Here is a 71,871-nt window from a genome sequence, read left to right on the forward strand (position 1 = left end):
CTGCAAAGGTAATGGGCTGATAGCGATATGCACCCCTAGGGTTTGTCACCCCTTGGGTAAAATGTCCCTAGTGTCAGTGTTGCCTAGGGTTATTGTCCCCTAGGTTTAGCAACAAGAGTCCTAGCAACAACTAGGTTTATGTGGATTCACCTGCTGCCCTACATGCAGTCAGGTGGCAGAGCAGAGCTGGGGCAGTGGCAGGAGCAGGGCTGACCACTGGGAGAGGTGGGGTCTTGAGTGGGGGGAAATCTGGTTTTGTGCACCAGACCATGGCCCCCAGCATGTGTGTGGGATTGCCTGTCTCCACTCTCCCCACACCCCATCTGACAGCATCACTTCCAGGGTCCTGGCCTGCCTTGTCAGGTACAGGACAGCCTCAGGCCCATGAAATAATGGATGTCTCTTTTAAAGACATATTCATGGTAAGCACCATCCCTGGAAGGTGACACAGTGGTTACAGCGGCTCTCAGCAACAATACCATGACATGATATTGCCATTGCCAGGCCTTGAGACATGTGGCTTAAAACCCATGTACCTAGGATTTTCCAAAAGGTATCTAAAGCACAGCTCTTCCACAGATTGATAAGCACATGGTTTCTGATTGACAAGTTTGGATCAAGCTTGCTGAAGACCATGAGCTCCTGTGGTAAGGGAATGTGCACATGTGCACAGCTGCCTGTGTGGATTAGAGTTCAAGGACACTGCACCCATGACACTCTGACGACTGCGCAGATGACCACAGCTCCAGAAGCTGTTGTCGCAGTACGCTTGGGGATAGTGTTCCTGTCATGCTCTGGCTCAGCAGCTTCTGCCCAGGTGGCTCCAAGTTGTTTCTCTGCCATGCAACAGCCTTCCCTCCTTGCATGCTTATGGACCCTGGGTTTCAGTGACCTCTAGGATTATGTACCCCTATGGTTAACGCCACAAATGATGAGGAGGTTCACCTGGCTGATGGAGAAAGCCTTTGTGAAACCCACCATTTTGCTGGTTTTGGGGTTTTTTTTATAGTGTCAATCACAGGAAGAAGCAGTGAGTGAGGCTTTCTAAGTGCAAGAGCTTGCACACTTGGAGGAGCTTGATTCTGTAGGGATATTTCAGTTTCCACAGGCTCTTGAGCAGTTTTGGGAATTGTAGGTCTAGGCAAGGTCTACTGCAGTTAGCCTCTGCACTAAGCCTAGCGGCTAGCTCCCCTCCCAGCTCTGCAACAGTGTTCTGAGGTCTTGGCTGTACACCCAAGACTCTTTTCTTCTTGTGTCCATGTTGGCTTGTGCAAGCAGCTGTTTGTAAAACACTTGAATTGGACAAGACACCTTCATATTTACCATAGGATGCACAGTGTACAAAAACAAGGCCAAGAAAGGCTTTTGATCTGGACATAATTGCACTGAGCACTGACTGTCAGGAGGACTTTTCACAGTTCATAGGTTAGTTATAAACCTGAAGAACTGCATGAGTCATTCCAAAAGAAGGAAGTCATCACATCTCCTCCCACTGAGAGGGCAGTTCCAGATTGTTGGGAGGTTTGAGCTGCAGCAAAACTGTACCAGCCCAGGTATGAGTATATTTGAAGCCAGCTTCAGGATTAAACAGATGTGCCTCACAGCCTTCTTGGTCTAAATGGTATGTGTGCTTTATCTTTCTTGGGTTTAGATTCCATACCTTTTTATTTTATTGAAATTGTTGTTTTAACCTTGTGGGTTTAGAGTAAGGAAACTGAACCATGGGTTCCTGTTTTCTAGACTGTTGTTATGTAATTTATGCTGAACCTTAGTGCACTGTTTGTATTGGCTTTCAGCAACTATCACTTTTGAGAGCTGACAATATGCTTAACCAGATCAAGGGCCCTAACGAGAATATTACTCTCCTCTTTAAAGAGCTATTACTTGGAAAAAAAAACCCCACAAAATAACCAATCTAACCCTGAACAAGACTAGATCAATAAAATCCCCAAAGTAAAAAAAAAAAAAACCAACAGGAAGGGCACTTGTTGGTTGATAGCAATATAAACAACATTTTGATTACCTTCGTTTTGCCTGGGGCTGGATTAGTCAGGTTCCAGCTTCAAGAGATAAAGTCTATAGCTGAGCAATACTTGCAATAAGAAGCTTTTGTTTTCCCTGTGAACAGGCCACCAATGATCACATGACAATCCTTAAAAATCTAAATTTTCCATCTTCACAGAATCACAGAATCATACAATCAACTATTCATAGAATCATAGAATGTTTTGGGTTGGAAGGGACTGTCAAAGATAACCTAGTTCCACCCCCCTGCCATGGGCAGGACATATTTCACTAGATCAAGCTGTTCAAAGCCCCATCCAACCTGACCTTGAATGCTTCCCATGATGGGGCATCCACAACTTCTCTGGGCAACCTCTTCCAGTGTCTCATTACCCTCATCATAAAAGATTTCTTCCTTATGTCCTATCTAAACCTACCCTTTGTCACTTTAAAATCATTGCCCCTTGTTTTGTCACTATAAGCCCTGGTAAAAAATCTTTCTCCAGCTTTCTTACAAACCCCCTTTGAGTTTTAAAATGCCGCAATAAGGTCTCCCAGGAGCCTTCTCTTCTCCAGATTGAACCCAAACTCTCTCAGCCTTTCTTCATAGGAGAGGTGTTTCATCCCTCTGACTCTTTTTCTGGCTACCTCTCGATCCCCTCTAACAGGTTCATGTCTGTCTTGTACTGAGGCCCCCCAGAACTGGATGTGAGACTCCACTCCAGGTGGAGTCTCACAAGAGCAGAGAGAATCACCCCCCTTGACCTGCTGGCCCTTCTGTTTACGCAGCCCAGCATACAATTGGCTTTCTCAGAGCACACTGCTGGCTCATGTCCAATTTTTCACCCACCATTATCCCCAAGTCTTTTTCCACTAGTCTGCTCTCAATCCATACATCCCTCAGTCTGTACTGATACTGAGGATTGCCCCAACCCAGGTGCAGGACCTTGCACTTTGTATTGTTGAACTCATTCACACGGGCCCACTGCTCAAGGCTGTCATGGTTCCTTCAGCTTGATGTTATCTGTAAACTGCACCACTCAGCTTGGTGACACCTGCAAACTTGCTGAGGGTGCACTTAATCACGCTATGTCAATGATGAAGATATTAAATAGTATTGGTCCCAGTACTGACCCTTGAGGGACATCACTCATTAGAGGTGGACATTGAGACATTGACTGTAACTCTTTGGACGCAGACATCCAGCCAGTTCCTTATCCATCTAACAGTCCATCCATTAAATCCACATCTCTCCAATTTAGCAGACAATATGTTGGGGGGGACCATATCTTTGCCCAAACCTTCAAAATTTCCACTGGAAAGATTTGGATTAGGCTAACTCAGTATCCTGGAAACAGAGATAAAAAAGAGCAAAACTTTAAAAGGGATGTCAACAAAGGTCTACTTCCTCCTTCCCTTCCCTGTCACACCTTGTTATCATGCCACTGTTTGAAGAGAACCAGAACAATTACTCCTCAACTAGGGATGGGAAGGTGGTAAAGGATATGGGCAGAACAGTGGTGTGCTTTGGAAAATTCAGTAAAACTGCTTCTCTTACCCATGCCAGATAAAGGTGTGCCTCTGAAGAAACATGCCAATCCGATGCCATGTCTGTTTCAATATAGAATTGGCATGGCTGGGCTGGCTGCCTGTAAACAGGTAAAACCACAGCATCCCAGGACAAAGGCTCATAGTTGAGATAAGTAGGATACACTGCAGTTCTGTGTTTATGCTCACTGGGGCTGGTCGTGGTCCTTGGTGTGCAGGGGCGTAAACCAAATGAGGAGAAAACCTGCTTGCCCTTTTCTTTCCAACATAGATGATGAGGAACTCGTGTGCAGGCATTTTTAGATAACCGCTAGAGAGATGATATGGAGAAGGTGTCAGGGAGTGGAGGCAAGGCTGTGGAAGAATACCAATGGGATCATTGCCCTGGAATAGTTGGAGAGTTGGGCAGAGGGGAACCTCATAAAATTTAACAAGACAAGTGTAGAGTTCTGCACCTGGGGAGGAACAACCCCATGCACCAGCACAGGTTAGGGCTTCACCTGCTGGGAAGCAGCTCCATGGAGAAGGACCCCAAGGTCCTGCTAGACAATAAGTTATCCATGGGACAGCAATTGTGCCATGGTGGCCAAGAGGGCCAATGGTATCCTGGGGTGCATTAAGAAGAGTGTGACCAGCAGGTCGAGAGAGGTTATCCTCCCTCTCTATTCTGCGCTGGTGAGGCCTCGTCTGGAGTATTGTGTCCAGTTCTGGGCTCCACAGTTCAAGACAGACAGGGAATTTTTGGAGAGAGTCCAATGGAGGGCCATGAAGATGATTAAGGGACTGGAACATCTCTCTTATGAGGAAAGGCTGAGAGACCTGGGGCTGTTTAGTCTGGAGAAGAGAAGGCTGAGAGGGGACCTTATCAATGTCTATAAACATCTGAAGAGTGGCTGTCAGGAGGATGGAGCCAGTCTCTTTTCAGTAGTGCCCAGAACAGGACGAGGGGCAATGGGCATAAACTGCAGCATAGGAAGTTCCACCTCAACATGAGGAAAAACTTCTTTACTGTGAGGGTGAGAGAGCACTGGAAGAGGCTGCCCAGAGAGGCTGTGCAGTCTCCTTCTCTAGAGACCTTCAAAATCCAACTGGATGCGTTCTTGTGCAACCTGCCCTGGGTGGTCCTGCCTTGACAGGGGGGTTGGACCAGATGATCTTCTGAGGTCACATCCAATCATCCAATCCCTACCATTCTGTGATTCTGTGAATAGCTGAGGACAGCTTTAGAGGAGAGGTAATTGGTATTGGTAATTGGTATTGGCTCATGATGCCTTCCAACAGGGTCCAGTGGAATCCACTGATAACCCCATGGCATGCTTCAGCATAGCCCAAGAGAAATGAGTTCCCTCCTATCCCTCACACTGGATACTGTTTTGCAGAGTAACTCTCTGCAATGAGGGCCAGTGCCAGAGAAGCCCTGGCCTAGGTGTTTACACTGATCAGTTCAGGTATGGACTTTCCTCATTTCTTCTGCTCTCTCAAGCATTCTCCAAAATGCCAAACAGCATCAGCAGGGACGAGTATGTGAAGCCAAGACTGCTGAAGATGCACAAGCTATGGGTCATACTGCTGGCTGTAGCTGCAGTCTTACTTGTCTCCATGTGCTTTCTGGTGTGGAATGACAGGTGGGTGAGGGACAGAGTGGAGGAACTGTGCCTCTTCAATCCTGGAAAGGAAATGGGAACATGGAGGGCCACTCCAAGAGACCTCCAAGGGAGGAATTAATAGAGTAGGAGTGAAAATGGTGTAGGGAATGGACGCAATGATGCTAGTTTCAGGTGGATATCTCAAGGTGGGTGTGGTTGCAGGTAGGGCCATGAGATGGCCAAGGGGAGACACTGGGTGTATGGGATTGCTGGGGTGGTGTGACAGAGGAAAGTTGTGTGAGGACATGGTATTCTGGCTCAGTTTAACCCTTTGTTTATTTCACAGACCTGACATCAAAGATCCAGAACCAGAAGCATGTCAAGGAGTGTTGAGCAACATAACACAACCTCAGAAGTGAGAGTCATGGCCACAAGTGTGCTGGGCAGCTGCAGACAGGCATCTGGCTAAACTGGGTCACCTGGTGGCCTCAATGAAGGTCCAGGGGGTAGGAAGGGATACAACAGTCATTTGTTTGCAGTAAGTCTTTGTGAGAGCGTTCAAGTGGTTTACAAGCTCTTTCGTCTCTAGGGTGAATGAGCTCTGGAGCCTGAGACAAGTGAAGTTAATGCAGACCTGCCGCTGGAAGCTCAACACTACTGCCTTGGCCCAGTACAGGTGATGTCCACCGATCACAGGGGAAAACTACTCAGTTCACCTACTTCCAACAAAATTGCAACCAAAGCAGTTTATTAATTTATCGATGACGCATGCTTTACCCACAATGGGTGAGCTAGACATTTAGGATCAAATACCAATAACAAAGCAGATAGATAAACCAAAATGTTAGACACTTACAAAATGTCAATATACAACTACAAATTTCTAAACACCCTTCTACAAATAAGCCCAAGAAGTTCTAATCACACACATCCACACACATTGACACAGTTACATGCACACGCTCCCCCGCACAGGATGTGCATGTACTCTATATTTGTGGGAACGCCTTTTGCTCTCTATGACTTGCTGATGCACAAGCCTGTGAAGAATACACATATACACATGACCCATGCTGTGGATCCCTGCTTGTTGCAGCCAGTACTGACAGCCCACTGGCTGGATGTGCAGACTCTGCACAGTGTCTGACAGGGCAGCTGCTCTGCTTGGCCTTGGCAGAGTTTGTGATGCTGGTGGGGAAACTTCTGGCAGCATCAGATCAGGTTTTGACTGATGCTCTTCCTACTCCATATTGCCCCTCATGAAAAATGTTCACGTTCCTTTCATACTTTGTTTCAGGTGACTCCTTCTTTATTCCATGAGTCTCTTGGTCATCTTCCCCATGATGAGTTTTGGTGAATGCCTACCTGGGTTTCTTTATTGGATTGATCCTCACACACACTGTCTACACTCACAGTCATATCTAAGGGGATGTTGTCCTCCAGGTCATACTGTAAGACTGGGACATGCAGGCACCCCCACACCCACCATCCTTACATAACACCTGTTCGCATGGCCCGCCTATACCATCCCGTATGCTGGCCTTTGATCTTGCACATTGGTGAGCTTATGAGGAGAGGGGTGAAGGCATGTATGGGTTGGGGGTGAAACTGAGGCTGAAGCAAGCAGGAGGGGCTTTGGACTAGTGCCTAGGCTAAAGAGTGGAGAACAGATAGAAAATGTCTAGAAATGTGTGTGAATGAGGAAGAAGAAAATGAAGGTTGTGTAGCGATGGATAAACAGAAAGTGCATGAAGAAGGTTGCTCTAACATGACACAATGCTTTGTGTTCCCTGTGCTTTCCCATGCTCGCTTTCCCTTTACACTCTGATACTTGCTCACCTAATCCTTTACTTCTGCTGCTACTGTAGCACCTTACCTACCCCTCTCTTCTCATTCTCACCCCTCTCTCCTTTGTTATTCTGCTGCAGTCCTCCTTCATCCCATTCCCACATCTCTGCTCACTGTTCCCTCTCTCCCCCTTACAGGGCAGAGCTAGGGCACTGTTGCAATGCTTCAGACTGGCTGGTTGTGACACAAGAAAACACACCATTGGGGTCCGAGATTGTCTATGATGGACATCGTTCAAAGAGCTTGAAAGTCAGCAGTGGCTTGCTGGAGATCCTGCCAGAGGTAGGAGTGTTCTTTGATGAGGAATACAACTCACTGTCTGCATGCTTTTCTCTCGTACACCCTGGAATGTGTCCAGTTGGAGGATCTGTGGTAGATCTTTACTGTAATTATCTAAGGGTGAGTGAATTTCTACATGTTGTTCTTTCTAGAAATCGCCCGTTCGGGGCCCTCTCTACAAAACCTGTGCTGTGGTGGGAAATGGAGGGATCCTCAGGAACAGTAGCTGTGGCTCTAAAATTGATGGACACCAGTTTGTAATCAGGTAATTGCTGCCAGCCTGCCCAAGAGAGATGTAGGAGGCCAGCATTCATGGGCTTTCATGGCAATAAGGTGATGGTAGACAAAATGGAGACAGATGAAATGTTCTGAGCAGGGTTGAAGGCGAGGAACTGGAGAAATGGTGGGGTGTACCTGATCTGGGTGGTGTCACAGAGGGATGGGTAAGCTCTCAGGATATCATGGAGCATTATTTCTCATAGACTTCCTTTGCTTATACCACAATCAGGTTTAACCTGCCTTCTATGGACTTCCTTGAGGATGTCGGCAGAAAGTCAAGCGTTGTCACTGTGAATCCTAGTATCCTTCATAAAAAGTAATGTGTGGTAATGAAAATGGAAGAAAGGGCTCCTAACTTTCTTCTCCCGTGTATACTGTGTTCTTGCAGAGGCAATCTCTTTTGCTTCTGCTCTGGGTCCCAGAAAACAGACAGGCCTATGCAAGGCCCATACAGAAAAACCTATTGACATCTACTGCCATGAGATGCTCCTCTCTATGTAGAGGTATACAGGGGAACACTGCAAGTCTTGGAGTTGTTTCGGGCAGAGTTTGTCCCAGACTTGTTTGCTGTTGATTGTTCTAGCTTACTACTAGAGATGAATAGCATTTCCAGTCTTTGCAGTGAGCTGATCCTCTCAAGGGTGATACCGAGACAGGCAGAGAGGCTCAGCTGTATTCTGTACTGCTGCTGTCAGGAGGAGCTCTGATAGGAACTATTTAATCTCATTCTGATCCTAGCTGCATAAATGCTCTTTATGTTCAGTGGAGAAAATAGGTTCTCCTTGTCCTACAGCTGACATCTAAAATAAGACAGATCAGTTGTGATCAGCTGTGCTCGTTTCTCTCCACTGACTACAAAAGAGACCTAAGAATTAGCTCAGATGTGGATCTCAGAGGGCTCCCACAGGCCTCTGCTCCACCACTATGGGACATCATTCTCCATGAACTGTGAGCTGCGGGGCCACTAAAGTTTTAAATTTGAAGATGTTTTCCCAGCCTTTTAACCAATTAATCACTAGCAAACATCCTGGGTACTTCCAAGCAGCTCCTCTGGTCTGTGTTAGCTGCACATGAGAATCTTGAACTCAGATCACCCATAAGGTGCAGAGAAGGGGAAAATGGAGGGGAAGACTAAGACTGGTATTTTACTGCTCCAGGGAAAAGTGACATGGGAAGGGCAGGAGGGAAAAAGAACGGGGTTTGTAGGGGGTGATGGTCTCACATCTCTTGCCTTACAGGTTTCGTGGTCTGAATGGTCGGCGCTTGCCATTTGTGAAGGCAGCAGGTTCCTATGGAAAGACTTGGTTCCTCATCCCATCTTTCTCCTACCCTGGCAATAGTGAGGTTTCTTACCGAGCACTCTATGCATTAGAGGATTCTGCCTCCCAGTCACATGTCTTCTTCTTCCACCCACGGTACCTGAGTGCCCTAACCAAGTACTGGCATGATCGTGGTTTTCATACCCATCGCCTCTCCTCAGGTTTCATGCTAGTGAATGCTGCTCTGGAGTTGTGCCAACACATCACACTCTACGGCTTCTGGCCCTTCTCTCTGCATCCTGATGGCCATTCCCTGCCCCATCATTACTATGACAACGTGCCTCCCAAACCAGGTGTGCACACCATGCCTGAAGAGTTTACTTACTATGTGGATATGCACTTCCTCAGCGTGCTGCAGGTGCATCTGGGGCAGTGCTAAGGGGTCAAGTAAAACAAAATGGGGTCTAAAGAACATGGTTTCTGCTGTTGTTATTATCCATTCTGGGATCTTCTGATGGGAACACACAGACATAGATGCAAACCTAGAGACTCAGAGGATGAAAAATATGCCTCCTTCTCTTTTCCACACTGTTCCAGTAGAGTGTCACCATTCAGTAAGTAGCACTAGCATCAGATAATTTTTGTGTTAATTAATTGGGAGTCACTAATAGTCATCTTTTAGTGCTTAATGCATAATTATATTGCTAGTAAACAACCTTTCTCGCCAGCAGTGTGAATTTATTAACTGCATTTCAAAATCTGAGTATCCCACCTCAAGAATTTTTATTTCTTGTCATGGTTTAACCCCAGACAGCAACTAAGCACCGTGCAGCCACTCGCTCACTCCCTCCACAGCAGGATGGGGGAAGAGAATCAGAAAAGTGAGAAAACTCATGGTCTGAGGTAAAAACAGTTTAATAGGGAAAACAAAAGCTGTGCAAAACAAGGAATTAATTCACTACTACCCATCAGCAGGCAGGTGTTCAGCCATCTCCAGGGAAGCAGGGCTCCATCACACGTAATGGTGACTTGGGAAGATAGATGCCATAACTCCGAACGCCCCCACTTCCTTCTTCTTCCCTCAGTTTTATATGTTGAGTATGATGTCATAGGGTATGGAATATCCATTTGATCAGTTGGGGTCAGCTGTCCCAGCTGTGTCCCCTCCCAACTTCTTGTGCACCCCTAGCCTCTCCCTGCTGGTGGGGTGGTGTGAGAAACTGAAAAGGCCTTGACTCTGTGCAAGCACTGCTCAGCAGTAACGAAAACATCCCTGTATTATCAACACCGTTTTCGGCACAAATCGAAAACATAGCCCCATAATAGCCGCTATGTAGAAAATTAACTCTATTCAAGCCAAAACCAGCACATTGCTCTAATACCACTTGTCAATAAACTATTAAGAGCTTGCCACATTTTGCTTACTCTTTGCTATTCTCTGCTTGCTTTAATTAGACTAATTTCACTGATTCTTTTATTTAGTTATCTTATTAGCATTAGGCATAAAGCATTACATTCTGCATATTTGTCAGACCTATGCAGATAATTGTTCATTCATGCCTTTGAAGATCACAGTTAATCAGACAGTCCTCACCATCTGCTGGATTGCCAGCTGGACCAGTGACTCGGGGTGGATTACAGGCTGGATGCACCAGTTGCGTGCATCAGTGCCCATGTGACATGGCGCAGTGTCTTTTTCCCCAGGGCATGAACACCAAATCCTTCCTGCGCTGTGGGTGGCTGCCAGCTGATTTAGGCGCTTGTTATATATTAGCATATATATATGCTCCTCTATATTTAGGGAGTAGCCAGTATGGATTTACAGAGGGGGAAATCATGCCTCATGCAGCTGATTGATAGCCTTTGCAAGGAGGTGACTTCCTTGGTGGATGAGGGTAATGAAGTGGATATTGTTTATCATGCCTTTAGGAAGGGTTTCAGCATTGTTTCCCATAACATCTTCTCTGATGAATTGATAAAGTACACACAAGACCAGCAGACACTGAGGTGGAGTGTGACTGGCTGAATGGCCACACTTACATATTGTGATCAGTGGCATGAAGCCCAGCTGCAGGCCAGTCACCAGTCAGCAGTGGTGTACCTGATACTGAGGCCAGCACTATTAAACATCTTCATGAACAGGCGGCATGTTCAGATAGGGTGTAGCCACAGCAAGCTTGCAGGTGATACACATCTGGGAGGATTGGCTGATACACTGGCGGTGTTTTGCTCCTGTTCACACGGACATCAACAGGCTGGAGAAATGGGCTGAGAGGAACGCCATGAAATTCAACCACAGGAAATGCAAAGTTTTGTACCTGATTGTCATGGTTTAGCCCCAGCTGGCAACTAAGCCCCATGCAGCCGCTCACTCACTCCCCCACGGTGGGACGGGGGAGAGAATCGGAAGAGTAAAAGTGAGGAAACTCATGGTTTGAGATAAAGACAGTTTAATAAGTAAAGCAAAAGCTGCGCACGCAAGCAAACCAAGACAAAGAATTCATTCACTACTCCCCATGGGCAGGCAGGTGTTCAGCCATCTCCAGGGAAGCAGGGCTCCGTCACGCGTAATGGTTTCTTGGGAAGACAGACGCCATAACTCCGAACGTCCCTCCACTCCTTCCTTCTTCTTCGTCCCAGCTTTATATACCGAGCATGACGTTATATGGTAGGGAATCTCTCTTTGGCCAGCGTGGGTCAGCTGTCCCAGCTGTGTCCCTTCCCACCTTCCCGTGCACCCCCAGCCTGCTCACTGGCAGGCCAGCACGAGAAGCTGGACTGTCCTTGACTACTTAGGAACAACTCAAAACATCAGCACCTTATCAACATTTTCTCATCCCAAATCCAAAACACAGCCTCACACTAGCTTCTATGAAGAAAATTAACTCTACCCTGGCTGAAACCAGGACACTGATTAAGTAAGTTTTTTGAAATGGTGACAATTAATAGCTCAAGGATGCCAGAGAAAACCCACTGGCTTGAAGAGGTACAGAATATTAAGAGAAAAGGGTGAAGAAAACAGAAATCTTTCTCTCCATGAGAGCTGGAGGACGACTTTTCTCTGTTTGACTGAGAAAGACTGGTTGTTTTACTAAGGCAGTGAGCATATCAATGCTTAGCCTCATTACTTTTTGCTATCCAGTGAATGCAATAGCCAAGAAATAATTTCTATGTACACATCAGTTGTCAGCATCCTGCCTGCAGCATCTCTTGGTGCACAGTAAAAGTCAACCAAAAAAATGGCCTTGAGGGAAATGGCCATAATGGAGGAAACCCAAAGCAGCTGTAATTGTGTCCTGATTCTTATGCCTGTGAGAGGGACAGAGGGAACGAGCTGTTGGAAATGTTTTATAGAAACACAGAATCCCATCAGTGGGAAGGGACCTCTGCAAGTCTCTGGTGCAAACCCTTGCTTGAAGCAAGGAAGAGGATTATTGCTAAGTTTTGGACCCTCATGGGATTCTCTAAAGAACTGATAACATACATTTTCAATGTACATTATTCTATTTATACATATTGCATATATGCATAGTGAACACTTGTATATGTTATCTTATGATACCATTTCTGTATCTTACAGCGTGCTGAAAAGGCCTCTCAACAGTTACTGAGAAAAGAGACAGAGCAGCAGCGGGGTCCTGAATCATTCCACTTACACCAGACATCTTTCAAACTCACAGCTCGCTCTGGTTCCAGGCTTCCAGTGTCACCATTTTATACAGCAGTTTCCAATCCGCAACAGTAATTTTACTACAATAATTTGAGAGAGCTTTACTTAGTGGCACAAGGTCTCCCTCAGCAGCTCTCCCTGTTGGGCTGCATGGACTCCCTTTGCCATCTGCTCAGCTTTTGTTTCCGAGTTGCCCTCCTGAGATTGGGGCAACCCAGCTTGCTCGAATGCAGAAAACGCCTGGCTTTTTGTGAGCAGGTCCCAGGGACAGTGGCTGCAAGGCTGGTGATGCTGCCGGCAGCTAGCATGTGGGCTTTTCTGGAGCGGGCCCTTTTGGCTCAGGAAGTGACCAGTGAAGATGGAGAGCAGCACATTTGTGGCGCCTGTGGCTTGCTGAAGCAGAAGGCAGGCACTGGGCTGGTGGGGAATGGCGAGAAGGAACAAAAGAGGCTGCATGGTGATTTGGGAGCAACTGTAGGTATTCCTCCTGCAAACCCCTACGTGAGAGTCTCCACAGGCTGGTCAAGGGACTAGGACATGGTGCAGGAGGTGAGCTGAACCCTTGCCTTCTTATGCCCCCGTGCTACCACTGAAATGGGAGTGGGACCAGCACTGCTGTCATCCAGGGGTTTATTTCAAGGTGGAAGGATGCAGAATACATATAATAAGAGGGCATTTGCTCTTGAGTTCTTACAGTGCATTTGCTAACTGTTCTGTGTTTGATACCCCAAAGCATGCTGGAATAAGACCAGATTGTCCAATCTCTTTGGCTTGTATCTCATTACCTTGGTTATCAGAACATGTAGTTAAGGAGGAGCAGAACAAGGAACCCTGGACATGTCAATGCATACATTGCCATCAGCTGTCTGGGCAGGAACAGAATTTATTATTTCATCTCCCTGCATTTTCCTTGAGATTTTTACACTGCCCAGCTCAGACATGGGCATCTCCTTCCCTGAGCCAAGCCCCTGAGCAGGACCACTCTGTCCTGCCAGGAGCAGCTCTGGGTCAAGCCACAGATGCCACTATGCCCCATGCCTCCCTCGGCCTCCTGGTTCCACATCCTTCAGGAGTGAAAGCTGCTTTTCCTCCTTTTCAGACACCTTTCCTTGCAACAAACCCAGAAACCCCATAAACTTTGAAGAGAGTAAGGACCTAGATTATTTAACTTACTGGCCTGGAAGAGAAATGGGGAAAGTGAGTGTTCATCCATCTTCTCCAGCCAGGACTGTTCTGTAAAACTGCAGGTGGCAGGAGAGCTGGGAAACAAAGGTGCCATGTCTGCCAGGAAGACAACTCTTACCATGTCTGGCTCAAGCTCATCTGTCAGCCTGGCTGTGCTGGACAAACAGGGTACCCCTCTGCATCTTCCATCTGTGGTTCCTTCCTGTGGGGGTTTGTCCCTGGGCACGACTTCAAGTACAGATTTTTAAGGTTTCAGCCCTGTTTTCCAGAAGACCCTGCTGCCCCAGTGGCACCTCAGTGGAAAAGTGTACCAGGAGTTGGATAAGGGCAATGGAAGGCTCTTTTTGGGGTCAAGGACAAAAAGTTTCTAAACCCTTTGGTCCCTCTCAGGGTTGTCATGTTCCCACTGCCTCTAACACAACAGTTCCCAGGCATGACAAAACAGGAACTCCAGTCCTCTGCAGAAATCAGTGGGAAAGGACCCGTTTCCAGAAACAGGACTGCTGGGGAAAGGTCCTGCTATGAAGTGTCGTGATATCAAGAGCAGTTGTGGTCTGAATGCTCAGTCTGTGTGTAACATGGTGGTGTGGGCAAGGCATGTACTGCTTCTGTGTGGTGGTTGCTCATTGCACGTGGATTTGCATCCCACCCTCACTGGTGGCTGATGGGTTTGCTTTGCAGAACCAAAGGAGAAGCTGTGATTTGGAGGAGATGACGTCTTGGTCCTTTCTTGGAGTTCCACAAAGTGTGTTTCAAGCCGACCAGCAAACTGTGCCCAGCTGGACAGATGTGGTGCATATCCCATGCCAAGCCCAGCTTCACAATGACTCCCAGGGAGGCACCTCCCTGGGCAGGGGGTGGCGACATGCCAGTGACTGAGACATCCCCCTTGCCATAGGATGTGCCCTCTGGTGTTTTGGGAGGAAAGATCTTGCTGCCAACATGAGGGGCACTGGGTGCAAACAAACTCCTCACTCAGGCAATGGTGGGGGGATTATGGAGATATTTAAACCTGCTGTTAGACAGACCCTGCCAGAAATCAGTGCAGGTGTGGGTAGCCCTTTGCCCAGCCCTGGGTGGTGACTCCCAGTGGGACAGCGGGTCTTTTTCTTCCTGAGTCAGTCCCACTGTGTGGTCTTTCCTGGCAACCAATTTGCTGGTTGGAGTGGTGCTGAGGTTGATGATTGAGAGGCATGCCCGAGTGAGTCCCCCAGGCTGAGCCCCTGGCCTTGAAAAAGGCAGACCCAAGAAAGGGATGATGCGCTGGCCATAGAAGGAGCCGGGAAGAGGCCCGACAGCACTTGCTGACGGCTTGTTTGAGATGGCCTTCTCCTGTGGGAAGACGAAGCATTGCAGTGGTTGGAAGGAGCTACAGAGGCAGTGGCACAGAGCTTTGTGATGGGTGAGAAGGTGATCATTTGGGGATAGGGACTTGGGGAAGGGTGTGGAGAATGCTAGAAGGCAGTTTCTTGAGGAGCTCAACTTTCATATGGGACAGCCAAGCTGTGCCCCCTTTGATTTGCTGCAGGTTAAGATAGAGGAGACAGAATAAAAGGTCAGATAAGTCGCACAAGCCACAAAAACTCATCTGGCAACAGCAACACCAGTGAAGGCTTCCCACACCAGGAGTGGGACCTGGGTTGCCTGGGTGAGCAACAGGAATCCTCACTGCTGGACCCCATAGGAAAGGATAAGGCATGCCAGGAGGGATGTAGGAAGCTCCCCTTCTAGGGGTGCCCCACCTGCCTCTTACCTACCTTGAAATTCTCCTGAGCCACCCAGTGGTCATGGGACCCTGGGTGTGAGGCAGGACTTAGAGCTGCGGTAAGGTTTTACGTAGCCTTGGCCAATCTTGAGGTCAGATTGCACTGCTTTTAGTTTTCAGAGCTCGGTGTGGTCAGAGCATGGGCATGGGAGGCTGAACCCGGGCCCTGCAGTGCAGATACTCCAGCTTTGAGGTACCTGCCCAAAAGCTAGCAGTCTTTTTCACCCAGGGCCCCATGCACACAACAGCCTTGCTGAGCTCTGCTGAGCCCTAGGGCTGGGGAGGAGATGAGCCTGAGCCCTCCAGGCTGAACAACATCCATGCTTCTGCTTCATGTCTGCATCAGTCTGGAGTCCTGCTTCGTCTCCACTGTCCTTCCCAGCTCTAAACTCCCTGCACAGTCCTTCACCAGAAGGCCGCAGCACAAGACCTTTTCAGGAAGAGGAGGCAGGAAAGTTTCCAGGCACAAGGATTCCCTGTGAATGCAGGCAGTTCCCTAAAAATAGGGACGTTAAAGACGAGAAGACAGAGAAGACAAGGAAAGGCAGCTCAGTCATTTTAAGCAAACTGACCCAATGTATTAAAATGCAAGAGGGAAAAACACAAAAAGGGTGCAAACCTGTGGTCTGAGTACTGCAGGTCTAGCAGAACTGTCTAGTCTGCATTTGCTTTACTGTTTGACACCTCTCCCATTTCAGAAGAGGCACCTGAGGATCGCAGGCGTTGGCCCAGGAAGCAGCAGAGGTGGAATGTTTTTCTGGGCTCAGCCTCAAACCTGTGGGTCCCTCCATCTGTAAAAGAAGAAACTGGTCACAAACGACGCAGAGAAGTGAGAGGTGCTGCAGAAGGCAGGAAGGTAGTTTGAATGCCCCATACTGTGTGAATGTGAGACCTCACTCAGATCCCTGTGTAAGGGGTCCCGCCTCCTGTGGGAACTGTGGCTTAGACAGTCAAAGCACCTGCCAAATAAACAGGGGATCCCAAGAGCCGCACCTGCATTACGGGCACTCTTGGCAAACTGCACTTTTTGCAGTGACTGTTATCGAAGATGTACTTTTACCTTCACCTGTCCTTGAAGCAGGACTTTGTACCTGGTGATGATTGTATACCCACTGCACACCCTCTTCTTCTTGCCCCAGCTGTGCTGCTGAAGGAAACTGGCCATCTCCTGCAGCCAAGTTCCCCTTTGGAGTCTCTGGGTCCTAGAGACAGAACTTCCCTGGAGAAAAAGCTCACAATTGAACAAGAGTCCCCACTTTCACTTGCCCTTATCTTGAACATATCCAAGTATCAGTAAGAATCACAGAATCATTTAGGTTGGAAAAGACCTTTAAGACCATCAAGTCCACCACTAAACCATGTCCCTAAGTGCCACATCTACACATCTTTTAAATAACGCTGGGGATAGTGACTCAACCGCTTCCCTGGACAGCCTGTTCCAAGGCTTGATAATCCTTTCAATGAAGAAATTTTTCCTAATATCCTCTGGTGCAACTTGAGGCCATTTCCTCTTGTCCCATCGCTTGTTACTTGGGAGAAGAGACCAACAACCACCTTGCCACAAGCCCCTTTCAGGTAGTTGTACAGAGCGATGAGGTCTCCCCTCAGCCTTCTTTTCTCCAGGCTAAACAACCCCAGTTCCCTCAGATGCTCCTCATAAGACTTGTGCTCTAGACCCTTCACCAGCTTTGTTACTGTTCTTTGGACAGACTCCAGCACCTCAATTATTATTAACAAGAAGTTAATAGCACTGAAATCCCCACTAGGAATTTAGAATTAATGCCACCAGACCATGTTCAAGGTCCTGCTGTATGGTGACTGCTATAGCCCTGGGGGCTCTGCCTAGGAGGATCAAACCCTGAAACCTTGGTGGTTTGGAAAGCTAACATTGCCCTCCTGATGCACAGAACTGTGATTGTGGGGGACGCACCACCGCTCCCTGAAAAGTCTCCACAGCCCTGATACTTCACCCTCTCAGATCACTTTTCCTCTGCTGAGACAGTGCCAGGCTCAGAAGAGCAGATATACCATCCCCAAGCAGCTCTTCTCTAGGATATGCTCCTGGTCTCTCCCTGCTGATAGCCCCTCTCCACTTGCTAGCACTGACTCCAGAGCAAGATCCACAGCTCAAGGCCCTGCAAACACATTCCTGGAAGGAAACATTCCTAGGGTCTTTGCAGTGCCTTAGCAAGACACAGCAAACTGGGTCATGGCTCAGCTCTCCAGGGGTTTGGAAGACCTGCTGTGCAAAGTAGCCCCAGCATCAGCTCTAAGTAGGGTTAACTGCTCACTTTTGCCATAGTCTGGCAAAGATGAGATAAAAAGGAAGCCAAAAAGGTGTTGCTTTTGGCCACAGTACCTCATGGGCTTTCTTAATCCAGTAAGAAACTTTCTTACTTTGGGCAAGAAAAGCTTTTGGAGTGAATTCTTGCTCTGTTTCCTTTGACTCTCACAGCCCCAGATGCTCAGGTGCTGGGATGGAGTTGAGATGCTGGCATCATTTTTAAGTAGTTTATAAAGAGGATCTGAGATCTGTGAGTGAGGAGACTGGGGAGATAAATCATAGTACAACCACGTCTTTGTAAAGGAAGCGTGGAGATAATCTGCCTTCTGTCCTCATATTCACCTCCTGCAACCCCTGCGGTCTGCCATTCCTCAGCCATCAACTGAGGCACAAGGAACTGCTTTTTTTTTAAATGTAAGATTATGGGTGTGGCTCACATCCTGGGTGATGCCCTTGTTTTTTGAGGTATCCAGAAATACAGGTTTACCTGCAGAACTGTTCATTCCCAAGTAACATTTATGGATTGTTATTAACTGGCAAAGAATGAGATTACAGAAATTACTATTATTTTATGGTTCCATTGTCTTTTACAGTAAAATCCTGTGCCACATTCATAGCTCTGGTAGCCTCTTTATCTGTGTGCCACATTCATAGCTCTGGTAGCCTCTTTATCTGTGTGCCACTTCACGGGTTTCTGTAAAAAGCAGCCATTTACCCAGCCTGCTTTGTTGTTGCTACTAAGCTGTGTTGTGATTCCAACCACATGCAGTGCCCCAGCATGGTGGTGCATTTCTTCCCCCTCCTTGCACCTGGAGCTCTCGATAAGCCTTGGCCTTGAAGCGGAGAGTTTGGCAGTTGAGAGCCTGTTGGCCGTGCCAAGCACTCTTGTGTAGCTAAGGTAGAGAACAGTACTGACCGTCTCAGGACTATTAGTTGTATGAGTAATCCTCCTCTGATAGCCCTTGAACATATTTTTGTCCAATTATGACTTGACAAGAATTCTAGCAATTACTGGCAAATGATTTGTGGCAAGGATGGAAATTTACTGATGCCTAAAGTCAATCATCTCCCAGTCCTATGAAGAGTGGTCCCAAGTGAGACCCTCTGAGCTCTCCTGGACCGCAGCGGGCCGCGACCAGCACCTCCCTCTGAGCGGGACACCTCTCAGAGTCCATGAACCCTCAAGTTTGTGATAACTCAGAGGCTCGGCTGTGCAACCGTTGAGCGATGCAATCCATCGATGTGAGTATTTGAATTTGAGGGGTATATTTAAAAGGTACCTTTGTACCTATCTATCTCTTTTACCTTTATACATACCTATCTCTTTTCTCTACATCTGTTTATGTGACTAATCATAGTAAGTTTTAGGTCGATTATGCTGCTAGGTTTTACATGCTTTGATACTGTGATTTATCTCAATATCATTAGTGAATTTAATTGCTGTTATTTTGTATTAATTGTTGCCATCCTAAAGTTACATCAAACACAAAATATATCACCACACCAGAATCCCTGATACCCTATCCCTTTAGTCATAAACCACTGACCACGTCTGGGACTAGGAGTGGATTCAGCCACACCTAGACTCCTCTTTGAGAAGGAGTTTAGAAATCAAAGGGGTCCACTCTGAACCTCAGGACCTCATGACCCTAGGGAGGCTCTCCCCTACTTTCTCTCCTCAACATACACACATACTTTAACATAAACCACATACATTAAATCGATTCGATCCATGAGCAAATAATTCCAATCTAGTTGTAACTTGGTTTCACTTTGTATACCTTTTCATGTTAAATAAGTAATAGAGTGAACCTTGCCATCGAATTCTGTTAAGTTGCACTTTTACAAATTTATATTAAAATCATTCATTTTCTGGTATCTTTGGTGGTGATCTTTTAAGCAGACCAACCACTCATTTGTGACACCCAGGTATGCTAGAAATGTACTGTTTCATGTACTGTTGGTTCAAGAGGAAATCTCCAGGTGTTACTTCCCCAGCTGCTCCTGCTCAGAGGTCTTCTGGTGGACTTTCAGGACTGGAGACAGGGTGCCACTTACTTTTCCAAAATATTTTTCCAGGAAAAAGAAAGAGTTGGTCTTGCCTGGCTGCTGTCAGAATAACAGTAAACGGAATGAAACACACAGTTTTGCTTCCTTCCCAGTAGTCCATTTTGCAGTGGTTGCTGTCCCTTTGCAGGAGGGATGTGGCAGAGCAGATGAGAGAGTGCAGTGGGCTGACAGAGATGCACGGACTTTCAGGGATCTGTTTGCGCTGAAATTAGAGCAGTGTTTGATAGGTGCATGTGTGTAGTGTTGAAATGAGGGTAATATCTTTTTGCCTTTTCCATCTCCATGGGCTGAGGAAATGAAGAGATCTGTGGTGCGAGGCAGGATTCCGAGGCAAAGAGCTTATTTGTGACACTGAGCACCACCTTTCCTCTGTTTTGAGCAGTGCCTCCCGCTCTGAAAAGGCAAAGTGATTCAAGAAATAGGAAAGCTCTCACCTGAAGAGCTATGCAGACTCCCTGAAGGAGAACAGAGCCCAGCTCAGGACCCCAGCACTAGTTAGCAGACACTGGGCTTTCCAGCAAGATCTGCAGAGATGAAGGAAAACCTGTGCTCAGCAATTAATTAATATCTTGAAGGGACAACTGGGTTAAGATCTCCCTTTCAGATTTTTGTTCAGCAGAGCATACTCGTTGCCAGACCCAAGTCAGACCTGCAGCCCCAAGAGGTCAACTTGCAGAAGCTGTGTCACACAACTGTCTGTCCTGTTGATCAGTCCCATCCGAAGCTGAGTGCGGAAAAACAGCGGTTCTTGTAAGAAATGTTGAGGTGTCTAGGAAAATTCTTAGTCACTCATCTACCTATTTTTAATATTTATGCTTTTCATAAATTGCAGAAAACCCAAACACTTATGCGCCCAAAGCCTGTGTATGGTATTTGATGAAAGATGTCTCTTCACTGCCGGAGAGGTGTGAATGCGAGAACTAGAGGGAGGCACTGCAGGACCTTCCACAGGTTTCCACTCCTCTCCTGATTGTCTACACGCCCACAGGCTCACCGTCCCACTACACTGATTTAAGACTGCTGCCTGTAGCCCACCACGGAGAGTCAGGCCTGTCCTCCTTTCAACAAAACAGAGAGAAAGAAAAGAACAAGTTTCTCTTTCAGTCTGCCTCTACTTAGAGAACCGCAGTAAATATGGTGCAGGTAACAAGCCAAATGGCAACACTTCACTCGTACTTCACTATCTTGTCATTCCTTCAATGCAGATACTGATTTCCAGGTATTTCCTCTGTGGGCTGCAAGAAAAGCAGCACAGATAGGAGAAATAAATGCTAGGCGAAACAAACCATGTAAAAAATGTTATTGACAAAAAACAAAGCCAAGAGGACAGGCAACAAAAGGAGAGACTGCTCATGAATAAAATTATTTTCTTTTGAAAAAAAATGAGTGCAGGGGGAAAAAAAAGCCCTGAGGGAAGATAAATCTAGAAAAGATTGATGGGAAAATGTAACACCTTGGTTGTCCAGTCGATGCATTACCAGGGTGCCCAAGGAAACACATTTTCCTCTCACTGCCTAAAACCTGCCTCCTCTCTCCTCCGAACAGCCCACCTCCAAGATGCAGCACCGAGAGAATGAAACAATTACACCATTACATCTCTCCCAACTCCTGTCCCTAAAACTGGCTGATCATTGCTCACAGCCTGCAGCATGACTCAATTGTTCCTACTTACCACTCCAGTTGTACCCTCTACTCCGGACACCTTTTCAGCGCTTTCAGGCTTGTTTGTTTCCACCTTACTGTGTGCTTCAGCTTACCCTGGAGCTCCCTCTGCAGCATGTATGGTCCTGACTCAGCAAGGCTTGGGGAGTCCCTCTAATAAGGAGTGAGACAGAACAGTTTCAAACCACCATTTCATCCACTAGAAAATTGGAAGAAGCCCCATGTTTGCAGACCCAGGTCCTCATTGGGGACTTGAACCACCTGTTGAAAGGGCAACACAGCAGGGCGCAGGCAATCCTGGAGGTTTCTGGAGTACCCTGATGAAAACTTCCTAACACAGGTGATGGAGGATCTGATGAGGGTATGTGCTGTGGTGGACCAAATACTTACAAGCAAGGAAGGACTTACTGGGGATACAAGGCTGGGGCAGCCTTGGTTGCATGAACTGGTAGAGTTTAGGATCTGGAGTGGAAGGAACAAGGCAAAGAGCTAGACTGTGACTTTAGAAATTAGAAGAGCAGACCTTGGCCTGCTCAGGCTCCTGTGTCAAAGAATCTCATGGGAGATGATCCTGCAGAGAAGAGGGGTTGTCCTGGTTTCGGCCAGAATAGAGTTAATTTTCTTCACAGGAGCTAGTGTGAAGCTATGTTTTGGGATGAAAAAATGTTGATAACATACTGATGTTTTGAGTTGTTGTTGCTAAGTAGTCAAGGACAGCCCAGCTTCTCGTGCTGGCCTGCTAGAAGGCTGGGGGTGCACGGGAACCTGGGAAGGGACACAGCCAGGACAGCTGACCCAAATTTGCCAAAGGGATATTCCCTACCATATGACATCATGCTCAGTATATAAAGCTGGGACAAATAAGGAGGAAGGGGGGGAGGGACGTTCAGAGTTATGGCGTCTGTCCTCCCAAGAAACCATTACGCATGATGGAGCCCTGCTTCCCTGGAGATGGCTGAACACCTGCCTGTCCATGGGGAATAGTGAATTAATTCCTTGTTTTGCTCTGCTTGTGTGTGTGGCTTTTACTTTACTTATTAAACTGTCTTTATCTCAGACCATGAATTTCCTCACTTTTACTCTCCCGATTCTCTCCCCTGTTCCACCGGGGGTGGGGAGTAAGCAAACAGCTGCGTGAGGCTTAGTTGCTGGCTGAGGCTAAACAACGATGGGGTCCAGGAGAGCTGGTGGATTTTCAAGGATTACCATCCCAACAAGCATGCAGTCAGTCAAAGACGTCAGAAGGCCTGTATGGATGAACAAGTTGCTCCTGACAAAACTCAGACATTAAAAAGAAGCATCCAAGGCGTGGAAGCCAGGATGGGAGAGCAGAGCTGAACACAGAGACAATGTCTGAGGATCCAGGGTTCCACATTAGGAAATCCAAAGCCCCACCTGGAGTTTAATCTGGCAAGGGGTGTGAAGAGCAACAAGGAAGACTTCCACAGGTATATCGGCATCAGAAGGAAAACTACGGAAAATGTGCGCCTGCTGCTGAACGAGACAGATCCCTGAGATCAGTGGGAAAGTCTGGAACAAAGAACTTACCATTGGTGGAAGGGGACCTCCTTAGGGAACCGATGACTTTTGCAACAGAACAGACTGCACCCTCAGCAAGTTTGCATAAAACACAAAAATGGGAGGAGTGGCACCAGGGGGTTGTGCTGTTGTCTAGAGGGACCTCGACAAGCTGCGCCGAGAGGAACGTCATCAAGTTCAACCAAAGGAAATGCAAAGTCCTGCACCTGCGGACCAGGACCTGCACCCCATGCACCAGGACATGCTGGGGACCAACCAACTGGAAAGTAGCTTTGCAGAGAAGCATCTGGAGGTTCTGGCTGACATCAAGTTGGACCCAGCACAGCCTGCAATGTGTATTGATCTTATCAATATGTATAACTAGCATAGATATATCATCCAGTGGCAAGAGAAGAGGCCGCGAACACAAACTGAAATTCAAGAAATTCCACACAAGATTAAACCTAAGAAAATACTCTTTTTCTTGTAAGGGTGATCGAACTCTAGAACAGGTGGCCCAGGCAGGTTGTGGAATTTCCCTCCCTGGAGACATTCAAAACCTGACTGGTCATAGCCTGCAGCAACCTGGCCTACTTGGCCCTGCTCTGAGCAGACAGTCTCCAGAGGTGCCTGTCAACCTCAGCTCTGTACCCTCCTCACTCTAACTGGGCAGTGGTACTTCCAGAAAACACAGACACCCCAATCTTTTCCTAGTGTTACAGAACCCTGTGCCTACAGCATTTAAAACCGGTGAGCACAGCCAGGCAGGTTCAGTGCCATTGCTTTTCAAAGAATCCAGAGGAAAAGGGTTGAATCATTCTGGCTGCTGCCTAGCTTTCAGCTTTCCTTGCAACTGTAAATGGAAAAACCATGTTCCTATCAGACGGAAATGGACTGGGTTTGGCTGCTGTGAGAGACAGTACTGCAATGAACAGAGCTTTGGAAGAATCAGAGGAACTGATAAGCAGAAAACGAAGAAAATGTTAGACTTGCTCAGACCTAAAAGCTTTGAGGCTTTTCAACAAGAAGGGTGGAATTTCCCTCCCCCCAAACCTCTCTGTCGCCTCTCAGCATATTTTCTGACGTTCCAGAAAGCTTGCTTTTATTGCTGATGCTTATTTTGATTCTGCGTGTGGCCAGCAACCCAATTTCTCAGAGGTTTCAAAAGACACTGGATCTTAATTTTAAATGGGATATATTTTCACTCAAATAACAGCATTCCTTTTTCTGTTACAAGAACTGTTTTCATTTGCCCTCAACTCTAGAAAAACTTTTAAGACTGTATTTGAATTGGGTTCCTTTAAAGACAACGGAAGTTTTCATCCTTGGCTGTAAAAAGGACATACATGGCTTGCAACAGTGTTCACACTTCCTACCTGATTATTTTTTATGATTGGTTTTTGAGATTCACTTATGTTTCCTACAGCTGACAGGCCAGTCTCTGCTTTCTTATGCAATTCCTTTGATGGTGCCACTTTCTAAACAAACAGCCAGGACAAACAATTCCTACTTTAACCTTCTGGATCACTCTCATTCATTGCCTGGGCAAAGTTTAGAAAATGTGTAATGGTTACTTGGGAACACAAACACCATCACCATGAACATAACCCATTTTCCTCCGGACTGAATGAAGGGAGGGAAAGAGCAACACCACACACTGTGCTGAGATTTGTCACGGAAGCAGCAAGGAATTTCTGCAAGGGAAGCACCAGAAGGAGTGCCTTAAAAGAAGGGCTGTATTTCAGAATACTCAGGCTGAGGGAAACCAAGCATGGAACGTTATGCTGAACTACTACAGAGAATCCCCACATGAATTTCAAGACACAATTTTCTTTTCAAGCCAGAACTCCCCTACAACTTACTTCTCTCCCACACCTAGTCTAGTGGGGGCAGGGGCGGTTCTTCAAGATTTTAGGCTGAGGATCATTATCTCCTTTAGGATGTCTGAAGGTACAAGAACAAGTTTGTCATGGTATGTAGCATTCCTTTCCAGAAAATTTTCAGTTCATCAGAAGTCACTTCTGCTTCAGAACATTAACAACTCAAAATTAGACACAAACTAAGTAACATCCTCAAAATTCAGAGAAAGAACCAGATCATTTATCACAGCTGACTGATACCTAAGCAAATAAACACGAACACACTTAGAAAGGTTGGAAGGGGAGGTAAGAACAACTTCACTTCAAAGTGATATTGGAGATGCTGAGATATGAGAGACCAACAGCACCATTCAACATGAGAGACCAACAGCATCTTTCCACACCAACTGCAACCAATTTAATTCATATTCGTATTTGTGATCAGATGAAAGTTATTTGCTCTGATTTTTCAGTCAGGGAAAGATAAAACATCCTCAAGCTTCACAAATCCCCCTCCCCATCTGTTCCTAACTTCATCTTTGAAGAAGAACCAGAACATCTGCTGTTCCATTTTTCACTCGCAACTTTCTGAAGCACTTGGAGATGGCCCAGTGAATGGGATTCAACTTCAATGTAAACGACAGAACTCACATCTGCTTTTGTAAAGCTGAAGTTCATGAGTATTAGTACTGCTGGGTGGGGAGGGAAAAGGACATACTGGGTGTCGTGGTTTAGCCCCAGCTGGCAACTAAGCCCCACGCAGCCGCTCACTCACTCCCCCACGGTGGGACGGGGGAGAGAATCGGAAGAGTAAAAGTGAGGAAACTCATGGTTTGAGATAAAGACAGTTTAATAAGTAAAGCAAAAGCTGCGCACGCAAGCAAACCAAGACAAAGAATTCATTCACTACTCCCCATGGGCAGGCAGGTGTTCAGCCATCTCCAGGGAAGCAGGGCTCCGTCACGCGTAATGGTTTCTTGGGAAGACAGACGCCATAACTCCGAACGTCCCTCCACTCCTTCCTTCTTCTTCGTCCCAGCTTTATATACCGAGCATGACGTTATATGGTAGGGAATATCTCCTTGGCCAGCCTGGGTCAGCTGTCCCAGCTGTGTCCCCTCCCAACTTCCTGTGCATCCCCAGCCTGCTCGCTGGCAGGCCAGCACGAGAAGCTGGACTGTCCTTGACTACTTAGGAACAACTCAAAACATCAGCACCATACCAACATTTTCTCATCCCAAATCCAAAACATAGCCTCACACTAGCTTCTATGAAGAAAATTAACTCTACCCTGGCTGAAACCAGGACACTGGGGAAACACCAGCGATCTAGTCACAGCAGCATGAACTCTAGTAGGAGGTTGGAACAGAAGACTCCAGAGGTTCTTTCCAGCCCACATTTGTACAGCTGTAGAATCTTGCATTATCAAAGAGAAAACTGGTCCTGAGGGATTTTGGACTTGCAGTTTTCCCTTTTACCTTCTATGTGCCAGATAAAAGCACAAACTGCCACCCATGTCTGATGCAAATTTTAAGCAGCAGCCTGTGTTTGGCAAAGAGAGCTGGCAAAAGAAATACCAGGGTAAACTGAAAAGATGACAGAAGTTTCCTTTACTGATTTAAAAATCAAAGGAAAAAAAAAAAGACTCAAATACTAGAGTGGTCTTCTCTATCACCTTGATTCAATCGAATTTCTAAGCCTGGTTGCTCTGAAGAGGCACTTAGCAAGTAGCCTGTAAAGGCAAAGCAAGCAGCTTTTATTTTAATACCACTGATGATGTTAATAAGGCCACTGATAAGGTCTCCCTTAGAACACTGCTTTTGGGTTTAAGAGACTAGCTTAGACTAGATGAAATACACAGCACTACCAAGGCAGACAGGGAAATGAATATACTATTATTTAAATTGTATTGTATAAAGAAAAAAACATTTGTTTGGCAACACTTTGTTGGCAAAACTCCCCACATCTCCATGACAGGGTGTCCTGGTTTCAGCTGCAACAGAGTTAACTTTCTTCACAGAAGGTAGTGTGAGGCTATGTTTTGGATTTGGGATAAGAAAACGTTGATAACATACTAGTGTTTTGGGTTGTTGCTGGGCAGTCAGGGGCTGTCCAGCTTTTCATGCTGGCCTGACAGCTGGAGGTGTGTGGGAAGCTGTGAGGGGACACAGCCAGGACAGCTGATCCAAACTGGCCAAAGAGATATTCCATACCATATGACATCATGCTTGGTATATAAAGTTGGGACGAAGAAGAAGGAAGGGATGGGGGGACATTTGGAGCTATGGCACCTGTCTTCCCAAGTAACTGTCATGTGTGATGGAGCTCTGCTTTCCTGGAGATGGCTGAACACCTGCCTGCCCATGGGGAGTGATGAATGAATTCCTTGTTTTGCTCTGCTTGTGTGCGTGGCTTTTGCTTTCCCTATTAAACTGTCTTTATCTCAACCCATGAGTTTTCTCACTTTTACTCTTCTGATTCTCTCCCCTATCCCACCATGGGGGAGCAAGTGAGAGGCCATGTGGTTGTTGGCTGGGGTTAAACCATGACACCAGTACAGCTGTAACCTGATCAACAGTTCACCTGGTCAGCAGGTACTAAACTTTTCACAGAATAAAAGATAGCAATAGATTCCTATTTAAGATTAGAGAACAGCAGCAATACAGCAACTCTACTACAGCTTTTGTCAGTATTTCTTGAAGTTCCAGCTCCCACAGTCAGAAGATATAGGAGATTGTTTTCAATTTTAGAGTACAGTTTCAAAACCTTAAGAATGGTTTTGAACCAGAATGAAATTACAAGAATTTTGTTTAAATTCACGTGCATATAGGTAAGGTTCCAAGCTACAGATTTTATTGAACAGATCAAGGGGTAAATACAATTTGAGTGAGGATTAATTCAGGGAAGACCTGTTAATACCTACTCTTCTCACTGCAGACACAGGAGAGCTTTCTCAAGGACCTAAGTTTAAATGAATAACGATTCAAGACAAGAATACAAGACAACAGCAAGCCTTACTGAGGTAAGTCCTCAGCTACAAGCAGCACACAGGACAGTCTTTGTCCAGACAGCTCACACAAATGCACAAACAAGCAGGGGGTAACTCTGAGGAGTGACACAGCAGCGGACATGAACAGGAAGGCAAGAATCCCAGCTCCTTCCTCACTTGTGTCATGCCAGAGGTGAGAGCCAGAGTTGTACTGAAGAGGAAAGAAGATCATTACAAATGCTCATGAGATAGCACCTCCTTTACAAGAGATGCGTGGAAAGAGAAGGCCATGCATGACTTTTTTATATCCATGAGTGGGGCAGTGTCTTCAGCAGAAAGGCTGTGAGGACCAAGTAGGAATGGGCAAACCTTACTCCTTTGAAGAGCCTTCCGATTTCCGTGGCTGAAGAGCAGAGATGGTCAGATCACTAGCACCTCTGTTTTCCCTGTTATCCTCAGGACTGAACAATGGCAGGGAAATAACAGCACTACAATTAAAATAGGTGTGAATGCGCAATGACTGGGAAGCACTAGAAGGAGTGGTAGAAGGGCTACAAAACTGGCAGGTGTGCTGGGATCTCATGACCTGCTACCCAAGCACCATCGAAGTCTACATGCAGCTTCTCAGGCTACTCAGGTCAAGAAAAAAAGCACACCCAACATGACCGCCTGCAGGCTGAAACTGTAAGGAGGTGATGGCAAGAACCAAAGGGGAGCCATAAGACATCCAGGCAAGGAGACAGATGACCCTGACATCAATTAGCAGCATACTTCGTTTCTCATATTACTGCAAACAGTGCTGGGCAGACAACCCAGGCACATGCCTCGATACCCAAATTGTGGACATATGCATCTGTACGCCTAAGAGTATGAGAGTGTGAGTGACATGGGTTTTGTTTTAAAATAAATTCATCTTCTCTTCCTGCATGGAGTTGTCCTACATCAGCTGAGTTTTACTGCCTTAACATTACAACGTTAACTGTTACTACTCAATTCAAAAGTACAGTGCAATGAAACAGAGAAGCAGGTCGCCAAATAGCACAAACACCAGCATCTTAGCGCTTACGACATCCAGTGTGACATCCTCTTCCTTGCCTTTCTTGGTCCCTGTTTGATCTTCTTCCCCTTGGTGTATTTCTGAAAAGAGGCTACAGCCAGATGCCCCCTAAGCCTTCTCCAGGATAAACAGTCCCAGCTCTCTCAGCCTTTCCTCGTAGGAGAAGTGCTACAGTCCCTTAATGGTTCCCTTAACGATCTTCCTCCTCCTTCTATAGACTTTCTCCAATATGTCCATGTCTGTCTTGTCTCCCCAGCCGAGCACTGCACACAGTACTCCAGCTGTGGTCTCAGTTGTGCTGAGCAGAGAGGAAGGATTCCCTTGCTTGACCTGCTGGCAGCACTCCTCCTAATGCAGCCCAGGGTACCATTCACCTTCTTAGTGACAAGGGCACATTGCTGGCTCGTGGTTAATGTGGTGTTCAGCACTGCACACCACAGGGGTATGCCCCCGCCTGTTGTCCCAAAACAGCATTCTTTACCCAGTATGCAAAGAGCCAATAACACACAGAGTTGAAATATTTATTTATACAGGTGCTAACTCCACAAAGCTAGCACCCATCTCTGTGCAGACATGAAATAAACAAATATCTTGTATTGGCTCTTTGCACATCGGGTAAAGAACCCCCTTTTTGGGACAACATTTTGGTGATTCTGGTGGCATTGCCATAAGGCCTTGCCCAGATCGTCTTGTCATCCCCTATAGCAGAGTATCAGATTTTCCTAATCTCCAGTCTAAACCTCCCTTGGCGCAGCTTGAGGCCACTTCCTCTTGTCCTATCACTAGTTACTTGGGAGATGAGACCAACGCCCACCTCACCACAACCCCCTTTCAGGTAGCTGTAGAGAGTGATGAGGTCTCCCCTCAGCCTCCTCTTCTCCAGACTGAACAACCCCAGTTCCCTCAGCCGCTCCTCATAAGACTTGTTCTCCAGACCCCTCAGCAGCTTCGTTGCCCTTCTCTGGACATGCTCCAGCACCTCAATGTCCTTCTCGTAGTGAGGGGCCCAAAAATCAACACAGTATTTCGAGGCACGGCCTCACCAGTGCCAAGTACAGGGGCACAATCTCTTCCCTGCTCCTGCTGGCCACACTATTTCTGATACAGGCCAGGATGCTGTTGGCCTTCTTGGCAACCTGGGCTCACTGCTGGCTCATGTTCAGCTGGCTGTCAACCAGCCTATAGTTGACAGACCAAGAAAAATGTCTATTTTTCAACTGATAATAAGGAAGAAAAGAAAGAGAAAAAGGAGCAAGCGAGAATGAAGTTGCAAGCCTCTCTTTGAGCTGCAGCAATTGTGGATAGAAGAGGGGGGTAAGAGGAAAGGGAAGAGGAAGTTGTGGAGAAAGAGGCAGAGGTCTTGGAGCACAGAGTCCCTGGTTTGTGTCCAAATCCATGTGCTATCTGTGGATGGGAAAGACACTGGAAAAATTAATGCCCTGATAGGAAGAAGAAGAGCCAGTTAAGAGGACATCAATGTTGCGATGTTAGAAGATTTAGAAAATGAGTGAAGTGGACCAGAAGAAAAAATTAAAGTCTCCCCAGCAGAGCCCCTGGTTCCAATTAAAGCTGGCGATGAAACAATAGATTTTTGATAGATAGTGGAGCCACTCATTCAGTAATAACTAGTAAAGGGCCCCTAAGCAAAACTACAATACCGACTGTTGGGACAACGGGAAAGAGAACATTAAGATCATTTTTACAACCTATGGAATGTAGAATTGAAAACATTAAACCAACTCATGAGTTTCTATATATGGCAGAATGCCCTCTTCCACTGCTAGGATGGGACTTGTTATGTAAACTGAATGCACAAGTAACCTTTTCTGAGAATTCTGTGCAATTACATATTCCTAGAGAGCGAGCATGGAAGGTTCAAATCTGCTTAGTGATGGATAAGGCTTCGTAGGAGCATGGAAACAACATCCCAGACACGACATTGAATGCAGTAATTCCTTTGGCATGGGCCTCAAAGAAGCCAGCTAAAGCAAAAAAATGTTACTTAGATTAAAATAGAACTAAAGCCAGGGGCAAAGTTGGTAAGGGTAAATCAGTACCCTATTGGATTGGAAGCACACAAGGGTCTGAAGTCCTTGATAAGCACTTTTATGCAATACAGACTGCTTAGAGAATGTCAGTATGAATTTAATACTTCTATTTTACCAGTAAAGAAGTCTCGTGCTGAAGAACATAGACTAGTACAAGACTTAAGGGAGATAAATTAAATAACCATGGACATATACCCCACTGCACTGAACCCTTACACCTTGATAGCTTTGGTACCTGAAACAAATGCCTATTTTACTGTTTTGGACTGAAAAGATGCTTTTTTTTTTTGTATCCCAGTGGATGAACAAAGCCAAACAATCTTTGCCTTCAAATGGAAAACCCCACGATGGGAAGAAAGGTACAGCTTTGTTGGACTGTGCTCCACCAAGGATTCAAAAATAGCCCTACACTGTTTAGTAATATATTGGCAAAAGATTTAGAACAATGGCAAGGTAAGAATGATAATGTAACTCTGTTACAATGCGTAGCAGGAAAGCAGGATCGATTGGCGAAATTCAAGGGATATGAAAGCATCGTGGGTAACCCCGAATCAGCAAGTAATTACGACAGCCAAACTGATGGATGCTCTCCTCAAGAAGCTACATGAAGAAACTCACGTGGAAGCCAGTATTATGATAAGCACTGTGTCAAGATATAAGCTGTAGGGCAAAAAATGCAATCAAGTGTGTACCTAATAGTAAGAAGGTGTCAGACCTGCTGTGCAAACAAGCCTAAGATTCAAAAAAAGCTACCGATGGGTGAAGTAAAAAGGGAAACAGCTCCTGGGGAGCACTGGCAAATAGATTTCTCTGAGTTACCAAAGCGTGAGCAATGTAAGTATCTATTTGTTTTGGTAGACACATTCTTTGTGTGGCCGGAAGCCTTCCCTTTCTGCAACAATCAGGCCAGGGAAGTCATTAAAGTACCATTAAAAAATAATTCCTAGATTTGGAATTCCTGAAGGGATATCTTCAGACAATGGTCCTCATTTTATTTTTGAGGTCGTTCAGGCAGTACTGAAATTTCTTGTTTAAATGGGACCTGCATATCTGCTGGACACCACAGACTAGTGAGAAGGTAGAAAGAATGAATCAGGCCCTTAAAAGACAAATTTCAAAGTTATGCCAGGAAACTCAGCTTAAATGGACAGACATTCTGCCAACTGCTTTGATGAGAATTAGAATTACTCCCCAGGTTAAGGGAAGGAGTAAGTTCTTTGGAGACATTATATGGGAAACTGTACCCAGTTAACGGCACAGAGAATCAGAGTTACCAGATGCATATTAAGGGAGAGGGAATACTGAAGGATTATTTGCTCTCTTTTTTGAGTATTGTCTTCTTTACACAAGTACCTCAACCAACGAGCTCCACCTCCTTTGGATTTCCTGCATTTCCCAGTACACAGTTTCAAGCGTGGATATCTGAGCCTGACCTCCATACCGGGGAAGATCATGGAGTGGTTCGTCTTGAGAGTGCTCACAGGGCATATGAAGGACAGGATCAGGCCCAGCCAGCATGGGTTCATGAAAGGCAGGTCCTGCTTGACCAACCTGATCTCCTTCTATGACCAGGTGACCCACCTAGTGGATGAGGGAAAGGCTGTGGATGTTGTCTATCTGGACTTCATTAAAGCCTTTGACAGCGTCTCCCACAGCATTCTCCTGGAGAAACTGGCAGCTCGTGGCTTAGACAGGTTTACTCTTTGCTGGGTAAAGAACTGGCTGGATGGCCGAGCCCAGAGAGTTGTGGTGAATGGCGTTAAAACCAGCTGGCGGCCAGTAACAAGCGGTGTTCCCCAGGGCTCAGTTCTGGGGCCAGTCTTATTCAAGATCTTTACTGATGACCTGGATGAGGGGATCAAGTGCTCCCTCAGTAAGTTTGCAGATGACACCAAGTTGGGTGGGAGTGTTGTTCTGCTGGAGGGTAGGAGGGCTCTGCAGAGGGATCTGGACAGGCTGGATCGATGGGCAGAGGTCAACTGTATGAGGTTTAATAAGGCCAAGTGCAGGGTCCTGCACTTCGGTCACAACAACCCCATGCAACGCTACAGGCTTGGGCAAGAGTGGCTGGACAGCTGCCTGGCAGAAAAGGACCCGGGGATGCTGGTTGACAGCCGGCTGAATATGAGCTGGCAGTGTGCCCAGGTGGCCAAGAAGGCCAACACCATCCTGGCCTGTATCAGAAATAGTGCGGCCAGCAGGAGTAGGGAAGTGATCGTGCCCCTGTACTTGGCACTGGTGAGGCCGCACCTTGAATACTGTGTTCAGTTTTGGGCCCCTCACTACAAGAAGGGCGTTGAGGTGCTGGAGCGTGTCCAGAGAAGGGCAACGAAGCTGCTGAGGGGTCTGGAGCACAAGTCTTATGAGGAGCGGCTGAGGGAACTGGGGTTGTTTAGTCTGGAGAAGAGGAGGCTGAGGGGAGACCTTATCGCTCTCTACAACTACCTGAAAGGGGGTTGTGGTGAGGTGGGCGTTGGTCTCATCTCCCAAGTAACTAGTGATAGGACGAGAGTCAATAGCCCCAAGTTGCGCCAGGGTAGGTTTAGATTGGATATTAGGAAAAATTTCTTCACCGAGTGAGTGGTCAAACATTGAACAGGCTGCCCAGGGAGGTGGTGCAGTCACCATCTCTGGAAGTGTTGAAAAAAACATGTGGATGTGGCGCTTCAGGACATGGTTTAGGGGACACGGTGGCACTGGATTAATGGTTGGACTTGATGATCTTGAAGGTCCTTTCCAACCTTAGTGATTCTGTGATTTGGTCTACATCTGGACCTGGAAAGATGAACCGTTAAAGGAAAGGTGGAAAAGACTGCATCTGGTGCTTTTAATTACACACACTCTGTGGTAAAGGTGGAGGGGATCAACTGCTGGATTAACTATTCATGGGTAGAAGAGGCTCCTCTGAATGAACAGTGGACATCTACACCACTGGGAGAATTAAAGCTAAGGGTATCTAAAAACTTTGGGTAAAAAAGGATTGATGAGTCTGGGAGTTGGGACTCACATATGTAGAATTAAAGTGTCCTCAGGGACTTTTGTATTTTTTCTGTACAGTCTTTGTATTTCTATTTGAAACAGTATTTTTCATATTTAAAGAGCAGGAGTTTTGCATTACAGATGATCAGAGTAGAAAAGAAATTGCTCATCTTGTTTTGCTTACCAATAGTTGATGCAAACCTAATTTTACAACTTACACAGTCTTTGGGGAAAATCCATAATGTTACCCAAATCACCGCCTGTCTGCCCACTCCAAAGTCTGCCGAGTTGCCTGTACCTTGGGGAATCCCGACAATGAATTTGACATCAATGTGGGAAAATACATGGAGAAATGTAACCAACAGCTCCACTACTTGGTACACAAGAGTAAATATACTTTGAAGTGGCCCCTTGTGGAGACAATCACCTTTGGGATCCAACCCATGGGGAAAGGTAGAACAAAATTAAGACCCTCAGCAAAATCTTAGTACAGGAGCTACTGTTGGATGGCTGTTAGAATCAATCCTTGTGCCCCAGGCAATGACTTTACAAAATCGCCTAGCCTTAGATCTCCTGTTGCACAAAGATGGACTATGTGGATATTTAGACCTGAAAAATGATAGTTGTTGTATACATATCCCAAATATTACTGAAAATTTAGACCAACAATTGGACCCAATAAAACAGGTAGTAAAAACTAGCCATGATTTGAGAAACTGTATAGAAAGTGGATGGTTAAACAAAATACTACATGGATTAGGATTCTCCCTGACAGGATGTCTAAAAAGCCTGATACAAGGTTTGACCATGTTAGTGATACTGATTATAGTAATTTGTATAATTTTTGGATGTATTACAAATTTTAATTGACTGAACTGTACTACTGCATTCTCAACAAGTAATGATAGCCCCCAAAATAAAAGGAAAGAATCCTGAAACTATCCCCGTAAAGGATTGGTTGGAAATTGAACAAGGCTTAGCTGAATGGGAAGAAACACAGGAACGATTTTGGAAAGTATTGAAAACTGCTCAAAATGGTTGAAATTATTTAAGTGAGACTTAACTGAAATACAGAATATGTACTTTAAGTCTCAAAGGGGATAATTGTTACAGCTTAATGGATGACATACGACTAAAGGACTGTGAAAGAATGCCAGGAAATAATAAAGCAGCTGGTAAAAGCTTAACACAGCGACCCCGAAGAATGGACGCTGTGATTAAAGCAAGGAACTAGACAAGAGAAGCATGTCAACTCGCTGATTGCTGAAACAAGTTACCCGAAACTGACCTATCACCATTATAACGATGTAAGTAACTCCCCTCATTATGCCAGAGGAAGAGGGTACCACCACCCCCCCCCCCCCCAGGAGCATGCGTAGTGTGTTAAAGCAAACGGCGAAACTTTTTCAGCCCATCCTGCATAGCAAACGTTTGTCTCCCGCGTTGTGGAACGTATGCAAAGCAGTCCCGTACTAACCTGGTGTGCTAGCTTTCCGGAGTTACCACCTAGCACCCATCTCTGCGCAGACATGAAATAAACGAGTACGCCGACTCTGTATGTTATCGGCTCTTTGCACACCGGGTAAAGAACCCCGTTTTGGGACAAGACGCCGGGCAGCAGCGGCCTCGTCCCCCACGGCGGTCCCCCCGGACCGGCCCCGCGTCCTCCCCGCCCGCTCAAGTCCGCAGCGGCGGCGCCGACGCCGCGGTGCGCCCCGGGCCTGCCGCCGCTTCCCGGTGCGCCGCCCAAAGCGCTCCGCCACTTCGGGTGCGCCGCCCAAAGCGCTCCCCCCACTAGTCGCCCCCTCCGGGAGAAACGGAAGCGTCTGGGCGGCAGCGGCCGGGCTGCTACGCACCCTGCGCGGAGCTGCTCTTTGCAGGAGATGCATAGAGCGCCAGCTGAGAACAAACTCTGCCTTATCCGCACCCAACGCTGCCGTGTGCGTGAGGAGGTCAGCTCCTAAACGATCCCCAGCCCTCCGAACACAGGTCTTCCCAAGGGCACAGAGCCGTTCCTAGAGCACAGGGAGACCTGGTCAGTCTGCTGAGAGAAGGACAGAGGACTAGAAAGAAAAAAAAAAAAGGTACAGGGCTAAGGACAGAGAGGTGGAAAAATCGATAAAAATTGGAACGAGGAGCCCTGCAGAGAGATGGAGGAAGAACGGTAGAGTCTGGGAGCAGGATGGGGGTAGAGAAGGGGACGGGAGAGAGAGAAAGACGGGTAGAGGGAGCAGGATGTACAGACAGAGGGAAGAGAAAGGACAGAGAACAGGAGAGACCGACTGGGAAATAAGTGGAGGGATGCATATCAGGACAAAGAGACAGAGAAGGACAAAACAGTGATGGCCTCCAGGGTGGAGATGAAGGGAGAGCCAAAAGGGCTGGGAAGCAGGACAGAGGTGTCACCGAAATCGGGAATAAACCTCGTAACACCAATGTAGTGTTAAAAGGCAGGCATTCTTTATTCACGGCGCTGGGAACACGGGGGATAGCTCCTCCTAAATCGTGTTCGCTCGATCAATTCAAAAATCAAACATTTATAGGCCTATGATTACAAGATTAATACATATTCATCAAGTTTCCATACAATGATTGGTTAAGTATTCCTCGCCTACCATGTAAATGACCATGGATGCTCACTATAATTTCTTGGGATTTTACTTCCTTAATCTTTTGAGTCGGAGGGTTTCTTGAGTGGGTGGTCTCTGAGTCAGTGGTCGCGATCTCCCCCTGCCGGAATTACCTTTCCTACAAAGTTCACTTAAACTTGGCAACACTCAATAGATCTTCACGGGCTGTCGGTCCAATATGCAATCATTCACCCCACAGTCCTTTGTTTTAAGACAAGACTATAGAATGAATAATTACCCACCCACCGGACCGTAGAACTGACCAAGGTGTTCCTACTTTCTGATTACTTGTTATTAGAACAAAACATAATACCATGATCACAATGTTACACTCAACTCCTTGATAATTAAATCAAGATGGGAAGGGTTAGGTGGGTTCTCGAGCAGCATTGCTGGTGCATAATGTTCCTATAGTTACAACTTGCTACAAATTCACAAACCTATTGTCTAACCCTATTTTATTTTAATTCCCTACCACCTTGGTTACAGAGGGGTAGAGAGAAGAAAAAAGGCACAGCCAGCTGTGCAGGGAAATAGAGGCAGAAAAGAGTGTGCAGGAGGCAGGACAGAGACAAAAATAAGGCTGGGAAGCAGGACATGGCAGTAGAGAGGTAAAAAGAGAGGGCCATGGAGCTGGGCAGGGAGATGTGGAGAGAGAAAAAAAAGGAATGGGCCACAGGGCAGACAGGGAGGAATTAGAAAATAGGGACAGGAAGCTGGACAGAGATGAAGAAAGAAAAAAAATAGCAATTATGCGCAATTGCCCCTCATGCTGATCCATGTCTGCAGCTCGTACTTGGTTACATGGCTGATTTGGGGGTGGCAGGTCTCTCGCACGGCTCCCTGGGAACAGGGGCAAAGCAAACACAGTGGCTCCTGTTCGTCGTCTGTCCCCAGAATAACTGAGTGGGGATGTACCGTGAGCTGCAGAGCTACCTGGCAGCCATTTGCAGTGTGGCCCTGAGACCCGCAAAGGCGGCCGCTGGCAGCAGAGCAACCCGAGCGAGCTGGTTCTCTTGGGCAGCGGCCTTCCTCTGCTCTGGTTTAGGGTGAAGCTTGGAGCAGTGTAGAGACATTTCTCAGGTGTTCAGGCCTGATGAGGGTGGTAGACATACTGGGGAAGAAGGACATCTGCTTAGCCAGCATCCCAGACACTCCTGATAAACTCAGCTGAAACCTGTTTGGTGGGGAGCGGTTGGCAGGACAACAGAAACCTGATGGGTGCAGGACAAGGAGTTTCTTTTTCGTGTGGTAATGACTTGACCTTCCAGGAAAAGAGGAGTCAGCAGCAATTATTCTGGGAACTGATGTCCTACACCCACTTACATATCAGCACCCAAAAGGTAAAAAATGCTACTAGCCACCTACCCAAAATGAGTCTGTCTGTAAGAGCCTGTCTGTACTAACTTGTACTATGCATAGATTTGCTTTACTCTTGTAAGAAATATATATTTACTTTTTTAGTGGAAATTTTGAAGTGACTTGTAGGGTGTCTGCGTTTATGTATTTGTTTTACTAATAGTTGTTTTGTAGCAATTTGCAACAAAGAAATTCTGAGAAACCCAAGCCTCCATGATCATGATCTTTACACACCTGTGGGTCAGTTGACCCTCAAAAGTTGTGACCATGACTGCTACACCCCCTAACACTAGACCATAAACTTAACCCTAACCCTAAAACCTAACCCTAACTCCCTAGCTCTAACCCATAATCCTAACCTTCCCAACCAGTAAGTCTGTCACCATAATTTTTTTATATTCTAGATTTATAGTGTGCTAGGGTTAGGTGATGCTGGTTTTATAATGCATCCAAGACTTAATTTGAATATGCGTAAATGTGGATATAGCTGAGGTATATTCTTTGCCTGGGAACAACCTGGGTGTCCTTGGGTTAGTCAGGACTGGGTAATGAAGGAATTTCTAATCTCAATTTTGCCTCAATTTTGTCCTTCAAGGTGGGAACATCCCAAAGCATGAGTGAATTAACTGTGTGGTTAATTAGTATGTTTAGAATAGTCAGCCAAAAGCGTGATTAAAATTGATCCTTGAGTGAACTATCCTAATTTATTTATTATAGTATTATTTAATTAACGTATAATTGGCATAATAGAGACCTGCCCCTGGCCAGGGAAAGCCCCCTACTCACAGAAGCTCCTTCCTCACTGAGCATGCGTGGGAAAAAAGAAGGATGCTGTGATTTTTAAGTGGAGACAAGACTGGTGAGAACCGAAGGAAACAAAGGTGACAGAGCCAACTTTAAAAAGTACAGATAACTGTTGCTCAAAGTGTGTAAATATTTTCTGTGTGTTAACTGGGATGTGCTAGCTTTTTGAGCCTACCACCTAGCACCCAACACTGCGCAGATTTGGAATAAACTGGTATCTCATCTCTGTGAAATTGGCTTAGTGTGCATTTTTCGGACAACGCTGGGGTTGCAGGGTGCTCGTGCACGGTGCTCCAGGGTGATAGGGTACGGGGATAACAGTGTACTTGTGTTATGGCATGCCAGGGTTACAGGGTGCTAAGCTAACAGTTTTATAGGGTTCTCCTATGCTGGTGTTTTAGGGTGCCAGGGTTATGGAGTGGGGAGGGTTACAGCGTGCTGGGGTGATGGGGAGGCAGGGTTAGGGGGTGCCAGAGTTTAAGTGGGGCAGCGTACAGAGGGTTATTGTTATGGATAGGAGCTGAGTTCTGTGCTCCTGGGGTCCAAGGGTTTGTGTTAGTTTTGTCTTAGTTTGTGCTCTGGGTGGACTGCTGATGCAGCTATGGGATTAGCCACATGTTGCCCTTTTGCTGGGTTTTGCTGAGTTCACTGCTAGTGCCTGGGGCCTTTGGCTTTTCTGGGCTGGAACAAACCCGTTCTCTCCCTGAAGGCAACCTCCCTGGGTTATAGTAACTGTGAGACTGTAGAGACAGGACAAGACAACTGGAAAAGATTTATTATTGAGAAGAATAAATAAGTTTGGGAGGGTTGATTTTTTTTCTTAATAATAATTTATTTCTAGCTCTATTGCACTGTATTCCCTTGGTAGCTAGCATCTCTACTTTCTTTGTATAACCCATGGTGGGATCCAACCCAGTCACCTGCAGCTGCACTGTTTGGATGGCAAGTGCAAATAGGGCAATGACATCATGTTGGACCTTGGCCGTGTGGTGGCTTTGGCATTGTGAAAGTCAGCTAGTTCTCTTCCTGTTGAGGAGAGAGGCAAGAATGCGTAGCATAGAATTACCAAGGGAATGTATTTTTTAATATTTTAGCTATGCGCATAGCAGTGCCCCAGCCTAATGCATGGAAAGCATGATTTTATATATCTTACAATACAGTTGTGTAGACCAATCAAATCTCTCATTTTGAGGTGTGGGCTAATCAGTTACCATTGCTCACATAAGCGCTACGTACTTGATCCATGCAGGGTCAGTACGTGTTTGTCCTATGCAGGTGGTGTGGACACGTGGTCTATGGTATTTTCATCTTCATTGCTCTAAACAGGTAGTGGTATTTATCCTGGATTCTGGTCGGTTGTGGTTCTGGCTGTGTTTATACACCTGGTTTCATTGAAGGGTTAATCTTCTCTATTTGTCATTGGTATGGGATGTTCTCAGCTGGCAAGAGCTGGCGTAGGCTGGGTCTTCGGGTCACATTGATTTCAAGGTAAAAGCTCATAGTCTCAGGTAGTGTTCATTCTTCTAAGCAGTTGTATTGCAGTTAACATCTTGTCTTTCACACTCCTGAGCTCCTCATATTAGCTAAGCTTTCTACCCTCATAATTACTGGCAGTTGAAAATGTAATACACTGGCAGAAATGGGAGACCTTTCCCTCCTTCCTTCCCCCCACTTCAACCCATTTCTTTCTAATCTCACGATTTTAGATCATGATTTGTGTATTCTAAACACTTATGTTGCTAACATTCCTTTACTGAGCACACCCTATTTTCTTTAAGTTTCTGCATTACAAAAATTAGAACTTGCCAAAAATATGCAGCTGCACTGCAGAAACCGACATCCATTAGTTTTACGGGCAGGATAGCCATGAACTAGAACACATGAAAGATGCATAGCTCTGGATAGAGTTGCTAACACTTTGGTGCAGAGGGAGTAAAGTTCTCGTTGGCATTTATTTAAATGATAATGTATGTCACAGTAGCAAAAATAGATAATTTGATAGTAGCACTCTTAACACTGATAATAAAATCACCTGATTGATATACTTGAAAATGTGTGGTAACTCCTTCGAGAATGTAGAGTAGCAGTGGTCAACAGTTTCTACTGCTTTTTAAAAATACATGTTTATATGTGGATTACCTAGTAATACAATTTTAGTTCAGCACACTATTCATATGCATGTGTAACTGTAGCCAAATAGGTAAATCAGTGAATTATATGCATGGTTTATTAGATCTAGCATGTGCAGCAAGTTCTTAAGAGCAAGAGTTAAGTGTGTAGGCTTTCTAAGTAGTCACCACAGCAGCAAAATAATATACATGCTTTGTAGACTTCAACTGGATACAAGAAAAGCAGAAAAAACTGCGCAAAATTAAATGGAAAAGTATAAGTGGTCTTATTTGAATGACGTACAGGAATACATTCAAATCATGTGGTTTAGTCCATTTACTCATGTGTTTAACAAAGCACCTTAGAAGACTGTCCAACCCACGTGAAGCCCCCAAGGAGCTTAGTGCTAAGGAAATACATCCTTGTTACCAGTTCGGTTACAATTACTATTTCAAGGTTTTATTTCTTCCCTTTCTTTCCCTTTCTTCCCTTTTATTTCTTCCCCTTCTTCTCCTCCCTCCCCAGAGGACACTAGCTGAAATGCACTGTACTAAGTTCCATACCCTTTTAGCCACACAGCTACAGCATCATTTTCTGCTATTCTTCATGATGTGAGAGAAGCTTGGAAACTCTGGTCCAAGTACAACCTCAAGGCACAAAACTGCAAGTAAGTGAAAGCAAGAGTAGCTCTTAATCACAGGGTAACTTCCTTTCTCTACACTACACTGCTTCGCTGTGCACTATAGTGGAAAAGCATCTAATACTCTTAAATGGAAAAACTGAAAAGCATAAAACACTGTAATTGGAAGGCATGCAGCTTGACTGAATAAAGAATGGAGAAAGCCCTGTAAAAGGGACCACAGATGGAGTTAAGGGATAAGATGTCTTCTGAAGTGGATGCAGCATTTCTCTGTCAAAACCTGTTCCTGGGACCCTGCCTGGTTGTCAGGGCAGACCAGTGGCTGGTTTTACCTTGCATCTTGCTACCACCAGAAGCTCATACCTAATGTCTCAGAGGACATTAGGGCAGCCTGGCCTAAATACACTGTCATACCTTCAGAAACAGACCTGGAAATACTCTTGCTGATTCGTTTCCAGCCCAGTTATCAGGACTGCTTTGGATGCTTTCCCTTGCCTGGTATCACCCGCAGAGGGCACCCAGCCTGTTGGTCTGAGCAGGGACAGCCACAGCCAGCACAGCCTAAGCTGGTTTGCACATTGTCGGGCTATGGTGTGCCATAGCCATGGAGGTGTTTTCATGTCTCCATCTCTGATCCTGTGGGGACTGAGAATTTGGGGAGTGGAAGAGTGCTGTAAAGTTGTCTCACAATCTTTCATCTGAATGAAGGGACAACCTGACAAGTTACAGACCCACAGCGTGTATTATCATTACCCTCTTCAGTAGTGGGTATGGGAGTGCTGCTGGTTCTCTAAAGCTTCCTTGGTCTCTGCCCCACTTCTGCTGCAGGCAGGCCTGTCTGGAGAAGGAGCTTGTGTGACCTGGTTGTGTGCTTTCTCTAATTGCCTAATTTTCTCTAGATTAGTCTGCTTTAAAAGCATTTTTGTCTCCTTCCTTTAAACTTTGTCTTAGTAGGCAGATACTATGGAAGATGATATATTTCCTTCTTGAAGCTTGGGCAATGTAAAGGGATGCAATGGGAGCAAAGGTCTCGTCCTGGAAGGGCCAGCTCAGCTCACATTTCAAGGAGCCTTTGTCCTGTCAGCCTTTTTGAGGAGATTCATCTTTCATTTCTGTTTGTGACAAGACTATAATTGGGAGGGGTGTCTCCATCTGATGCTGGGGGGTCAGTCACAAGAACAAATCACCAGCCTTGGCATACAAAAGCAGCAGCTGCACTCCCGCTGGCATCGCCAGCCTTTTGGGTGCTTATTTATTAAGTAGTTTGAGAGCAGGAGTGAGGATTAGCATCTTTTGTGCCAGTAAAGGAAACTGAAATCTCTGGAGTGTTAGGCAAGCTCTTCTCTAGATCCTTCTGTTCCTTCATTGTTGGTCTCCCCACATCCTTCCAGCACACCCCATTCCTGCCCTGTGCTCTCAGGGTCCATTGCTATTGTGCTTGTGTAGCACTCCTCTTTGAGGCTCCCTCTCACACCTTTCCCAGCTGACATTACATAGGCAGTACCCCACCTGGAATACTGTGTTCAACTCTGGGGCACCTGACAAAAGAAGGACATGGACCTATTGGAGCGAGTCCAGAGGAGGGCCATGAAGATAATTGGGGCTGGAGCACCTCTCCTGTGAAGACAGGCTGAGAGAGTTGGGGTTGTTCAGCCTGGAAAAGAGAAGGCTCCGGGGAGAGTCTTCCAGTACCTAAAGGGAGCCTACAAGAAAGCTGGAGAGGGACTTTTTACAAGGGCATGTAGTGATAGGACAAGAGGTAATGGCTTTAAACTGAAAGAGAGTAGATTTAGATTAGATATAAGAAAGAAAGTATTCACTATGAGGGTGGTGAGGCACTGGAACAGGTTGCCCAGAGAAGTTGTGGATGCCCCATCTCTGTAAGTGTTCAAGTCCAGGTGGGATGGGGCTTTGAGCAACATGGTCTAGTGGAAAGTGTCCCTGCCTATGGCAGGTGGGTTGGAACTAGGTGATCTTTAAGGTCCCTTCCAACCCAAACCATTCTGTGATTCTATGATTCTATGATTTTGGTAGCTGCACAGCAATGCTGGAGCCTCAGCTCCACAGAGTTTTGCCAGGCTCCAGCACTCTGACCTATCCCTACCTTTTAATGAACATATTTGCTATGTGGAGCAGCCAGAGGTTTGTTACTCGTTAGCAGAGCAGTTGTGCTCAGCCAATGCACAAGGAAAATCTGTGATGCTACCCAAGGGGTGTACTCATTCAACAGCTCACAGCTTGCCTGAGTTTCCTGTACTCACAGAAAAAAAGACCAGGAGGGTGGAGAGAGGAATGAATCTCCAAAGAAAAAAAGGCAAGGAACTGCACATACTAAGTTTTACGTTTGGACAGATTCTATGTGAGTATGACAAAGTCAGAAATCAATTGCCTTTGGCACTTGGCGGGGGGTTGATCTGTGCTTCTTTCTGGTCCTGGCAGCCATGTTCCTGGGCTCTCTTCACATGCCTTATGAACACATCAAGACTGCAATCCTGGAGCTGGATGAGACTGTGCTGAGCATTATCATGGTGCAGGTGATTGTTTGCACTGGGCAGGAGTAAGACTCTTTTGGGCATTTGTTTCTTGATTTTGCTGCATTGCAATTTGGGAGTGTGAATGACTTCACCCACTGCAGAGCTCTGTTAAGCTTCTATGCCCTTCCTTTCTTTTATGTGAGAGTTATGTATCCAGGGAGCTATTTGTACTCTGTGTCACTTGGACTTCTCCCTGGATTGTGTGTAGCACGCTGAAGGTGCTGGTCCACGCAGATCCATACCACCAATTTATGCATCTCTCTTGTAGAACTTGATCAAACTGCTGCCACAGCCACACGAGCTGGTGAAGCTTGCAAAAAGGCAGGCTATATATGATTATCTGGCAGTGTGAGCAGTTTGGGGTTATGGTAAATGACTTTTCCTCTAGTCAGTGTTGCGGCCTGAAAGGAGTCATTTAGAACGACCTCCTTCCCCATGAGACCAACGACCAAGTTCGTGATCCCCCTGGACTGATTAGGTGAAACAACACCAGCCAACCAATTTAACAATTTAGTAATACAAAATGCAAGGCATGAGGTTACATAAATGACTCAATGGCAACTGCTCTAACTAAATAATTCAACTAAACAAACAAGTCCCCTACAGCACATCTTTTACACTTCGACAAAGAGGGGGAGGGGAGGGGGGGAGAGAGAGAGAGAGAGAGGGGAAAGAGAGAGAAAGCAAAGAAGATATCACCACCCGTGGATCCAGTGGCGTCCCGTTGGTCCTCTTGATGCTCCTTGGTGGTGGGGGTCCCCCTTTTTGCTTCTGATGGTGTCCTTTTTATACAGTCCGAGTCCCACAATCTCTGTCTGCATGCATATGCAACAGGCTGGTTCAATCAGGCAATGGCACCTCTGCAGGCCTTGGTGTCTCCTCCCAGTCACTGTGCAGGCTGATTCAGTCAGGCAATGGCACCTCTTGGTGTCTCCTCCCAGTATTCAATCAGGCAAAGGCACCTTATCTCAGTCTTTTCTGGGGTTCACCCCGTATCGAGGCATGTTCAAGCTTTTGTACCAAGAAAAAGGTGTGAGTTCCTCGGAACCATGAAATGTTTCAGACAGAAACTGCATATTGGTCTGCCACAGTCAGACACCGTTCACCGTTTTATTCCTTCTGTAATGACACACTCCGCCTCTCACTTCATGGTCCTTGCAGTGTGTCTGCATTTCCTCTGGCTAGTGTTGCACAAAAGATGACAGGACAGGCTAATGTGCAAACAGATTTAGTCTCAGGATCTGTTGCTAATGGTAGGCATCAACTGTAGCAGTAAAAGTTTCTTGTGGGAGGTGGGGAATAAAAGGAAAAAAGAGAGGAAAGGGAAAACTTTCCCCAGTGGCCACCTGGGAGGAGAAGCAATGGGAGTCTCCTTGAATAAGCACTTTCTGCAATGCAGCAAGGAGTTCCTCAAATACTTTTACTGCAGTAGCTATTTGGTCCCTTCAGGTCTTGGTCAGTCTCCCCCGTTTCACTCAGTATTGATTGGAACAGGCTTTGATCTGATGCAGACTTTGCAGTGCTAATTACCCATTAAACCTTGTACTGTCCATTATTGGGTAAAGTTTATTGGTTGCTTAAATGACCATTGTCTCCTGTTGTTGTCTACTAAACTTTGGTCCCTTGTCCAAGGCTATAGATCTCAGCTAAAAAATGAGGGGTGGAAAAGGAAGGACAACTCTCCCATCAGTGGCCATTGCTTCCCACTGCAACACACAATACCAGACCTGACGACTTTATTGCAGTGTACATGTGCAAGTGTTAGAGCCCTTTGAGTGCAAGGGTGAGAGCACTGCCTAGAGCCTGCGGGTGGAGGTCGCAGGGCTGTGGGTGAGAAGAAGACTGCAGGGAGAGGCTTCAGGGTTCAAATGTGAGGAACTTCACCTACTTGTTACAACGCTGTGTGGACTCAGGACTAGTCTGAGGTCTGGTTCTTATTTTGTAAGCCCTTAAATGCCTTCAAGGTAAATAACACTGAAAAGTCTCTCCCACCTGGTCTGTCTGCTACACACCCTCTCTTTGAGGTAGGGACTTTATTTATGTAATCTCTTTTTATTCCTCATCTTGCTTATTGAAATGCTGTTTAACATCCTTATGACCAACCAGCAATAAATATAAACAATGTGCTTAATTTGTGTCATGGGTTAGCCCCAGCCGGCAACTAAGCACCACGCAGCCGCTCACTCACTCCCCCTCCCCCAGTGGGACGGGGGAGAGAATTAGAAAAAAAAACTCATGGGTTGAGATAAACACAGCTTAATAGGACAGAAAGAGAGAAAGAAACGACGACAACAACAATAATAATACCGACAAAGGGATGTACAAGAACAAGTGATGCCCAATGCAGCAATTGCTCACCACCCAGTGATCGATAGCCCATCCCCGAGCAGCGATTTCCACCCCCTGGCCAACTCCAGTTTATGTACTGGGCATGACGTCGTATGGTAGGGAATATCTCTTTGGCTAGCCTGGGTCAGCTGTCCTGGCTGTGTCCCCTCCCAGCTCCCCGTGCACCCCCAGCCTCCTTGCCAGCAGGCCAGCACGAGAAGCTGGACTGTCCTTGACTACTTGGCAACAACCCAAAACATCAGCACATTATCAACAGTTTCTCATCCCAAATCCAAAACATAGTCTCACACTAGCTTCTGTGAAGAAAACCAGCTCTATCCTGGCTGAAACCAGGACATTGTGAAAAAAAAAAAAATTTACTGATGTCTTTAACCTACTTGGACAGAAGAAATTTTTTTGATCAGAGTAGCATTCTTACACTTAAGGAGCACTAATTGCTTACAATGTCTCTCCATGAAGGATGAGAATTCTGCCATCACTCAGCCCTTGCCAATGCTCTTTCTGCAAGTATCGCACTCTACCCAGCTGTATGTAAACTGTGTAATAGGTGGAGTCTGAACCTAATCTCCCTCCCCCTCCCCAAGTTCATGGATAATCTTATAAGACTGTTCCTGGCCATGATAATGTACATTTCGTCTGAGATCTTTTCCTTTCCAGACAGTTTGCCCAAGATCTGAATGTGAAAACTGCTCTGGAGATAGAACCCAACTGTTCATAAAATCTTTCTGGTGGCTATAAGAAGTTGGAAAACAGCACAAATAAGAAGTAGCTGTTTTTCAGTAACTAACTGTATTCAGGCAGTTGGGATTTCAAAAAGCAGAAGGTCTTGCTTGATGAGCTGATGTGCCTGAGCTGCTATAGGATCCTGTGGCATGGATGTGCTTAGTGACAGTCCCTTGAGGCTCAGGCAGTTGGTGCTTATCTTGGGAAGCATCTTGTCTTCTCTGTTTAAATATATTCTTTTGCATTATTCTCCTGCTGGTTTCTGTGCTTGTAGCTGTGTGGGACTTTGTTTCAGGTTAGCAGGAAACAAGTGCCTGATATGTCTGATGTCTGAGGGACTGTAGGCATCACTTTAACGTTTTCTGGATTTGATCGTTCAAGTAGGAACTGGCAATAGCAATCTTGTACAAAGAAAAAGATTGCTGACTGCCAGTCCTAATGCGTATGCGCATCCTGCATGTACTCAGTTACCTGCTTCCTCTGTCTCTTCAGCTTAATTTTTTTGCTTGAGCCTGATCATGCGTGTGTTGTGTGGGCTCAGTCTCTTGAGTTAAAACCAGTACCTGATGTACCTGAGTGTGAGTTTCTGAGGGGTGATTGCTCTGGGTTAGCTTTGGGACTCTGGAGTGGGTCTGCATAGAACTAGAGTTGGTGGTAAGTAACGATCTGTTCTCATCCCTTTCTTTCTCGGACCATCTCTTTACTGCTGAACACTCTTCCTTTCCCATTCCCTTCTCAGATCAGCTCAATTCCTCACCTCTAGCCCCATCTCAATGCCCGCCTCTTCAAGCTACAGCTGACTGAGCAGGTAGAGGGCCTCATACTGAACATCATCCTGGTGATGGCTGCTTGTGAGGACCTGCATAAGAGTGGGAACTTCTCTGAGCTGCTGGTGTTCTGCTGGTGGGCAACTCTATGAGCTCAGGTTCTTCAGATACTGGTGTCTTTGGCTTCAGAATCAACTTTCTCTGTAAGGCAAGTGCTTTTCCACGGGCAGCTTGGGGAACTAACTGGTATCCTCTGTGTTTATTTCCCAGACACCTGCATGTAGGGCTGGAAATACTGCTGGCTTTTCTGTGCAGTCCTGTTCTCATGACTAGTTATTCTCATTACCAGCTCCAAGAGACAAAGTCCACAGATCAGAAGTCAATGCTGCTGCACTTTGTGGCTGAGCAGTGTGAGCAGTCCTACCCCAGACTGCTGGAGTTCACTGATGAGCTCAGGCAGGTAGAAAAGGCCATCAGAGATACTGCAGCAGGGCAGATGGCCTGTGGCTGGGTACGCGGGTGACTAGGAAGGTTTCTCTTCAGCAGAACGGAAGCACGGATGTTTGCTGTGGCTGGGGACAGGTATTTGGATTTGGGCTGCTCTGAGCAAAGATGCTTCTGGCTTGTGGGTATGCCCACAGGTGGCAGAAGGAAGGTGTCTGTAGAGTAGAAGCCTTTTTCTTATTAGTGCAGTGGCTGTGCTATACTGTGCAAGGTGGCAAAGAAATGAAACAGATGAGATAAACAGATACGATGCTTGGAAGGAAGGACACCCTGTCGTGGGATAAAAGGCTGGTGGTGCGAAGTCCACCTCCAGGGAGGAAGGGGAGCAGGAGGCCAGGGCTGGAGGCAGGCTGCTGGGGCACCCCTCCCTCAGCTCTCTGCTGAGCGCCTGGCTGCCACCCCCCACCCACCCACCCAGAGTGCTGTGCCCTTTGTCTTACCTGTTAGTGCATCCCTGGGGCTTACCTCACATTTACCTTTGGCTGTTAAGGCTCCTTCTAACACACAGTGACATTTCCAGCGTAACTCCATCCCATCCCTTGTCCCAGGGCTGCTGAGCCCACCCCATGGTGCTGCCCTGGCATTGGGCAGGTTGCTTCATGCTGTCTGTGCAGGCGCCCGGTCTAGGGGCTGTCAGTCTTTAAACAGCTTTGAATACCAGGTCCAAAGAAGTTACCTTTTACAGTATTTTAGAGATTGGAGAGTGTTGAAGCATGGAGAGCTTTCCTGTTGTGTCCCCTCTACTGAAATACTGCAAAAAAAAGGAGAGTAGAGAACCTTGGTGCTGGTTTATACCGATGCCAGAGAACTCTCCTGTAAATGCATGTGAGAGTATATACAAGTGAGCTGTGCCCTTCATCTGAGTGTAAGCTCCATCCAGGGGCAGATAGGACCATATTTCCTGCAAGAGCTGCTGCTGAGGCTCTGAAGCACTGAGGTGGTGTCTGAAGCAGTTAATTATCAGTGCATGTATTGGGTCTGGCTGAAATGGAGTTCATTTTCCCCATAGCAGCCCTCACAGTGCTGTGCTTTGTACTGGTAGCTAGAAGGGTGTTGATTACACACTAGTGTTTTGGCTACTGCTGGACAGTGCTGGCACAGCATCAGGGCTGTCTCTGCAACATTTCCCCCTCCACCAGGGAGGTGGGCTGGGGGTGGGCAAGATCTTGGGAGGGGACACAGCCAGGACAGCTGACCCAAACTGGCCAAAGGGATATGCCATACCATATGATGTCAGATCAGCAATAAAAGCTAAGAAAAAGGAGGAGGATTGGGGGGCATTCATTTTCCAATGTTTGTCTTCCAGAACAACCGCTACATGTACTGAAGCCCTGCTTCCCGGGAAGTATCTGAACATCGCCTGCTGATGGGAAGTAGAGAGTAAATCTTTTTGTTTTCTTTTGCTTCTGTGCACGGCCTTTGCTTTCTGCTTATTAAACTGCCTTTATCGTGACCCATGTGTTTGGTTATTTTTTTTTCCATCCCAATTTCTCCCCCCTGTCCTGCTGCGGAGGGGAGTGATAGAGTGGCTTGGTGGCACCTGGCGTCCAGCCAAGGTCAACCCACCACAGTGCATGGAGGTGATTTACCTGAATGTAAACATGGGGTGAGCCACACTTCTAGCACTGATGTCAAAGGCATTGGCAGGGGTACCCTTGCATGCAAGGTACCATCCAAATATGTTAGGAATGTCTTTATTTCATTTATATAAATAAATTATACATATTTTATATAATACATATTATATATTATTTATTTTTAGTGTCTGCTGAGAACATGAAAAGTGTGTACATGATAAAGGAGCAGAGTTCAAGCATGGAATATAATATTCAGAAGTTTCTTTCTGACAATGATATAATGACAAATTTGTTGAAAAAATGTCAATATTCTTTTGCTTTTAGGAAGAAAAGTGTTCCAAATGTTCTGAGCTAAGACAGAAGTGATTCACAGTGTTTAGCAAACTTTGGAGAAAGAGTGAGCAGAAGTGCCCATGCTGTGGGAAAAGGCATTTCTGTCATGGTGTTGACAAAGAAGTGTTCCCGTACAGTGTTTGGCAGGATATTGCAGTGCAGCAGAGACACTACTCGCCATCAGCAGGCGATCCCTGTCACCCTGAGCCTCCCTGACACCTCTGGGCAAAGGGATTGCTGCTCTGTTCAATTGTGTTCTACGAGTGAGCTAGCTGACTGAACTGATTCAAGGTCAATGGTTTTCTGGGAGTGTTGCGTGCTTGCCAAGGGGCTCTGAGTTGTGTGGATGTTGCAGGGCAACAGTGCTGATCCCAGCTGCACTGGGCTTTGAGCTTTCTCCCACAAGGGGTGCTTGCAGGTGTGTGCCATAGGACTTCCATTCGGCCTGTGAGGTGGAGCATAAGCAAGATGCTGCTTATTTGACAGCTGCATTTTCCTAATCTTTGCCTTGGAAATAAGAGGTTGAATTGTCACCCAACCATTGAACAGATTATGTTGGGTTTCTCTCAGCATTATGGTCTGGTGATGGTGGCAAGCACTTATACTATTACTAAAACCTTTGAGTGGAGAAGAACCACAGATGAAGTTGAATGTTGCAGTAATCTGTGGTCTGTTGCTTTGATGTTTTCCATCCAGCAATTGGTTTATGGTCCTTGGCTTCTGCATTTCACAGCTTTATAGGGAAGTGATCGTGCCTCTGTAAGGAAGTGATCGTGCCCCTGTACTCGGCACTGGTGAGGTCGCACCTCGAATCCTGTGTTCAGTTTTGGGCCCCTCACTACAAGAAGCACATCGAGTTGCTGGAGTGTGTCCAGAGAAGAGCAACGAAGCTGGTGAGGGGTCTGGAGAACATGCCTTATGAGGAGTGGCTGAGGGAACTGGGGTTGTTTAGTCTGGAGGAGGCTGAGGGGATACCTTATCGCTCTCTACAACTACCTGGAAGGAGGTTGTGGTGAGGTGGGTGTTGGTCTCTTCTCCCAAGTAACTGGCGATAGAACGAGAGGAAATGGCCTCAAGTTGCACCACGGGAGGCTTAGACTAGATATTAGGAAAAATTTCTTTACTGAGAGAGTGGTCAAGCATTGGACCAGGTTGCCCAGGGAGGTGGTGGAGTCACCATCACTGGAGGTCTTCATAAAACATGTAGACATGGCACTTCAGGACATGGTTTAGTCATGACGGTGTTGGGTTAACGGTTGGACTTGATGATCTTAAAGGTCTTTTCCAACCTTAATGATTCTGTGATCCTTTGATTTATGAAGGATGCCAAGACACAATATGACAACTTGCAAATGGGGTACTCAAGGACGGAGAACCTCTATAAGGAACTGGGGCAGTACCTTCTGTTTTACCCCCAGAAAATTATTATAGATAGCTTCTTCATAGACCTGAATAACTTAAAAAATACATTTCTGGTGAGCAAAATGCCCTTTTCTCTTCTTATTCTTAACTGTTTCCTTCATTGCCCAGATCTGCCATGGCTCTAGGTCCTCTTCTGAAGAGGGATGTTAATTGCCTTTTCCCCCAGCCCCTAAGCAGCTGTTTCTCCTGTTTTGCAGCAAGCGTCAAGGAGAATCAGAAGCAGCGTGGAACAGAGGAGAAGGTATGCCATGCAAAGCTGGCGAAGGAGAAGACAGAGGAGGAACGCCAGGAGATGTGGCAGCAGAGAGGACAGCTAGTTTACATAAATGCAGGTATAAGATGCAATTGCGTGTTTGGGACAGGAGAAGTTTTGGACTGGATGAAAAGGACTCTTAATACAGTTGAAGACAGAAATGCTTTGGAGTTGGATTCCCAGTGACAGAGGCTTGGGGATATCATGAGTGGTATTACTCTATTCTTTATGGAGAGCATAAGTCATGAGAGCAGCTGCTTGAGGGTTTGCCTGCAGAGCTTTGAACATAGCTGCTAGACGAGTCACAGTAAACCCATCTCCAGTGATGTGCAAAGCCTGCAAAGTTTGGCAAGGTACAGAGAACCTTGCCAAACTTGAGGGCCTTCTTGAGAGGCTTCTCACCTACATAAAATGCAGCAATTGGCATGACACACCAAAAGCTGTAGGATTAGTTGTATGGCCGTTCAATGCTGTAGTCCTGCACTCTGTCTCCTCCCTTATTTTTTGGGAAGGCCTGGTGGGTATTAGCGTAAGAGCTCTTTTCTTTCCACTCTCCAGTTACACTGCACTGTGCTCTATTAATGCAGGAGTCTGGCATTAGACTCCTCTATTCCAGCCACGTAAGTTTCCGATTTCCTTGCAAATGTAATTTAAAAGCAGGGAGGGAGAGAGGTCATAAACAGTCTTTCAAGCTTTGCCAGAGCTGTTGCATGAACCTGGGAGTACCTAAACCAGGTGCAGCTCTTTGGGATAGGCTTGTGAAGCTTATGCTGACCAGATGGTACTCTAATTCCTCATTCATCACCCCTTCTGGGCCCTTATGTCTGAGTGAGTGAGTCTGTACAACAGTAGGGACTCCTACACCACAGCTGTGCTGCTTTCTGGGAGCAGAGTGGACCTGACATCCCTTCTGGCACTGCCAGATGGCAAGATCATGTTCTGATGTTATTGTTGTCCACTTTTCTTCCTGGCTACATAATATGCTTTAGTGACGTGGATATAGATCTAACCCTGTCACTTTGCAATAAAACAACAATTTCCTTCACTTTTTGCAACATAAACTATTACATTAAAGGATTTCAGGTTAGAAGTGCCCTGACCTGTAGCTACTGCAGGTGTAGACCTGAAAGTCCAGCCTGGAGGCACGCAAATGACAAGTGACTCATCTTAGCTTCATCAGCAGTTGTGGCTAGTCTGAATTCAAAGGCCTCTGCTTCGTCCAGAAAGTCAACTTTACACTGTCAGTGCCCTGTGCTGTCTCTACAGCTTGAAATCTTAAGAAGTGTGAGCTCCTTTAAAAGGTAGGGGCAGATAGAAACAGTTAAAATACAGAAATCTACAAGTTAATGACTGCCATGCCCTTGCTGGCATGCTTCAGTTTTTGGAAGGGGGTCTGGCCAGCAGGTGTGCCAGCAATTGCAATTGTAACTCAAAAAGAGTATTTTTGTTCTGTGTCTGCTTTCATCCGTGGCCCCTTTGGATTCCCCTGACTCCTGCAGATACCAGAGTTTTCCATGGCTCCTGCTGCTGTGAGTCCCTGTGAGTGCCTCTGCACCAATGCACGCAGCATGGGCAGCAAACAGGAGGAGTTGGAAGCCACCATGTTGTTAGAAAGCTATGACCTGGTTGCCATTACTGAAACTTGGTGGGATGAATCCTATGACTGGAGTGCGGCTATTGATGGCTAGTTCAGAAGGGACAGGCAAGGAAGGAAGGGCAGAGGTGTTGCCCTCTACATCAAGAAATGGATAGAGTGTGAGGAGCCGCCTCTGAAGAATAGCCATGAGCAGTTTGAAAGCTTATGGATAAGAATCAGAGACTGAGGCAACAGAGGGAACCTTGTGGTTGGTGTCTACTACAGGCCACCTGATGAAGGGGAGTCTATTGATGAAGACTTCTTACTCCAGCTACAGGAGGCATCGCACTTGCAGGCTTTCATCCTGCTCGGGGACTTCAACCACCCCGACATCTGCTGGAAAAGTAGCACGACGAGCTGTAGTCAATCCAGGAGACTCCCGGAGTGCATGAAGAGTAACTTCCTGTGCCAGGTAATAGACAGCCCTACCAGAGGGGATGTGATACTGCACTTGTTGGTCACCAACACAAGTGAGCTAATTGGTGACGTCAAGATTGGAGGCAGCCTGGGCTGCAGTGATCATGCACTGATGGATTTTGCAGTCCTGAGGGATATGGGGCAGGTGAAGAGTAAAGTCAGGACCCTGAATTTTAGGAAAGCAAAATTCCAGCTCTTCAGGGAGTTGGTCAACAGGACCCCCTGGGAAACTGCCCCCAGGGACAAGAGAGCTGAACAGAGCTGGCAGATCTTTAAGGATGCTTTCTGTAGAGCGCAAGAGCTCTCAATCCCCAGGTGTAAGAAATCAGGAAAGGAAGGCAAGAGGCCAGCATGGATGAGTGGAGGCCTGCTGGGCAAACTAAAGGGCAAGAAGGAAATGCACAGTCAGTGGAAGCAGGGACAGGTATCCTGGGAGGAGTACAAGGATGCTGCCTGGTTGTGTAGGGATGGGGTCAGGAAGGCCAAGGCACAGCTGGAGCTCAACTTGGCAAGGGATGCAAAGAATAATAATAAGGGCTTCTACAGGTATGTCAGCCAGAAAAGGAAGGTCAAAAAAGCGTAACACCCCTGATGAGCAAGACTGGCAGACTAGTAACAGTGGATGAGAAGAAGGCTGAGGTACTAAACGACTTCTTTGCCTCAGTCTTCACTGGCAGTGTCTCTTCCCACACCTCTCGAGGGGATGGCCTGCAAGATGGGGACTGGAGGAGCAAAGTCCCTCCCACCGTAAGAGAAGAACAGGTTCGAGCCGACCTGAGGAACCTGAATATACACAAGTCTATGGGACCTGACAAGATGCATCCTGGAGTCCTGAGGGAATTGGCTGACGTAGTAGCCAAGCCACTCTCCATGATATTTGAAAAGTCATGGCAGTCAGGCAAAGTCCCTGGTGACTGGAAAAAGGGAAACATTGCACCTGTTTTTAAAAAGGGTAGCAAGGAGGACCCTGGGAACTAGCGACCCGTCAGCCTCACCTCTGTGCCTGGGAAGATCATGGAACAGATCCTCCTAGAAGTTATGCTAAGGCATATGGAGCACAGGGAGGGGATTCAAGACAGTCAGAATGGCTTCACCAAGGGCAAGTCCTGTCTGACCAACCCAGTGGCCTTCTACGATGGAGTGACCACATCAGTGGACAAGGGAAGAGCTACCGATGTCACCTATCTGGACTTCTGTAAGGCCTTTGATGTGGTCCCCCACAAAATCCTTCTCTCTAGATTGGAGAGGTATGGATTTGATGGGTGGACTGTTGGATGGATGAGGAATTGGTTGGATGGTCACATCCAGAGGATGGTGGTCAATGGCTCAATATCCAGATGGAGATCAGTGACGAGCAGTGTCCCTCAGGGGTCTGTATTGGGAACAGTACTCTTTAATATCTTCATCAGTGGCATAGTCATTGGGATCAAGTGCACCCTCAGCGAGTTTGCAGGTGACACCAAACTGAGTAGTGCAGTTGACATGCCTGAGGGATGGGATGCCATACAGAGGGAGCTGGACAAACTCAAGGAATGGGTCCATGTGAACCTCATGAGGTTCAACAAGGCCAAGTGCAGGGTCCTGCACCTGGGTTGGGCAACCCCCAGTATCAATACAGGCTGGGGGATGAAGGGATTAGGAGCAGCTCTGCTGAGAAGGACTTGGGGGTACTGGTGAGTGAAAGCTGGACATGAGCTAGAAACGTGCGCTCGCAGCCCAGAAGGCTGCATCCAAAGAAGCATGGCCAGCAGGGCGAGGGAGGTGATTCTGCCCCTCTGCTCCGCACTAGTGAGACCCCACCTGGCATGCTGTGTCCTGGAGCCCTCAGCACAGGAAAGACATAGACCTGTTGGAACGGGTCTAGAGCAGGGCCACAAAAATGATCAGAGATGGAACACCTCTGCTATGAGGACAGCCTGAGAGAGTTGGGCTTGTTCAGCCTGGAGAGGAGAAGGCTCCGAGGAGACCTTATTGTGGCCTTTCAGTGCTTAAAGGGGCTGATAAGAAAGATGGGGACAGACTTTTTAGCAGGGCCTGTAGCAATAGGACAAGGAGTAATGGTTTTAAACTAAAAAAGGGCAGATTTCAAGTAGATGTAAGGAAGAAATTTTTCACAATGAGGGTGGTGAAATACTAGCATAGGTTGTCCAGAGAAGTGGTAGATGCCCCACCCCTGGAAACATTCAAGGTCAGGTTAGATGGGGATCTGAGCAACCTGATCTAGTTGCAGATGTCCTTGATCATAGCAGGGCGTTTGGACTAGATGACCTTTAAAGGTCCCTTTCAACCCTAACTATTCTATGATACTATGACAGTTTTCCCTCTCATGCCCAGCAGTGGAGTTAGGTGATAGGGGCATGAAGAAGGCAGTTTTTCACTCTCTGCTTTCTTACTTGCCCAAGCCATGGAGAGGCTTTCTTCCTGGATCCAAGGGACTCAACAGCATTTGCAAATGGAACGAAAAGCTGCAGTTTCCACACCTCTGAATCCAAGAGCGCAGGGGAGCAACTTAAGGTACAGCTTGGGGTTTCACATGTGGAAAATTCAGTAGATCTGTGGCTGAGCAGTCTGGCAGTCAGCTTGTGATGCGGAATTCCATGCATTTATTGTGTACCCAAGTTCTCACACGGATGCTAAGCCCCGCCAACAGGCATGTGGAAATGTGCAATTCCTGTCACTGTAGTTGGAGCTTCCCCGTGAGGGATGGTGCTCATTTTCTCCCAGACCACTTCCCCCATGATCAGCAGTAACTCTTTAATATCCTCTGATTGCTCGAGCACTGTTTGCCTGGTATCCAGAGAGACCTTTGCATGGTACCAGCTTAAACTTAGCACTGCTTTTCTTACCCACACCAGGAACACATTTGCTGAGCTCTGCCATGAGGAACATCACCATAAATGCGCCTCCCTAACTTCCTACTAGTCTTTTTCTGATGCCTCTTCTTATTGCAGGCAGTGGCAGATGCACAGACAGGAAAACATCTAGCTTCTCAGATCAGCTGAAATATAAAGGATGTTTAGAAGTCCTTGAGCACTCCAAAGCTGGAGAGGAGCAAATGAAGCCCAGAGGTGAAGTAGGGACCCAAATTACCAGTGTCCTGGCATCATCCTTCTGCCTTCCAGTTCCATCATCTGGCTTGGGCTGAGGTCAGTCTAAAGTCCCCACTGGGCTGCTGCCCTGCCTTATCTTCAGAGACCCTTCACAGCAACCTAGACCTTACACTTGGGCTTGCCATAAGCTGATGCATAAAGTATATGGGAAACTAGAAAGCACTTGCTGTAATGCATGGCCAACTGCTGTTGCCCAGCCTTGCCCCCAGAACTTCACAAGAGCCCCACAAGTGAGCTTGGACTGGTTTTCTCTGAGAGGATTGTCTCTGCCAGCCCTAGGTTTAACAAAAGTTACACACAATACAATTTCATGAACAATAAAACATTTCTTAACTCTATGCTAAGTCCAAGCTGCATCTAATGATGTCCACCATCCACAAAGGATAGCTGTACAAGAACTTTTTTAGGCAGAGAGATAGGAAAGGCCAGATAAAAACACAATGGAGTAGATTAAAGTGGGGAAGTGGCTGAAGAAGCCTGGTGCTCCCCACTCCTTATACATAGTGCCATCATCCCTCCCGAATGGTGTCATGGAGAGGGAGTCTGGGACCCTGTGTCAGGTCGTGCACTGAAGGAAGCATGACCCAGCAGCTGGGTGAGTTGAGACAGTCTACATGTCCTTGAGACAGTCTACCCCACCCATCCCCTAAACATCAGCCCTAGGCCTGGCCCTTTGTACCTTTTATTTCCAGCCCTGGCCAGTCACCATGGTCCGGGTTTGGGCTGATCATCTGAAAAATGTAAACATCAGGACTGGCTTCTGCCCCCACCATCCCATGATCCCACTGCTGCAGAGCAGGGCCAACTCCTCTGGAGGCGTTGCTCCTTATGGCACATTCAGCCAGCACAAGCCAGAACTCCAGCCATGCAGATGAAGGAAGGTCTCCTAGAAGAGGAAAAGGGAGGCATATAGCAGGGGGAAGTTCTTTGTGAAATGCCTTTGATTTTGCTCAAACAAGACTCTCCTAACCTTTTACTGTCTTTTCCTCCTTGAACAGTGCTGCATGTGCAGAAGCAGCAAATGTCCAATGGCAGCTCCATCACAGAGTTCTTCCTCCTGGCATTTGCAGACACACAGGAGCTGCAGCTGTTGCACTGCTGGCTTTTCCTGGGCATCTACCTGGCTGCCCTCCTGGGCAACGGCCTCTTCATCACAGCCATAGCCTGTGACGACCGCCTCCATACCGCCATGTACTTCTTCCTCTTCAACCTCTCCCTCCTTGACCTGGACTCCATCTCTACCACTCTCCCCAAATCCATGGCCAATTCCCTCTGGGAAACAAGGGCCATTTCCTACTCAGGATGTGCGGCCCAGGTCTTTTGCCTTCTCTTCTTGATTGCAGGGGGGTACTGTCTTCTCACCGTCATGGCCTATGACTGCTATGTTGCCCTCTGCAAACCTCTGCACTACAGGACCCTTCTGGGCAGCAGAGCTTGTGCCAAAATGGCAGCAGCTGCCTGGGGCAGTGGTTTTCTCAAGGCTATGCTTCCCACTGCCAATACATTTTCACTACCGCTCTGCCAAGGCAATGCTGTGGACCAGTTCTTCTGTGAAGTCCCTCAACTTCTCAAGCTCTCCTGCTCAGAATCCTACCTCAGAGAAGTTGGGCTTCTTGTGATTAGTCTTTCTGTAGCTTTAGGGTGTTTTGTTTTCATCGTGCTGTCCTACGTGCAGATCTTCAGGGCTGTGCTGAGGATCCCCTCTGAGCAGGGACGGCACAAAGCCTTTTCCATATGCCTCCCTCACCTGGCTATTGTCTCCCTGTTTGCTAGCACTGCCACGTTCACCTACCTGAAGCCCCTTTCCATCTCCTCCCCATCCAAGGATCTGGTGGTGGCAGTTCTATATGCAGTGGTACCTCCATCAGCGAAACCCCTCATCTACAGCATGAGGAACCAACAGCTGAAGGATGCCATTAGGAAGGTGATTTCATGGATGTTTCTCAGTCATTCATGATGACTTTCCCATCACTCTCTACAAATGACTGCCATTCTAGGCCTATGCTTTGTTGTTTTTAATTTTATCATGATTAGTATTAGTATCATTATTGTTATGCTAAATATCATGATCATAATTGCTATCATTCTCATTTTGTAGTAATTTTTGGTTATTATGCTCCTACAGAAATGTTTGCATTCATCTCACTTCTGAGTTATTAACCTGCTCTGTCTCACCTGGAGCCTGTATAAATATATATCCAGCAATGGGTCAGAGCTGACTCCCTCCTAGCATCTCTGTAATAAAAATGGATCTCCCGAGCGCAGTGCCTGGAGACTCAACTTGTCTTCCAAGGCTGGTGCCAAGAATAGGCATGAGCAACTGCACCCCAAAAGGGCCTGTTGCTCCACGGGTTCAGGAGCAAACAGCTCATTGTCATAGTGTGACCTGTTAGAGATCAAGAGTTGGATTAGGAGTTGGATTTAGACACCTGTTGGTGTCTGGTACCAGACAGTGGAGATGGTGAATGTTCACTGAGGTACATACCCAGGGGTGTTCAAATGTGACATGTGGATCATGTGCTTAAGCAGGGGTGTCTGGAGCTGCTTGGAGAGCCCAGGGGATCTCCATGTACTGTGTGTGCCTGTGGTTGGCGGTGAATGAAACCGCACAAAGTGGTGGAGTCACCCAAAGGGAAAGTGCTAAATCCAGGTATCTGCAGGGAAATAAAAGCTCTGCAATCCCAGAGGGGGCAGTGGGGACCCAGCAGCCACAAGGAAGGGAGGCTGGAGAGTGATTTATGTCACCCTCAGGCAATGGCTGAACATATCTAGTGTCCTTGGAAGTACACCATAGTCCATTAAAACACCTACCTGTGAAGGAGGATTAGCAGCGGTGATACCCATCCAGCTTGAGGCCATATGAGTAGTATCAGGAGGGGGCCAGGAATGTCCAGCCAAATCAGAGGATGGATGGGGAGATGGATGGGTCAAATGGGGAATGACCTGTTCTAGAAATTGTCTCAAATAGAAAAATGCTAGTATTCATCTAATCCAAGGCAACATCTGGACTGTGGGTACCCTAAAGCATGGTCATGGTGCAAAGACAGAAGTCTGCCGTTCTGGTGCTCCGCTAGGCCTGGGAAGTGGCTGAAGAAGCCTGGTGCTCCCCACTCCTTATACATAGTGCCATCATCCCTCCCGAATGGTGTCATGGAGAGGGAGTCTGGGACCCTGTGTCAGGTCGTGCACTGAAGGAAGCATGACCCAGCAGCCGGGTGAGTTTCCTGCTGTCCCTCAGTCCCTCTGCCTAGCACATGTCCTTGAGACAGTCTACCTCACCCATCCCCTAAACATCAGCCCTAGGCCTGGCCCTTTCTACCTTTCATTTCCAGCCCTGGCCAGTTTCTACCTTTCATTTCCACCACCATGGTCCGGGTTTGGGCTGATCTTTGAAGTGCGACTAGCCCCGTCTGCATCGGGGGAGTGTCCAGCCCTTCCCTCGCTCACACATGCCCAGGCCCTGGCAGAGCTCAGAGCAGGACTGTCTGTGAACCCCTGCATGGGACAAAAGAATTTCCCACCAGCCTGAGCTGAGTCTGGGCAGGGATCGAACACTGGGCACGCTATGAAAGCAGAAGGGGTGTGGGGGGACGAGGCACTGAGGACTCTTGTACAGAGCATACCAGGGGCATGTGTTCCCACCTCTGAATGGACCCTGCACAGTAAGGCACTGGCACAGTAGGGCTGTGGGGCTACATGTGGGGCAGTGGGGCAAGGCTGGTGCCGGGATGGGAGTACTACTCACCAGTGCTGCGTAGAGGTGAAGGGTCATCACCTCCTTCACCCTGCTGGCAACACCCTTCCCGATGCAGCCCAGGGTGCTGGTGGCCACCTTTACTGTGAGAACACATTGCTGGCACATGTCCAATTTGTTGCCCACCAGGACCTCCAGGTCCTTTTCTGCAAAAGATTCTTCCAGCTGGTCAGTCCCCAGCATTTACCTGTGCATGGTGTTATTCCTGGGGAGCCCAACAATTCAGAGGGTTTGCAGCCCACCTCACTTTCCACTTGTCTAGTCTCTATTTGGGCACCTTGTCATGAGGGTGTTTTGGGAAACTAATTCAGTGAAGGCTGAGGTGAGGAAGGCATTGAGTGTCTTGGGCTTTTTCATATTCTTTGTCACCAGCACCCTGGAACATGTAGCAGTGAGCCCACATTCCATACCACATGAGCCCACATGAGTCTTCTTTTTGCCCGCTTCTTACTTGTAGAAGCTTTTTTTTGTTTCCCCTCTGGTCCCAAAGCCCCAGGTGGGCTTTGGCTCTCCTAATGCCATCTCTGCATGCTTAGGAAGTTATCACTGATGCCCTCTAGAAGCTTTCTGGGTGGCTTGTGCCCTGCTATGTTGTCCCTCCAAAGGCCTCATCTTCTTTCTGATCAAGCAGCCAAATAACAGACACCCACTTAAAGGTCACCCATGTTGGTCTGCCTGCCAATCCTGACTCTTGACCCCTAAACTCTTGACTGGTTCATCATCTATCCCAAGGCAGAGCTCCATGCTTTCCCACTGCTCTCTCACTTGAAGGGAAACTCCCTCTTCCTGTTGACCGGTCCTGTCCTTCCTGAAGAGCTTTTATCCAGCCAGCTATCTGTCTGTCTGTCTGTCTATCTAGCTATCTATTCATGCATGCATGCATGCATCCATCCATCCATCCATCCCAGCACTCCCACCATGCCTCTTATCGCATGAGATCATAGCTCTGGAACTGCCCACAGACTTCCAAATCCTCCTATTTTTTCCCCCAGGCTGCATGCATTAGTGTACAGGCACTTCAGAGAGGTGCCCAGCCATGCTGATTTCCCAGAAAGGGTATGAGAGCTTTCACCACAATGCTGTCCCATAGGCAATTCCTTATTTATGCACTTATGCTCGGGGTGATTGCACTTCAGCCCTGCTTTGTTGATTGTTATGCTTCTTTTCTTTATATAAAACTTTGCTTGCCTACCCCACCCATTACTTCCTCACTCCTCCAAAATTCCTGTTTAAACCTCTTCTTAACTGGTTTGCCAGTCTGTTAGCAAAGATAATTTTACCCTACTTTATCAGAGGGTAATTTCACCCCATCTCTTCCAAGAAGTTGCTGATCCTCAGAGAAGTTCTCATGGTCATAGAAACTAAAATCTTGTGCCTTATACCAGCTGCACAACCAAATGTTGACCCACAGAAACTGTCCAGTGCGTAAACCTCCACACCAGCAAGGTCAAGAACAACAACACCTAGGTCACCATGCCCTTGATCATCACCCCCAGACTCATTTAGTTATACTCTACACCCATCTTGCGTTAAGAGGCAGAGCAATTTGGCAGAAATTAAACCCCCTTGCATTCCAGTCGATCCTCAGATATCAGAGGGACTGGGGGCGGCTGAGGTTCGGTTCTGAGTGATGCCCAAAGTCCGCGTTAGTAGTCCGGTTGCACCCAACACCCCTGTTGGGCTATCACGGGTCCGGATGCACTGCTAACATCACACGACCTGCTCAGCCGGACACCTCCTGAATTGGCACAGCCACACTCAAAGGTACAGTCGCATTCAGGGACAGCACACTCGGCTGAGTCAATCAATAGTGCGATTTATTGAAGCAACAGATGCACAAATTCTTTTAGGTTGCGGTGATAAATTCACTGTCTGCAGAGCACGTGCAATAAATTAAATACGGCCAGGTTACACACACGTGTGGGGTAATAAAGCAACTCTATAGAGATTCCTCAAGTTCCCGGGGATCCACTCGGGATAGCTGAGTGTTCGACTCTTACCCAAAGGCATCCCAATGCGGGGGAAGAGAGGGTCAGCCCGTCGGCGGATCCTAAAGGTCAGGAGCGATGGTACCTTCCCTGACATCCACCCCTTCTCAAACTATTTTATAGTGTTTTGCTTTGCAGGTGGAGCTTGAGTGACTCTAGTCATACGTACCTTTATCAGGGTTGGTCCAAAATTCTCTCACTTCGCGTTTAAAGGCACAGACTAGGAAAAATTCAGTGCGCATGCTCATTGAGGGCTGGTCGCACCTTGGGAGGTGGGTAACTTTTGAGATGGGTGTGCGTTTTGGTAATATAATGATATTATAATAAGCAAAGTTCACTCTGAGTACAGCATCTCATCAAAAGTTGGCAGACAGTTGGCCCAGGGCATCGAGCGTGCAGCTTATTAATTTACACAGTGTACCTTTAGATTCCCTTGTTCACAGGGCGTGGCCGCAATGTCTCCACTCCGCTCCACCCTCCACGCAATTTCTCCCAGAGTCAGCACACCAAGTTCCCCTGATGTTGCCAACATCTGGGGATGCCTAGGGAATTGCCACGTACAGACTCGTTGTACATCAGCTGTGTTCCACCCTGCTGCAATGCTGTGAATGTAAGTTAGATTTCTAAGCCCCCCCCAGCGATTATTCCACAACCCGTTCGGCTGTATCATCGATGCCTACACGGAAGAGCAGCAAGGAGTAATAGTCCAAAGGCCTGAAAAGCTTCATCAGGATCTCAACAATGCATCTTTTGATCAAGGATAGTGGACAAAGTTCATTAAGAGCTGGTAGAGGTTCCTAGGAGCTTGCTGGGAGTCAAGAAATCCTGTGGCTGCCCTTACCTGGCAGCAAAAGGCACCCTCAGCTTACTCGGAGGATTCCCATGAGTCCACAAATGACCTTAGAAAGACAACAATGTCCAGGAAACATTTTCAGGATACTGTTGGACAAAACCCTGAGGAACTTGGTGGTAATTCAGTGTTCATCCTGATATGAGCGGGAGACTGGACTGGAGACCTCCCAAGGTCCCTTGTGACCTGAATGGTTCGGTGATTCTGCTACCTCTACTGATAGCTACTGCGATTCTTGGAGTCATGAATTCCTCTTCTGCATGTGGGTTAGCACCCAGCACGTCATGCCCCAGAGCAATCCTTTGCTAGTGGTGTGATGTTGCCTCTTGGGCCTGAAACATTTTAAGTACGAAGTTTAATTCTGAATGACTGCTTGTTCAGATTGTGCCCTCCTCATAGCCTGTCACTGACAACTGAGAGCAATACTTGCAGAACGCCATCGCAGGAGGGTGATGATATTCTAACACCCCTGGAGTCCTTTGGAGACCCAAAAGAATGCATCAGGATTGGAAGAGCCTTAAACATCTCAGGCATGCATTTGTAAGATTGACTTTCTCACTGTGGGAGGCTGAAAGTGCTAAGTTTTTTTCAGTCAGGGGAGAAGAAAGCTTTGGGAAGACCGTATAACAGCGTCCCCACACTGACCAGGAGGTAACCAGGAGGAGTTACGCTCTTCACTGATGTACATGATTAGGGGATGAGGGCCAATGTGCAGTGAGAAGGTTTCCCAGAGTTGGTGCTATCTCTGTTTTTGGAGGTTTTCAGGCCCAAAATTAATAAAATTTTGTGAAAACTGCTGTGACCTGATAGCTGACCCTGCTGTGAGGAGGCTGGACTACAGACATCCTAAGATCACTTCCAGCCCACACAATTCCGTGTTTCCATCTGATACGGTTCTTTCCTTGATGCTAGTATGCAAAGCAGTCAGACTTTCTGTAACCATGGAAGTAAATATGTTCAGATCAAGTGCAGCTTTCTTGTCTCCAGTCAGTCTTTCTCAGGTGAAGGGCTGCTTGGCAGGTACCCCAGAAGAGCCTTGATCATATTGTTGGCTTCACCTTGTGTCGTGGTTTAGCCCCAGCCAAGCTGCATCTAATGATGTCCACCTTCCACAAGGGATAGCCATACAAGAACCTTTTATTCCTTTTATTACAGAGTTGTGAGAGAGGAGGCCAGCTGTTCTATCATGTCAGACACGTGTACAAGAGCCTCCATGTCAGGCCAACTGGGTTCATGGCTCTGGAGAAGTGCAGTGAATGCAGACATCCTAGGAAAACCAGCATTATTAGAGAAAACGATGCAGCTTGGACTTAGCATACGGTTAAGGAATGTTTTATTGTTCATTAAATTGTACTGTGTGTAGCTTTTGTTTGTTGACAATTAAGAGAAATACTTCTGTGCCTGTGTGCAGCCAATTCTCTGAGGAAAGCAGGTGGGAGTTGGTGGAAAGGAGCTGAAACATCACACTGAAGCTGCAGACTTCAGTGGAGAAGTCTGATGTAAGTAAAAGTGATGCAAGTCCCAGGCAGCAGATGACAGAAATGGCAGGGTCAGGCAGGTGAGGAGGAAGTTTGTTGATATAGTGTCTGGCCTCAAGGAAACTGCTTTCCTGCCCATCCAGGCCTCCTTCGGAGACCCTCTGGATCAATATCAGTTTGAGCATGCTGCTATCGCTTCTTCTGTAAAGTAAAAAATTATAAAAATATCCTTAGAAAGCAAAAATCCTTTCTTATTAAAATGTCACTGAAATCTTCATCATTCACTACTCTCCTGAAACCTCTCCGGTTAGCAGCACAAGTCTTGAAGGCTTGAAGAAAATTAAGGGATTTTAATGAGCCTCTTGGTGTATCTGATCCTAAAGCCATGAATCTCAGATGATGAGAGGAGATTGAACAAACTGCTTGAGAAAGCCAAGTCAGAAGGAAATGCTGAAGTTTTCTTGCAGTATTAATTGGCTCCACTGAGGGCCATTACTGACAAAACCTCCCCATGGACTTGTTAGTGCAGAAAATTGGAGGCAGTGATGAGAGGCAGACAGAGGCACTGTGCAGGTGGCTCTGATGCCGAGTAAAGACTTGAGGTGTTTATCAAGCTAAATGACAAGCCCTGACCACTGCCCCCCTTGGAGAAGGGAGATCCTGTCCCTCACGCATGGATCAGGGCTCTTCCTGGGGCAGTAGGAGATGGGCTTTGTGATGCCACGTGCAGGACAAGGTATGACACCTCCCACCCTCCCTGGGCAATTCAAGGAGGAAATGAGGCTCCAGTGCCATGAGGACAATGTGTTTCCTCATAGGCCTCAGTGGCAGAGACATCAGCCATAGCCAAGGGGACCTCAGTTCTGTTGGAGCCTTGCCAGCCTTGCTAGCACCCTCGGCCATCTCCACTGCAGGCTGTCCTACACTGCCCCACACCTGTGCCTGTTTCCCTGCAGGCTGTATACATCCCACCCACTTCCCCAGCCTGTTCTCACCCCAGCATGTGCTTACCCTTACTGATTTCTCTCCATCGTCACTGGCTGTTCCTTGAAACACAAAGCTGTGGGCTGGTCACAGATTCCCTATCAGTCCCCTGGAGCAGCACAGCACTACCTTTTGAACGACATTTCTTCCACCTCCTATTCAGTCCGGACCTCCAAAACTACAATTTCTGGTGGTTTTCCTTCCTCATACTCTTTCCCACTGCCAGAAAAACATGCAGTCATTTCTGTAAGCAACTTTCAAACTTCCCCAAGCTACCGAGAAGCCCAGGTCTTTCACGTTTCCATACGTGGCCCCCAACCCCATTTTGGCAGATCTCTTCTGGACCCTTTCCGATTCCCCCCCACTCCTCCTGAATGGGGAGCCCCACACCAGGACACACTATTCCAGATGTGGCCACACCAGTGCCGAGTCAAGGAGAATGATAACTCCCCTCGTCTGGGCGGCAACGCTCACCCTGGTGCGGCCCAGTAGGCACATGGCCATATTCACAATTATCACCACTGACACATCCCTCATAATGCCCACTGAGGCACGGTCCTCGAGGGTGCTCCTTATCCAGTCAGGCCTGAGGCTGCCTTGATGAACAAGGTTGTTCTGCCTCCTAGTGCAGAACATCAGAAGATCCCTTCTCCTTGGAAAATGTCTAGAGGTTTCTATTGACCAAATCTATTTCTCAATGTCTGACTGGATTAAAGCTCCATTGTGTCAGCTGTTAATGTGTAGGTGAAGATGGAGATGCCAGTTAAATGAATTTGCTGGCCAAGGCAGTAGGTATTACCATGGTGACCACCCCAGAAACACCAAATGAAGGTACAATACAAGCAAAACCAGGGTCAATGAGGAACGGGTAAGCGGAGGTGTGCTGATTCTATGGGAGGGCATGAGGATGATCAATGGGAAGAACTTGGGAGGGGCAAACCACAGAAAAAGAAAATACAAGGTTTCCTGGTTTCAGCTGGGATAGAGTTAATTTTCTTCACAGAAACTAGTGTGAGGCTATGTTTTAGATTTGGGATAAGAAAATGTTGATAAGTCCTGATGTTTTCAGTTGTTGCTAAGCAGTCAAGGACGGTCCAGCTTTTCATGCTGGCCTGCCAGCGAGAAGGCTGGGGTGCACGGGAAGCTGGAATGGGACACAGCCGGGTCAGCTGACCCAGGCTGACCAAAGGGATATTCCATTCCATATGATGTCATGCTCAGTCTATAAAGCTGGGATGAAGAAGAAGGAAGGGGAGGAGGGACATTCGGAGTTATGGCATTTGTCTTCCCAAGAAACCATTACGTGTGATGGAGCCCTGCTTTCCTGGAGGTGGCTGAACACCTGCCTGCCCATGGGGAGAGGTGAATGGATTCCTTGTTTTGCTCTGCTTGCATGCGCGGCTTTTGCTTTCCCTATTAAACTGCCTTTATCTCAACCTATGAGTTTTCTCACTTTCATTCTTCCAATTCTTTCCCCCGTCCCACTGTGGGGGAGTGAGCGAGCGGCTACGTGGTGGTTAGTTGCTGGCTGGGGCTAAACCACGACACAAGGTGAAGCCAACAATATGATCAAGGCTCTTCTGGGGTACCTGCCAAGCAGCCCTTCACCTGAGAAAGACTGACTGGAGACAAGAAAGCTGCACTTGATCTGAACATATTTACTTCCATGGTTACAGAAAGTCTGACTGCTTTGCATACTAGCATCAAGGAAAGAACCGTATCAGATGGAAACACGGAATTGTGTGGGCTGGAAGTGATCTTAGGATGTCTGTAGTCCAGCCTCCTCACAGCAGGGTCAGCTATCAGGTCACAGCAGTTTTCACAAAATTTTATTAATTTTGGGCCTGAAAACCTCCAAAAACAGAGATAGCACCAACTCTGGGAAACCTTCTCACTGCACATTGGCCCTCATCCCCTAATCATGTACATCAGTGAAGAGCGTAACTCCTCCTGGTTACCTCCTGGTCAGTGTGGGGACGCTGTTATACGGTCTTCCCAAAGCTTTCTTCTCCCCTGACTGAAAAAAACTTAGCACTTTCAGCCTCCCACAGTGAGAAAGTCAATCTTACAAATGCATGCCTGAGATGTTTAAGGCTCTTCCAATCCTGATGCATTCTTTTGGGTCTCCAAAGGACTCCAGGGGTGTTAGAATATCATCACCCTCCTGCGATGGCGTTCTGCAAGTATTGCTCTCAGTTGTCAGTGACAGGCTATGAGGAGGGCACAATCTGAACAAGCAGTCATTCAGAATTAAACTTCGTACTTAAAATGTTTCAGGCCCAAGAGGCAACATCACACCACTAGCAAAGGATTGCTCTGGGGCATGACGTGCTGGGTGCTAACCCACATGCAGAAGAGGAATTCATGACTCCAAGAATCGCAGTAGCTATCAGTAGAGGTAGCAGAATCACCGAACCATTCAGGTCACAAGGGACCTTGGGAGGTCTCCAGTCCAGTCTCCCGCTCATATCAGGATGAACACTGAATTACCACCAAGTTCCTCAGGGTTTTGTCCAACAGTATCCTGAAAATGTTTCCTGGACATTGTTGTCTTTCTAAGGTCATTTGTGGACTCATGGGAATCCTCCGAGTAAGCTGAGGGTGCCTTTTGCTGCCAGGTAAGGGCAGCCACAGGATTTCTTGACTCCCAGCAAGCTCCTAGGAACCTCTACCAGCTCTTAATGAACTTTGTCCACTATCCTTGATCAAAAGATGCATTGTTGAGATCCTGATGAAGCTTTTCAGGCCTTTGGACTATTACTCCTTGCTGCTCTTCCGTGTAGGCATCGATGATACAGCCGAACGGGTTGTGGAATAATCGCTGGGGGGGGCTTAGAAATCTAACTTACATTCACAGCATTGCAGCAGGGTGGAACACAGCTGATGTACAACGAGTCTGTACGTGGCAATTCCCTAGGCATCCCCAGATGTTGGCAACATCAGGGGAACTTGGTGTGCTGACTCTGGGAGAAATTGCGTGGAGGGTGGAGCGGAGTGGAGACATTGCGGCCACGCCCTGTGAACAAGGGAATCTAAAGGTACACTGTGTAAATTAATAAGCTGCACGCTCGATGCCCTGGGCCAACTGTCTGCCAACTTTTGATGAGATGCTGTACTCAGAGTGAACTTTGCTTATTATAATATCATTATATTACCAAAACGCACACCCATCTCAAAAGTTACCCACCTCCCAAGGTGCGACCAGCCCTCAATGAGCATGCGCACTGAATTTTTCCTAGTCTGTGCCTTTAAACGCGAAGTGAGAGAATTTTGGACCAACCCTGATAAAGGTACGTATGACTAGAGTCACTCAAGCTCCACCTGCAAAGCAAAACACTATAAAATAGTTTGAGAAGGGGTGGATGTCAGGGAAGGTACCATCGCTCCTGACCTTTAGGATCCGCCGACGGGCTGACCCTCTCTTCCCCCGCATTGGGATGCCTTTGGGTAAGAGTCGAACACTCAGCTATCCCGAGTGGATCCCCGGGAACTTGAGGAATCTCTATAGAGTTGCTTTATTACCCCACACGTGTGTGTAACCTGGCCGTATTTAATTTATTGCACGTGCTCTGCAGACAGTGAATTTATCACCGCAACCTAAAAGAATTTGTGCATCTGTTGCTTCAATAAATCGCACTATTGATTGACTCAGCCGAGTGTGCTGTCCCTGAATGCGACTGTACCTTTGAGTGTGGCTGTGCCAATTCAGGAGGTGTCCGGCTGAGCAGGTCGTGTGATGTTAGCAGTGCATCCGGACCCGTGATAGCCCAACAGGGGTGTTGGGTGCAACCGGACTACTAACGCGGACTTTGGGCATCACTCAGAACCGAACCTCAGCCGCCCCCAGTCCCTCTGATATCTGAGGATCGACTGGAATGCAAGGGGGTTTAATTTCTGCCAAATTGCTCTGCCTCTTAACGCAAGATGGGTGTAGAGTATAACTAAATGAGTCTGGGGGTGATGATCAAGGGCATGGTGACCTAGGTGTTGTTGTTCTTGACCTTGCTGGTGTGGAGGTTTACGCACTGGACAGTTTCTGTGGGTCAACATTTGGTTGTGCAGCTGGTATAAGGCACAAGATTTTAGTTTCTATGACCATGAGAACTTCTCTGAGGATCAGCAACTTCTTGGAAGAGATGGGGTGAAATTACCCTCTGATAAAGTAGGGTAAAATTATCTTTGCTAACAGACTGGCAAACCAGTTAAGAAGAGGTTTAAACAGGAATTTTGGAGGAGTGAGGAAGTAATGGGTGGGGTAGGCAAGCAAAGTTTTATATAAAGAAAAGAAGCATAACAATCAACAAAGCAGGGCTGAAGTGCAATCACCCCGAGCATAAGTGCATAAATAAGGAATTGCCTATGGGACAGCATTGTGGTGAAAGCTCTCATACCCTTTCTGGGAAATCAGCATGGCTGGGCACCTCTCTGAAGTGCCTGTACACTAATGCATGCAGCCTGGGGGAAAAAATAGGAGGATTTGGAAGTCTGTGGGCAGTTCCAGAGCTATGATCTCATGCGATAAGAGGCATGGTGGGAGTGCTGGGATGGATGGATGGATGGATGCATGCATGCATGCATGAATAGATAGCTAGATAGACAGACAGACAGACAGATAGCTGGCTGGATAAAAGCTCTTCAGGAAGGACAGGACCGGTCAACAGGAAGAGGGAGTTTCCCTTCAAGTGAGAGAGCAGTGGGAAAGCATGGAGCTCTGCCTTGGGATAGATGATGAACCAGTCAAGAGTTTAGGGGTCAAGAGTCAGGATTGGCAGGCAGACCAACATGGGTGACCTTTAAGTGGGTGTCTGTTATTTGGCTGCTTGATCAGAAAGAAGATGAGGCCTTTGGAGGGACAACATAGCAGGGCACAAGCCACCCAGAAAGCTTCTAGAGGGCATCAGTGATAACTTCCTAAGCATGCAGAGATGGCATTAGGAGAGCCAAAGCCCACCTGGGGCTTTGGGACCAGAGGGGAAACAAAAAAAAGCTTCTACAAGTAAGAAGCGGGCAAAAAGAAGACTCATGTGGGCTCATGTGGTATGGAATGTGGGCTCACTGCTACATGTTCCAGGGTGCTGGTGACAAAGAATATGAAAAAGCCCAAGACACTCAATGCCTTCCTCACCTCAGCCTTCACTGAATTAGTTTCCCAAAACACCCTCATGACAAGGTGCCCAAATAGAGACTAGACAAGTGGAAAGTGAGGTGGGCTGCAAACCCTCTGAATTGTTGGGCTCCCCAGGAATAACACCATGCACAGGTAAATGCTGGGGACTGACCAGCTGGAAGAATCTTTTGCAGAAAAGGACCTGGAGGTCCTGGTGGGCAACAAATTGGACATGTGCCAGCAATGTGTTCTCACAGTAAAGGTGGCCACCAGCACCCTGGGCTGCATCGGGAAGGGTGTTGCCAGCAGGGTGAAGGAGGTGATGACCCTTCACCTCTACGCAGCACTGGTGAGTAGTACTCCCATCCCGGCACCAGCCTTGCCCCACTGCCCCACATGTAGCCCCACAGCCCTACTGTGCCAGTGCCTTACTGTGCAGGGTCCATTCAGAGGTGGGAACACATGCCCCTGGTATGCTCTGTACAAGAGTCCTCAGTGCCTCGTCCCCCCACACCCCTTCTGCTTTCATAGCGTGCCCAGTGTTCGATCCCTGCCCAGACTCAGCTCAGGCTGGTGGGAAATTCTTTTGTCCCATGCAGGGGTTCACAGACAGTCCTGCTCTGAGCTCTGCCAGGGCCTGGGCATGTGTGAGCG

The 71,871-nt window shown here is 47.1% G+C and overlaps 2 protein-coding genes across 2 annotated transcripts; both read left to right on the forward strand.

Annotated features, from left to right (window-relative positions):
• Positions 1-5,046: 5,046 nt before the first annotated feature.
• Positions 5,047-9,242, forward strand: LOC309409216 (alpha-2,8-sialyltransferase 8E-like; the record flags this gene model as incomplete). The annotated part of the gene is made up of 7 exons (XM_082005331.1): positions 5,047-5,177; positions 5,485-5,553; positions 5,728-5,814; positions 7,124-7,268; positions 7,418-7,530; positions 7,774-7,860; positions 8,783-9,242. 7 exons carry the CDS (start codon positions 5,047-5,049, stop codon positions 9,240-9,242), a joined length of 1,092 nt encoding a protein of 363 aa, XP_081861457.1.
• A 48,953-nt stretch (positions 9,243-58,195) lies between these two features.
• LOC309409217 (olfactory receptor 14C36-like) lies at positions 58,196-59,013 on the forward strand (the record flags this gene model as incomplete). The annotated part of the gene is made up of 1 exon (XM_082005332.1): positions 58,196-59,013. The coding sequence occupies exon 1, from the start codon at positions 58,246-58,248 to the stop codon at positions 59,011-59,013; it is 768 nt and encodes a 255-aa protein (XP_081861458.1). The 5' UTR covers positions 58,196-58,245.
• Between the last annotated feature and the right edge of the window lie 12,858 nt (positions 59,014-71,871).

Source organism: Phaethon aethereus, assembly GCF_964289735.1.
Source record: "Phaethon aethereus genome assembly, chromosome: 12".
Taxonomy (NCBI): domain Eukaryota; kingdom Metazoa; phylum Chordata; class Aves; order Phaethontiformes; family Phaethontidae; genus Phaethon; species Phaethon aethereus.